The sequence below is a fragment of the Magnolia sinica genome, chromosome 1, assembly GCF_029962835.1.
Source record: "Magnolia sinica isolate HGM2019 chromosome 1, MsV1, whole genome shotgun sequence".
Lineage (NCBI taxonomy): Eukaryota > Viridiplantae > Streptophyta > Magnoliopsida > Magnoliales > Magnoliaceae > Magnolia > Magnolia sinica.
The window spans coordinates 38,384,810-38,456,898 of record NC_080573.1 but is presented as its reverse complement, the minus strand read 5'-3'; positions in this window follow the sequence as shown (position 1 = coordinate 38,456,898).

The following is a 72,089-nucleotide window of genomic DNA, read 5'->3' as shown; positions in this document are numbered from 1 at the left end:
TGGAGCAAGCTCTTGGTACCATAAGGGTTTAGGGACTTTCACCCAGGATATCTATAAGCACCCCATGTAGAACAAGATTTCGGTATCCAATCCTGCCAACCACGATACGTCTGTGGAGGCTACGGCCCTGATGTCGCTGGGGCGTACAGTAACCATATCACACAATGCGAATGCATGAGTCACACTATCCAATCATTCAGCAATCCTGCACGTATCGTGCGCTCATGTAGGGTAACACCCCCTGTACGGGAGCCCCTAAACAATCTGCCCAAAGGCATATGCTATGATCAGTCATTTCTCATATCAAGCATACGTATGATGTATATGATCATGAATCATGAAACTAAATATGTTATATAGGATGGATGATATTCATAACGAAGATAGGCCTAGACGGCCTACACATTACACACATGGGCCCTAGGGGAAGTCATAATGCGGACATTTAACCAACACTATACTTGCAATGGGGACGTCAAACAGCCATTGCTCCCAAGGTACAGCCCGTTGTAAACATCATTACATAAATCATGTTAGGATTACATATTGCAATGGACCTTAGGTATATCCCATCGGGCCTTCAATACATCAAATGGGCCGTATCATATGGGCCTCATAGTCATCAAGTGAGCCACATTAATGGGCCACACCAATGGGCCTTATGTGCATTGCAATGGGCCGTAACCCGTGAGCCTTAGAATGCATCGAATGGGCCTAATCTTTTGGGCCTTATGTGTATCAAATGGGCCTCGCCAATCGGGCCCCATATGTACATCAAATGGGCCTCAACCCATAGGTCCTAATACATCTTAATGAGCCTTAACCCATGGGCCCCTAATACCTCAAATGGGCCTTACATGTATATCAAAGTGGGCCTCAACCATGGGCCACAAGTAAACTGAGATGGGCCTTAAATACATATCAAAGTGGGTCTCGACCACGGGCCACAAGTAAGCTGAGATGGGCCTCCTACCACCAGTAAAATATATATAATATAGTATATAATATATATATATATACAATACATACAATATTATATATAATATAATATTATATATATGTATATATATATAAATATATATACACACACGAACACATCCACACACGCACGCACATAACACGCCCACCGTCCCTGGACGGTGGGGAATAACACAAACATCACAGTATGCTCCACCGTCGCCTGGACGGTGGCAATAAACACATATCACTGTGGGCTCCACATGGGGCCCACCATAACATTTATTTTCCATCCGCATTGATAGGGTCGCATGGACCAAGTGAAGGGTAAAAACAAATTTCATGTTGATCCTAAACTTCGTGGGCCCAAAAGGGGTTTCAATGGTAGAGGTTCAATCCCACTGCTTCCTAAGGTGTGGGCCACCCGAGCCTTGGATAGACTGAAATTTGGAGGGGGCCCACTATCGAGAGTGGCCCACCTCATGAACGGTTGGATGATAAATAAACATTAAGGTTGAGGCCCATGGGAGCCGTGACTGTCGCCGCCCGTCCGCCCGGACGCAGGCGCAAGCGCGTCGCCGCTGTCTGATAAGCAAGACAATCGCCGCGCTGTTGTTATTTATTTATTTTTTTATTTTTATTTTTCTCGTGGATTTTACAGGTGGGGTCCACCTCTTGAGGATCCACTCCGTCCAATGGCCCTTCATGCCTCCGACAAGCAAAACAAGCCCAATATTGGGCATATTTCTGCGTAAAAATATCGGGGAAGGTTTCAATGGTGAAAACTACCATTCGCTATGGTATGGCCCGCCCGAAGGTCCGATTGATCCCATCTTTCGCTCAACGCCTAAAAAGGGCTTGGAAAAGGAATGGATGGTATGGATTCAAAACGTATATCAAGATGGGGCCTACACAAGTAGACCACCCCCATTGGTTGGAACCAAGCTAATATTTTGTGTTTTCTAACAAAACGTCCAGCGTCCCTGAATGATTAGAGGTGGGCCCTGCTTGGGTGGGCCACCTCATGGAGGATGGTGTGGATACTACACACAAAGTGGGCCCCACTTGTAGATGGCTTGGATAGAATACATGTTTCAAGGTGGGATCCATCCAAGTGGGCCATACAACCATGTTATGATCACACATAAAAAAAAGGAAATAGAGAGGAGAGAGAGAGAGATAGAGAGTGAGACCCGCATGATGGAGGGACCCCGCACTATAGGCCCTCCCTCGCACTAAATCATACATCAAGTGGGTCCCATTACATGTGGGCCTATTAAATTGAAATCCAACGGTGAAGATCCCTTCTCCACTAAAATAGGCAGTCTAGATGACCCTAAGTATGCAAGGAAACTAAACATCATGATGGGGTCCATAGAGAATGGCCCCATCATGGAATGATTATGATGATCCAAGTGGGCCATCGGCCACATCTTAGGGTCCAAAGTGAGATCCAAACCATTGATCGGTTGGCCTCACTTGGCCCATCTTAAAAACATTAAAAACTACCCTATCAAAGCACCCACCGCTTGATCTTCTTGCTCCCTTGGCTTCCTTAGCTCCTTGTGCTTCTCTTTGATGGAGGAAGATGAGAAATGGAAGGCTAGGATGAGAGATCTAGGGATGGAAAGGTGGGCCACACTTGTAGCTTGGGAGATATGGGGAGAGGCTCATACGTATGGATTTTTTTCTTGCTTTTTTTGGGAGAGTTTGAAAATGAGAGAGAGACTTGTAAAGGGAGAGAGAGAGAGAGGGAGTGATGGGTGATGGAGTGATGGATGTAGTGGTGATGGGTGTAAGAGGCTTTTTGACTTTTGTGAAAAAAGTTATAAGAGAAGGTATGGGCTTGTAAGATCTTTTTGACTTTGGGGCTTGCTTGGAAAAGGGTGAAAGGTGATGTGTACTTGACATGATGGGATTGATGGGTTGATTGATTGATGTGACACCTTGTAGAGATTTCCTTGAAAATCGCATGCGCGACGTTTTCCTCGCGCCGAACGCTGGCCCACATCTCCCAACCAGGGTATCGCCTCATCGAGTCGAGTTGGACCTAATTCGGTCCGACTGGTCTCGGTGCCCACCTCTATCTGCATCCCATGTTATGATGAGAGCCCAAAACTAGATAGGTCTACCTAAGCGCACAACATAATAGGAAAACGTCGAAAACAGTGGGGGTGGAAACATACATTATTGAAACCTTCTTGAAGCCCAATGTTATGTCTATATGCAGTCTAACCTATTCATAAGATGATTCCTGTGAGATGAAGGGAAAACACTAATATCATTAGAGCTGGGCATCGAGTCGAGTCGGACTGAGTTAGGGTTGACTCAACTCGATCCGATTTCGAAATAGGCTTGACCCGAACTCGATTCGACTCAATACCGAGTACAACATGCCTGACTTGACCCGAGTCTGCTCTGGCCTGGACTGATTCGGATCGAGTCCGATATGGTCAAAAGTACCGAGTTGGGTCAAGTTGGCACTGAGTCGGATTGAGAGATGAGGGAGGGAGAGATCGAGAGAGTGGAGAGGAGAGAGACAGAGGAGGAGGGTGATCGTGGTGGGTGGTTGCCGGGCTTAAAAGATGAAGAGGATGAGGGAGGGAGAGAGAGATTTAGGGATCGAGTTAGGGTAAGGTATGGTGGGTAGGATTAGAGAGTTGGGTTTCAGATCGAGTTTTGGGTCAAGTTACTAGGTAACTCGAAATCAACTCGGTTTGGGTGAAGCCTACTCAGTTCGGATTGACTCACCCATTTGGTTTGGGTCGAGTTGGATTTGAACGAGTTGGACGAGTCGAGTTAGCCTGATTGAGTCGTCCCGTGAACACTTCTAGATATCATCCTGATACAAAACTTTTATTAGTCCTAATAACGTTTCAATGGTATCCTTTTGTCCCAATTTTTTCTTATGGTGTGGGTCACTTGAGTCGTACATGGATTTCATGCTTTGTCTCTCATTATAGCATGAGTTGTAAAAATTGATGGACGAAGTGGATTTCACACGAAAATCAACTATTAGGCTTTGTGTTCTAAGAAACCCACCCAGGATTTGAGGACACCTCTCACATACACCCTGATCCATAGCTCAAGTGGTAGACTGAGTGAAAGATACCTGGTTTCAAAACTGAAGAATGTGTGCTCGCTCAATATAGTTGTCTGTTATTAGAGCTGGGCATCGGTTCGAGTCGGACCAAATTGGGCCTAACCTGGTCAAATCTGAAATTCTAATATGCTGACCCGAAATCGATCTGATCTGAGACTGAGTCCAGGTCACCTGACCCGAACAGATCCGTTGCTTGATTAACTTGACCTAATCCGACTTCGACTCGATTAGGGAAACCGAGTCGGATCGGGTTGGGCACTATTCGGATCATTTGACATGGTGTGGTCCACTTCAGTCTTCAATATATCGTAATTTTTTGTTCAATGCCTAAAATGATATATCAAAATGGATGAAAGACTTAGATAACATATATACATGAAAGTGGGCCCCCACATGATTATAAAAAATATGTATCATGCTTTTTCTGATGTATTTAATGTATTATGTTGACGTGCATGTAGAGACTTTCTTTTCACTCTAGTACGTTACTTGCTATATTGAGTTTAGCAAGTTATATGGGTCTGATGGTGGGGTATGTGTTTTATCCAAAACGTCCATTCATTTGGCGAGCTCGTCTTAAGGCTTGACACTAAAATTAAGACAGATCTAACTATCATGTGGACCACACAAATTGTTTAACGATGAAAATCATTCTTTGCTGCTATTTGTGATGTGGTCCACATGATCGTTGGATATTATTCATTTTTGGAACAATGCTCTATAATGGTCTCTAAAAATATGTGAACAGTGTAGATATAATAAATACATCACTGTGGGGCCCATGCAACTTTGATGTCCTTTGAACCGTTCGTACAACTCGGAGCTCGAGGAGCGTTAGTGCTCATCTTGGCACGACACGTAACTATAGCTAGCGCCTACACACAGCTAGTGCCTACAAGCTACAGCTAGCTACATAACTGTGTGTGGTACACCAACAAATTTACTTGCTATTGGACACATAAAACTTTGTTGGGGCTCACCTTGAATGCGTGTGATTTATCCACACCGTCCATTCATTTTTGCAGATTATTTTAGTGGTTGAACTCAAAATTGATGCATATCCAAAGCTCAAGTGGACCATACCATAGGAAAAAGTAGAAGGATTAATAAAAACTACTCCGGATCGGATCTGTCCAGATCCAATCGGATCGGGTTTTCGGTCCGGATCTGTCCGGATAGACCTCTATTTCGAACTCGACCCGAAAAGTTTCAGATCTGGATTGGGTTACCCGACCGCATCGATCCGCACCGTCGGTTCGGTTCGATAAGGTCGGATCCATCGGATCGGTCTCGTTTCTGCCCAGTGAAGTGTGAACTGACAGTGGGGTGTACTAACAAGCTACTATGGCGGGCACGGAAATGCCTATAGTTGGAAGCTGTGTGTGGCTACAGAGATGCCCTTGACAGATCCACTCTGTACATCAGTTTTGCAAGATCATGATAGGACATGATCTCTAAAAATAAGTTAGATTCGAAACTCAAGTGGGCCACACCAAATGAAATAGTGAAACAGAGGTATCATTGTCCAAACCTTAATGGAGCTGACTATGATGTTTATAAGCCATCCAAACCGTTCATAGGTTTATTACCATTCAGATCAACTGTAGGCACAAATATCATTTTGATACAAAAGTTCTGTGGCCCCCATAGTTTTCAATGGTGAGCATTCAATCCCAGTTGTTTCTTATGATATGTTTCAAATGAGTTTTGGATCTGTCTGAATTCTAGATTACTATCATATCTCGTTCTTGTAAAACTGATGGACGGAGTGGATTTGCCATGGCAATCTCTGCCCCTACATTGCTTCCGAGTAGTAGAACTCGCTGTGTGGATTGCCTACGAGTAGTAACTCAATACGCTTTATGATACGTGGTAAACTCTGTAGGGCCCATTGTGAATGCTTATCTACACCGTCTATCCAATTTTTCATCTCATTTTAGGGTTGATATCAAAATTCAAGCATATCCAAAGCCCAAGCCATCGGATAATGTCTGCCATCGAAACATGGTGGGCCGGTGGCCCTATTGGGTTTACTCCGCTTCCTTCTTGTGAATAGGGCTCTCAAAGGGCCGGGCCCGGGAATCTCTCAGCTCAAATTTTGAAATGTTTTGGGCCGGGCTATCAGACTGGCCCTATTCAAATTCTGATTTTGCAACCTGAATCCAAATTCACATGATATATGATTGACGGGAGCGGCTTAGGCCGGGGTGTTAGCCCAGAGGGGACAGATTAGGCGTTACGAGGGTAACAATTTAGTGGGTGTTAACCTTATTGTAGGGCCTACCTTGATCATATGTCGTATATGCACTCTATCCATCCGTTTTTACAGCCAACTATACGACTAGGTCCCAAAAATTAAGTATATCCAAATTTTTGGTGGACCACACCGTAAGAAACAGTGATGATTAATTGCTCACCATTCAAAACTTCCAAAGGCACACTATAAATGTTTATTTGCCATCTGACCCATTGATAAGGTTAAACAAAACTGAATGATGGGAAAATACAAAGATTAGCTTGATCCAAAACTTTAGTCGCCTACAAAAAGCTTTTAATAATCATTCACCACTTTTTCCAGTGGTGTGGTCCACCAGAGGTTTGGATCTTCTTAATTTTTGGAATAATACCCTTAAATGAGCTGATAAAGCGGATGGACAGCATGGATATGAAAAAATTCATCAAGGTAGGCGATTCACAGTAAGGATAACACCCACTAAGTTGTTACCCGGGCAATAGGTAATCCGCTCCCTAGAAAAGATAGGTTGTCAACTGATGGAATTGATTCTTCTAGTCACTCGGTATCTAATTAATTTCAAAAATTGATCGGGTTATTATAACCACTTGATCGTCAGGATAGGTGGTAAGATGGAGTGCAAGTTGGGCCATAGCTCTCATTCTGCCAAGGTTCAAAGGTCTGGATCCAGAGTCAGGTAATAATGTTTTGCTAATGTAATGCATGTGCTAAGGATAATAATTTCTTATTCTCATTGGTGTGTGTTGGCCTCTTAGATATATAATTCGGTCACATGTGATGTATCAAGGCGTGTCAGAACCAACTATGCAGCTCGATTTCAACCAAGTAAATTTGACCCCAAGTACCAAGATAGGCCGATACATCAGAATTGATCGAATATAATCGAGATCCGAAAAGAACAGTCACCTGTTCAACCACTCACAAGATGTTGTTTAAAATGATCAGGCGATTATTAGAGAGAGGGTTCGTCCTTTAAGAATGGGTTGCATCTTACCTTATGTACAAAAAGACTTTCGTATACAAAAGCAAACATAAAAAGAAAACACTTACAGCCGAACACATGGAGTAACTATAAATTACATGAGAGAACTTGTATTTAAGTAGAAATTGTCTTATTTATAAGCGTAGACTTAGATTACAACTAAGGATTACCAATATTTGATTATCGCTACTGAAAATGCGAGCTATCGATTTGGGGGGGGGGGGGGGGGGGTGGGAATAGGACAATGCCAAATAATCCAAATAAAAGTGGAATATAAAGAATACAAAATCTCAATCATCCAAGTATTGAAATCTTGATTCCAAATAATTCGTAACACAACCTTCACCTAAAATATTAGGTAGGGCAATCTTATTTCACGAATGTCTTTAAAATCAACATTTCAAAGTAGCAAGAGAAGATAAACTAATTATAATATTCATCATAAAAATGAGATAAATAACATTCACCATAAAATAATAATAATAGTAAAGAATTCACCATAAGAGATAATGAGTTATAGTAGTTTGGTGCTTTAAAAACCACATCTATTCCACTCCCAAAATTATTACCCTCATAATTTTAGCTTTCACTACAATAAGGTTTTCACAATTTCTTGTGATTTTCACAGGCTCACCACAATAAAAATTCCTTTTATGATTTTCACGAGCTATCATAAACAAAAATCCACTTTGTGATTTTCATGAGCTATCACAAATCAACCCATTGAGATTTTCACAGGCTATATCAGAAAAACCTAAATAAAATAAAATAATGTAACGCCCCGTATTTTCAAGACTCGAGTATACGACTCATTTTCCAAAAACTTGAGTGTTAACCTTAAAGGATGGTCAAATTCAAGTGTGTTTTGTGTGTATATATATATATTATATATATATATATATATATATATATATATATATATATATATATATATATATATATATTTCAACTATTAGAGTAAGCAGATGAGCATAGAATGAACACATAAGCGTAAAGGAAAATTTGCAATTACATTTAGAATATACAAGAGGTTGCCCATAATGACTTATATAAACCAATGTCTCCATAATAACAAATACAAGATTACACACATGAGAAATTTAAAAGCATATGAAACACAAACGAAAGCCGCAAGATCAGGCAGCTTCCTTGATAGGTACAACCATGTGTCCTTGACTACCATAACAGCTCCTCACCAATCTGAACTTGCAAATCACTTAAGCCACCTGTGCTACCTGTACGTTTATATTTTTGATGGATGAGTGGCCAACTCAGTGTGAATTCTCCTCAAGATTACACACCGCCATATTAGCTAAGCATAGTTATAAAATAATAAGGCAATCAAAACAATACATGATGCAGTCTTTTTAAATGCATGGATACGTGAATGCACCTCGCCTCGGGGATGTCATCCAGCCGGACTTGGGATGACCAATCGGACAGAGGCTAGTCGTCAGCGAAACCATACTAAGTGCAGCGTAAGGACTACCCATCGTATGAGGCTCGTCGTCAGCGAAAGCATACTAAATGCAGCGTAACGACAACCAAGCGATAGACGCTGGTCTGTGCCATGTATGCATGATTAGCCAAACCATTATTTATTCGATTACAATCAGCCGATTTTAAATAAGCTCAAGTCACTATGGGAGCTCGTCACCGGCGTAGGCTAACAGCTCGGGCATAGGTCCCATACCACCATCCCCGGCTCATAAGACTACCATCTTAGGATGTTTAATAGAACCTGTCAACTAGTGGCCAATCATATTATAGTATATAAGGCTTACCATTGTAGGGTTGCACGATAAAAATATCGAACCCATCTAGGGCAAGTACCAAAACAAAATCACGTAAGGCGAGTATCAAAATATGCCACATAGGGCCGATATAAAAACCATACGATAAAGACCATCCTTAAAAACCATTGGGTACAACAACCCTAGGACACAACAACCCTGGATGGTAGGCCCACATCAATGATCCATCTAGACCACCGCTCAATAACCACTAGATCGAAGGTCCATTTCAGTCACAACCAGTCAGGTTACAACCCAAGTATGGGTGTACATTTATAAGTGAGGGTTTTCCACTAATATACCAGTTTAAGTTCCATAAGCAATCCACAAATAATCCACAAGCATAAACAAATATATAGGATGAATATTAAGCATGTAATATAACAATTCAATTTCCACCAACTAACACATGATTATTAAAGGGAGATATCAATTATAAATTAAAATATACACTATAACTTAAGCTAATGGGAATATGGAAAGCTCAAGAGGAAGAATCATCACCTTACAAGTTGAATTGTCAACTGACATTACTATGAAGCGCATGCGCCTTTAGAATCAAATCCGACCATGAGTTGTGAAATTGTATGGTTAGATTTAAGATGCATACACTTCCTACTGTTGGGATGATAACCTATGGTTTAGATTACTTAGATCTTTAGCTTTGCCCTATAATCCAAATTTAGACTTTGATTTTAGATTTTGATTTCTCACTTGTATCATTAATTCTTAATGATAACTAATGAAATAATCAATAATTGTAAGTAAATTATAGTAAGAAGCTTAACTAGTAGAATTGTAATTAACAATTTAATAACATCTAATAATAATAGCAATAATAAAAATCACGTAATGCTAATAGTAATAACATCGGAATTGATATCAATGATAAATAGAGCTAGGCATCAGTCAATGTCATTGGCTGACATCACCATCAGTACTTACATTAATAATATGATGAAATTAATAATAACGATAACTAAAGTTTAAGAATCTATTGTGCAAGAGTTGGAAGTTGGTATACACAAGCTAACTCGCATCATCACAATCTATTTGCAAAATAATCTGATAAAATTTACGTTTATGAAGATTTCCCCAAGTGGAACTGGCCTGCACCTATCTAGATCAGGCCTATCAGTCGTGGCCCAATGGTAGGACCCCAGACTGGGCCCGGTCTCAACCCGGTTTGGCCCAGCATTTGCTAGCCAACCATGGCTCCAAACTGGGCCAGGGCTGGACTATTTCAGACCCAGCTGCAACCACCCATTGCTGCCCAAAGATTGGGCTGGGCTCGGCCCAGGCCTGTAGTCCCAAAGGTGGCCCACTGAGACTGGAACTGCACAAGCTCATTTCTGGGCTGGTTTCAGCCCAACTCGTGTAGCTGATCTCAGCCCAAATCAAGGCTGATTTCGGCCCAGTTCTGGGCTGATTTCTGCCCAGTTCAGTGTGTCTGATATGGCCCAGATCTCGGCCCGGTTTTGGGCCTGCACTTGGCCCTGATCTGATGCCGTTCATGGCCCATTGAAGGTCCGTTTTCTCAGCCTGTCTGAAGGCCGCTTTCGACCCGACTGATGGATGCGTTCGGCTCAGGTTTGGAGGCCAAGTTGAGGCCTGATTTGGGCTTGATTTAAGGCTCGGCTGAGGCTCGTTGCAGTCCCCCCCACCGAAGACCGTTTCGGTCTAGATTGAGGATTGGTTTTCAACTGTTTACAAGTTGTAAATCCTAGCCATTTCCAAGCCAACTTTCAGTTGTTTTTATGTGGCAGCTGAATGCTGTTTTTCCCCAGCCTACTGAAGCTTGGTTTTGGCTTCAGGCGGGGCCTAAAAATGGCATGATTTTAGGCATGATCCTAGTCCGGTTTGGAGGCCTAAGTCATGGCTAAGCCTCCCATAGGAATGTATTTTTTGGAGAAAGAAAAAAGGAGGAAGGGAAGTTGTTGCCTGTCTGCTCTGCAAGAGGCCCACGCCTCCACTCTCATTGACTTCTCCTCCTTCTCTCTCATTTTCTTCTCTCTTCTTCATCTTCCTCACTCCTTCTTTCTTTCTTGAGACCCATCTTGATGTATGCATTATATAAGGAGGGCCCATAGTGGTGGGGTCCCTCCCCTTCTAACGATCTCTTTCTCTCTCTCTCTCTCTCTCTCTCTCTCTCTCTCTCTCTCTCTCTCTCTCTCATTCCCTCGTTCGGTGCCAGTACTCCTTGCTGCTCGTCCCTACCCTACTTGGTGCCCCTATCCGGTGCCGTAGCTATCTGCCTGAAATTGTCACTCAAAACCACGAGTAGAAACCGAAACCAGCCCCCGATTTTGCTTTGTCAGGGAACCCTAAACCTCAAGGGGAATGGATGGCTATGATGGGTTCATTCTAAAGGCTGAGATGGAAAGAAGCCAGTAGTGAGAGTTGCCAGTTCGGCAACGAAATCATCAGCGACAGTTTCCATTTTCAGAAACTCTGAGCTGCACGCACTCTCCTTGCACCTGGTTCTGTGTGCACACGCATGTGCTTAAATTTGCAAAAACAAGGTGGTTCCAGTCAGTCTTGGCATCCCATGCGCACGATGGACGACTTGGATTGTCCCAACAAGGTCGGATGGTGGGCCACTGCATGTCGCAAACGGACGGCGCCCGTCTGCAAGTGGAAAGGAAGAGAGACAGAGTTGTATCTCTTTTTTTAAAATTCGCTGACCGGGCCTTCTTAGAATGGTGCACTGTGAGTGCACATCCCTACCGTGCACTCACACTCTGAGGCAGGGTCCACCATGATGATTGTGGTAAATCCACTCCATCCATCCTTCTAAGGAGCTCCTCCAGGGAATCTTGGACCGTTGATCAGGCCGATATAAGATCTAGGTGGGGCCCATAACTCGATTTAGGTCATATTGGTGGATTCCCATCGATCTACTGGTCGGATCATTCCAAAATTAAATTTTAATGGTTAAAAGGGCCCTAAGAATTTATTTAGATGACTGGGACCCCTGTTTTATGGATTTAGAACATTAAATATTATTATTAGAATAATTTCAACATTTATCTTTATTATTATTATTGTTACTATTATCATTATTTTTGGATTTAAATTTGTAAGGCCTCATTTTAAGGTGGTCATGTAGACATGTGGGTTGCAAAAGGATTTAATTGAAGTCCCTAATAGTTGATTACACATCTTTAAAGTCCTATGGTTTGTTGGCCCATATAAATCAAATGGTTGGATTGACCCTGATTCGACTGTCAATGGTCCTAGGAGTTTCTAAACATGTGACCACTTGGTGGATTCCATCTAATGATATGTTATGAGCCTAATGGGCGGATCGGATCTTCTTCTTGATCAGTGAAAGTGTAACATGGGTGTGATGGACACGATGAACAGTGGATCTCGTGTCTTTGATCTCTAACTTACTTCATATGATTTATTTATATTTAAATAGGCGTATGCTGAAATATCCTCACGATCAGGGTTTTAAAAATAGGATTTTTATTTATTTACTTATTTATTTAAGGATAGGGTCAATGAAATCTTGCTGTGATAGCCAAATGGACAAATCGATGTCAAGTCTTATTATTGTGTCATGAATTTTCATAATTCAAAATCGGATGTTTGAAGGGTCATTAGGGATCCAGGATAGATTGAACCTAGATCTTAGAGTTCTGGTTGTCATAGTCAAAGTCAACGGTTAAGATATATTGAATGCGACTGTTCAAGTAAGCTAGGTTGGCACTCATATTTAGTTAGGTTATACGGTAACACCTGAGTACAAAAAGTACGGGGTGTTACAAATAACAGCGTACTTATCTTCAAACGTAAATTCGAAGATGCAGTCAAAGCTTGTATAAGAAGAACTTCTTTCTTGAATGTAAATGTGACGATATTCACTCAAGAGAAAGACTATAGGGTTCTAAAGATTTTTACAAATGAAAAACCCAAATACTACTTATTTAATTTTCTTAAATCTCAAGAGGACTATAGACTACTCTTTAAAATAAGATTGAAATAATCTTGAGAAAGGGAATTGAATAAGCTTAAAAACAATTTATATATACCACATAATTAAATTGTCGAGAACCTGAGCTTCTCTCTCACTTTACAAAAAGTTTAGAGTGATTTTTTATTGTATTTTAAAATGAGAGAATGTCTCTGTTTATAGCCAAAGAGATTAGAAATTCAACTATCGAATTGCGCGGGATAAGATTTATCCAAAATTCGGTTGGCTTGAGGAAAAATTCGGTTGGCCGAATGTCCAATTTGGATGGTCGAATTCTCATGAATTCCAAAACTTTGCATTGATGGATTTTGTCGTGAACTTCACTCGGGTTGACATAATTAACTTTAGGTTAGGCTGGCCGTTAGGCTGGTTGAATTTTCAACGAATTTTGATTTTTAGCCTAAACTTAAAAGTAGGTTGGATGAGGAAGTTAGGTTGACCAAACTCCAGAGTAAAAATACTATTAATAACCCAAAAATGAATGAATTTTTGAAAGTACATAACCTAAGATCTCTCTAGGATTATATCACATGTTGTTTAGCAAATACAAGGTTCAACTTGTCTTGAAATTGGGTGATGTCTTCTTGAGATGATAAGCCGATCTCGAGCTGATTTTCAGACATGTAGAGTAGTTGCGATTCCATACTTGCGATCTGACTTGTAACACTTTTGTCTCATGAAATTTGACAATCATATGTGTACTAAACATATAAGCACTTACAATCTCCCCCTTTGTCAATTTCGTGACAAAACACACTACGTGCAAAACACATCCACCAACATTCATACATATATACTCAGGATCATAATTATCCACAAGAGTCACATAGATTGAAGCTGCCCTGTAGATTTAACAATCATCCATGTAAGCAATTATGTTCATCTGATGATGCAACAATCAACAATATGTAGCTCACGTAACTCCCCCTGAGAAATAGAACATATACTATGCCATACAAATATGTACTAGGCATAAAATTCCATAAAAATTCATATTTTCCACCCACACCATATAGAGATTTCTCCCCCTTTTTGTCATAAGTTGACAAAGGAAGATCAAGCATAATTATTAAGGCAGAGTAAAATCATAAATCAGGAATATAAGGAGAATCACATATCAGGGTAAAATATAACATTAAGACAAGTATAGAACACTATATCAGGCAGTGTATAAAATATCCATATAACCCATAAAAATATCTAAGCAAACTATCAGAATATACTTTAATACATATCCATGCAAAGAAAAATAAACCTATCTCACTCTGAATTTGACGAGAATGGTGTAAGCATCGAATGATCATTAATCTTCAAACTCCGATTGAATCGATGAAAGTAATTTTTCATGTACTTCATAGTTGATTTTTGAGTTTGGGCTAATGATGCCTGAGATACTTGCAAAGCATCAAATTTCTCTTTCAAAGTAGATAACCTGTCATCAAATTGAGAGGGGTGACAGTCAGAGTCAGTAGGGTCTTCTGATCCTTCTAGGTCGTTGAAGATGTCATCCATGTAGATATCAGCCTCTTAAGGTTCTTCCTGATCTTCTCTTTATTCAGGTAGGGGAGTAAGGTTCATCATATTCAAATTTGCATTGTTAAAGGGGAGTTTGGATTCCGACGCTTCAAACGAAGGATGTGAGACCCGACCCTAGTTTACATCTGTATGTGTGAGTATGTATTTGGTTCATCTTGGTCCCGCAGTCATCCTTAAGTCTGGTCACGTAGACCCGACTCGAATTGAGCCGAAACCTATGTTATCTTATTCGCATCGTCGTTGCGGTTCCGATGCCGCGTCTTGTGCATTTATCCGACGTGTAAATCATAATATGTAGGCAATTCATTTCTAGCCCTTGATCATGATCACATGGCCCACCTAGTGAGGAGAACACATTTTTCAAGGTGGCCCACTCCCTTTTGGGTGTAATTTCCAACAAACACCACACACACTACCTAGAGTTCCATTTCACACACTACCTACCCTTAAACACCACTCATAAGCCTACTAACCTACTAAACCTACAACTTTGGTTGTAACTCCCTACTTGCAATCATCTCTCCTCTCTAACCAAGGTAAGAAAACAATCATTACCTAGTTTAAAAGAGATTTCTCTCTTTCTCTCCCATTCTCTCTACTCCTCTCTCTTCTCTCCCTCTCATTTTCTTCTTCCAAGCAATAGAGGGGTGGGACGTACACCCCATTCCAGCCCCAATCCCCCTCTTTTCCTCCAAATCTAACCTTTCAAATCCCATCTCATCCCTTGATCCATCACCCTTGGTGCATAGGAGCAAGGAGGTCCAAGATTGGAGCAATCTAAGATGGGTGTGTTCTTAAGATTTAGAACTTTCATCTTTACATTCTTAGATTTTTTTTCTTTCATATGAGAAGTGTAAGACCCACCAATCAATGGTGGAGATCCTACACCATCCTGTAGTTGTGGCTAAATGGCCTCTTTGGTGCGTGCATGCCCATGCATGGGGTTTTCCCCTCTATGGGCCCCATCATGGAGGATTATTTGTATTTCATCACATGATAGGTCATTTAGACCTTAGAATCATGGTTGGGATGACATCCCAACCATTGATCTTGAATCTAGGACATGCATTTGGTGGATCTTTGTTGTAACATATGTACAAATGGAATGTATGGTGTGATTGATGAAGGGGAGGGCCTCAATCTGGCGGAGCCCCTCTTCTTGTGGTCGATTCTTCATTTTTCCTTTACGATAGAATTCTGATCTTGCATGTGTGGCCCACCTTGTGGGTAAACAAAAATTCAGACCATCCATGAAGCTTAAACGCCCATAGCGGTCCATCTTTGAACATGTGGCCCTAAAATTCATCTTAATGGGGCACATGCAAAGGGTATTTGATGATGGGGAAGGTCTGGACATTTGTGGGGCCCACTAGGGTGGTCCACAACATAAATTCTTGGGGTTAAATCCCATGGCAAATGATGTTTATATTTTATTTCCTTCAATTATTTGTTGCTGTCCCAATCTGTCTGGACAGATTTTTGGGCCAACTTGAGGCCAGGATATGGGGCTTTTGGTTAGGAATTTTATACCAAGTAGAATATAATTTTTAAAGGTACATATCCCACCTATAAGCATGCCAAATTCCAGCCTCAACTGACCTCATTTGGGTCCCCAAAAGGGTGGGCCAATATGGGTACCTTGCTGGATTTTCTGCTGTAATTCCAGCAAGGTTGCAATTTGGAAACTCAAAATTTTAAAATAGTTTCTGATCAGGTGGGCCACTTTGGTGGACCCTACCTTGTACTACATATATGTGGAAGGTTTAAATTTAATTTTCCCAATTTTTGAACATCCAGGGCCCACCCCATTCGGTGTTTAATAATGATCTATCCAGAATTCTGCACTTATAAGAATTTCTGAATAGATTGTATTCCTTAATTTAATTAAAATACTTCTAATCATCCAAAAATCATGAAATTTTGTAAAGATGTGTCCCACCTATGGAAGGATCATCTTCCAATTTTTTAGGGCCATCGGGCCCCTGTACCATCTGTGGTACAACCTGGAGTGGCCCACCAGGCTGGGATGCCCAGGCTGGGGTGTCCAGCATTGGCTGGCCGTCCAGGCCACCGTATGGGCCCACGTTGATGTATTTTGTGTCCCACTGTTCATCCAAGTGGGGTTCATAGGGGGCATGATTATTTCCCCCTTCAATAGCATCCATTTGGGACCCATTTGTATGAGTTTTGGGCCAATTACTCGACCCATAGGACTGCCTACCCTTGGGACGTCCAGGCCCATTGGACCACTGCTGGACTTTCAATCCATCGGGATAGTCCACCTATTTTATGTGTTTAAATCAGTACCTTCATCTGGTGGGATCCATAGAGACATATGTGGGCCACTAGGGGACTTATACTTACCCCTTTATGGTTTTTGTTGGGCCCCCAACAGGCCCCGAATATGGTGGGCTAAAATTTCAGCAAAAGACCCAAACTGGCCACCCCTAATGGTTTGTTTTGGGGCAATATGGCCCACCAGATTAAGGGTGGATTATGCACTTGAGATTGCCTTCTTCTAATATGTCCTTGGGCCTCATTTATGTATGCTTGGAGGCCCACCTCCATTGAACTTTATTTGGACCTATATGCAATGTGTTGATTGGCCTTGGTAGGCCCACTCATCTTAGACCTTCTAAGTTAGGCCCCATTGGACTTCTGGGCCTATACTTACCATGGTATTGTGATGGGCTTATGGGCCAAAATACACAAGTGATTGGGCCCTTGGTTACCCACTAAATTAGCCACATGTTTGGGCCAAGATGTAAGGCCCAATTCACTTGCTTTAAACATAAGAAATTGCCCATAAGGTTGGGTTTCCGGGCTGCCTATTAGGCCCACCACAATATGTGAGATTGTGACTTTAATGGTTGGGCCCAAACCTCACTTGAGGGCCATATTGCCTATGTATTGGGCCATGTGTATTGCCCATTACACCATTGGATTTTTTAAAGCCTTAGGCCTTGATTCGCTCGAGTAATAGCAGGATACCTTTTGGGAACCAGTTGAGGTTGGATGTCCTCCTTGGTGGCCCTAAGGTAGGTCCATAGGGTGGATATAGGTGGTTGAAGGCCCACTTGGACCCTTGCTAGGACCGTTTCTTCCCTTTGGATTTTATATGACCCTTCCTAGCTTGTGGGCTACCCCAAAGTATTGGGCCCCCACTAGAGGATGATCCCATAGTAAATTGTCTAAGTACCTAGGCTTGTTTCCCTCCTTAGGAAGGAGGAGTATGTTCCAAGTCTTCATCGCCATACGACACACCCTCTTGACTCATATGCATCATTTGCGTGATTGGATTGTATTTGTGTGTGGTCATTAGGTTGATATGATAGAGGGATGAAGTTTATCCCTTTGTGCGCATCGAGTGCTTGGAGCTAGTGCATGATTTGTATACGTGACTCATGCATTGGCATCGCATTTCATGATAATATCACCCTTACTTCAATAGGGCCTTGCCTTCACAGGGACATTCATGGATGACCGTATGTATGGATACCGAAAATGTATTACTTGAGCATATAGGGTGCATAGGATGCCCATGGGTGAAATTCTCAAAACTTTCATGGTACCAAGGATCTGCTCCAACGCCATGATCGGGTGAAAAATATGAGCGCACGAGGGCCTTACACCTTTAGACCGCGACTCCCACTGTTGTGTAGTCGGTTGGAATGGGGTGTGGCCTTACCCGCCTGTAAGAGAAGGCATTGCTAGGCTGAGTCCGACCAGCTCGTAAATGGGTCCGCTACCGTTAGGCCTTCCTAGTGATTAGCTGTCCATAGGTAGGTAGTGAGGTCTCCTACGCTCGTTTGATTATGCGAGTCTATAGAGCGACAGTCATTCTATAGTGTACTAGACCCCGATAGGTTCCTTATGATGGAACTGCACTGACATGTGGACCAGATATGAGGACTGACATTACTTCGCATTGCATTTGCATTGGCTATATAAGCCCTTTATGCATCACCTTTGTATGGCGCCCAGTACTCATTGCATTGTATTCATGACAGCCTTACTTAGGCTTATGGCATTGGCATTGATCATATTTCCCTTTTGTATCTCCTATTACTCTTCTGCACACTATTGTCATATACTTTCATCACCCTCTAAGCTCTTTATGAGTTTATGCACGATTGATGCATGCAGGAGATCATAGGTCGGTAGCGCAGTAGTAGAGCTTGGATAGGAGTTGAGCTGAGAACCCAAAGTTGCAAATCTTCTTTTCTTCTTCTCTTATTAGCAGATGTATTTCCTTCTTGTCATATATCTTAAAGCTCAAATTTATAGTGGATTTTTGTGATGTGTGCCTTGGTTATTTCTGAGATGTACTTGCTGTGATCTTGGGTATACTCATGTTAGATTGATTATATGATTATAAAAATCCTCCTTGTAGGATTCCAGGATCGGAACCTGCCTCAGGAGCCAAGAATGGTACTACGGAGACTGTTGCGACCAGAATTAGCTATTGGGTTTCTTGTGAGTCCAGTCACCGAGTCCGGGGCATGACAAAGGAATTTGTACATGATAGTGAAATACAGGAGAGGACATAAGGTGTTATAACAGAATCGAACCATGCTTTGGATGCAAACAAAATTGAATAATGACATAACAAATCAAGGAAGGTAAACAAATGTGCATATCGGTGACAACAAGATGGACAACACAAAGTATAAATGGAGTATTATCAGTCTTATTTCCTGTCATAAGATGCATATTCAAAGTAAAAAATGCAATGCAGGATGAGATATTTGGGAAATAGTTTGTTTAAGGGCAAGGCGTTACTGGACCACCATTCAACATTGAATCCACATAATGCTCTCATAATCAACTGTTTTTCAGAATTAGACATTTTTTTTCTGAGAGCGTCGTGATCGGTATTCCTTCTTTTGCCATATCAATTTTCATTAAAGCAAATATAGTGGAAAGCATTATGGTGACAATCTTTTCTAAAAATTTAATTTTGAAATATCATATTTCCAATTTAAACAGGAAGTTCCAGCGAACTGTCGATTGATCGAGGTCAATCGACATTGCTATCGATTGATCAAGGTTCATTCGAAATCCACTTTGATCGATCGAAATTAATTCGAATTTCCAACACAACTCTCTGCACACTTTTTGTCCCTTTTAATCAATCGAAACTGTTTTTTCGATCGATCGAATTATACCTTTGATCGATTGAACTACCCTATCGATTAGTTGAACTTGATTTGAATTTTGAATTTTTGGTTGTTGGACATTTTTGGGTCACCTTCGATCGATCAAACTAATTGGTTGATCGATCGATCTGGTGCTGCTCCACCAAGTCTTGATGATTCAATTTTGTTTTTCCTCATAACTTTTGGTTTTCCCTAATTTCTTATTTGAGTGATTTCCTGATCATGTGGGACAAATTTGAACCATCCATTGACTCTTAAAATCCCTCATTAGGGATGGGTCAGTAAGTCATTTAGATCCAGACCATCCATAGTCTTAACTTTTAGATCCGTGCATGTTATGTATGATTCCTTCCCTGGATCTTTATGGTCCATCAAATGGTTAAGTCCATCCACACTTTTTGGCTATTAACTTAGATCTATCTTAGATAATGTATGAATGGTAGAGACTAGATTCTATTCGTCTAATCATCATCTTAAAATCTAAGGTGCACAGTGATATCTATAGTTAGATTTGACTGATGGAATCCAACCTTTGGTCAAATTGATATGGTAATTAGGGTTCCAGTATCGTTTGGCCCTTAGGATCAAATAATCCATATAGATCGAATTTCTACAAGAAAGGACTGCAACTCAGATCTGGATTCCAAATCATCTCTAACTCTGAGATTTTTCTACGGACAAATGCAATGATCATGTGGTTGATCCACAACATCCATTGCATAGATCAAGAAAAAATAAATTAATATCATAAAAAATATAGAAAAGGGGAGCAAGGAGTTACCAGATCTAAACTCTCAGAACTCTCTCTCTCTCTCTCTCTCTAGGGTTTTCTCTCTTTCGGGTTTTCTGTGAGAGAGAATTCTCTCTCGAATCCTTTTAAGGGGAGAGCCCTTTCTTGATAAGGTAGGATCTTCACCCACACCCTTATTTTCCTTAAGCCCTTACCCTACCCTAAGTAGCCTAGCTCTAGTCTAACACATCTAGCCCAAGCCACTAACCCATCCAACCTAGCCAATCCTAACTAGTAATATAAAACTACCCATTCAAAATTACCACTCAAACCAAAATCACTAACTAAAACAATTTACTAAAACTACCCATCCAAAAGTAGCCAAACTAGTAAAACCACTCATCCAAATCATCCAAACCCTTTAACCTAGCTAACCTCGCCCCGTCCAACATAATCTAGCAGATCCAAGAAATTCAACCAAACCTTATATCATATCTAAGCCAAATCAATTGGTTATAAGACAATCCAACTAGTTCAAAGCCAACATTCAACTAACACAGGTTATCTTAGTGGTTAAGATCTTACGGAGTAAGTTCAGGGTTGAAGATATTTGACCACATGTTCTACGAAGAGTGTCGAGTCTCTTCTTGCTACTCTCAAATCTTCATTCATTAGTCATCTCACGTGGGACGTTTATTACTTTCTTTTAATCCACTTATAATACTTATTTATGCAAAGCAAACAGATGGACATGTTAATAAAAAAGAATTTTCAATGTAAATTAAAAAAAAATGAATGAATGCAATCAACACATGCTGTAATCTATATTAATAAGTGCAATTTCTTCTTTTTAACACCAGTGCCCGTTTACACTGGTTGGCCAATACCTGTGCCAATACAACATGACAATGGAAAACTTTTGCGTAACATGCTTACTCATCCAAATGACACTTGGTCAAGGACCCATTTGTACATTAATTGGTCAAATTACTAACCTATTGAACTTAACAACAGGATTCTTTTGCAATTCTGACATTCACACCCACCCAAAGGGTACGGTAAAGGTTTGAAGAGATACTAGTTGGGATTCTGAGACTTTCAACTCAAGGGTTTAAGTTGCCCTACATATTTACGCTTTAGGGATTTTCAACTTAGAGGACTTGTTCGCCCTACCCATTTTTTAGCGTTTCATAACTATTTCAATGATGTGTGAATCAAATATTTCTAAAAATCTTTAATAGTCTGCTATTCTTCGATCATTCCATAATAGTGATGTACATAATTTACCAAACTAAAAGCAAAATTTCAAGTCGGCATAAACTGTACATGATCAAAGTTCCATGTAGGAAATAAACATGCAATACAATCTATTAAATATGATATTTTGGATTATTATATATATTAAATTAGAGATTCTTGCAATAATTTTAACAAAAAAATTCTAAATAAAAAGGAATTATTAGTGCAGGATTAACAATCAACTAATTTTAAAGTCAGATTAAGGCATTTTAATAAAGACAAATTAAAAATATAAATGATATATTTAAAAGCACGGTAAGTAATTAAAACAAATAAAAAACAAACAATAATAATAATAATTACAACCAAGATGAGCAAATACATATATTAGATTATTCGTGCATAATAATAATAGTAAAATTTTATTTTAAACAAATCAAATAGAAATAAAATTTGAGAATGAATAAATAATTCAGTAAAATATAACATTTAAGAAAAAATAAGTGAGAGAACACTCACTTTAAGAAGAGGATTATTTTCTTTTACTTTTTTTCCCTTTTCTCTCTCTTCCTTTTTCTCTTTCTTCCTCTCTCTTTTTCTTTTTCTTTTTCTTTTCTTCCATTCTCTTTCTTTTGTTTTTTGTTTTTTGTTTTTTGTTTTTTCTTTTGTTTCTATTTTTTGTTTTTGTTTTTGTTTTTTGTTTTTTTTTTTTTTGTTTTTTATTTTGTTTTTATTTTGTTTTTGTTTTTTTTTGGTCTTTTTTTCATATCTCTCTCTCCTTGCCCTCACATCACAACAAATACATATGTATTACTCTCCTGACATCACACTCGTACACTCCTACCATGCCTTTCAGCACAACTTCCTCTCTTATTTATAGTATTTCCTTTCATTAGTTATTACACTGGTGAAGTAAAGGAAGAAGCAACGGATGTTGCTTCCATTTTCATTTTCTTTTGTCAAGATTTTTTTTTTTAATTAATTAATTTATTTATTTACAAGTTGTGCTCGTCAATGAAAACTTGTACACGCATGGGCCATGAATTGCATGTGTGCCATGTGTGTGCTGCTTCTATGTGACACAAGTGTGCATAGCGGGGTGCATAGGTACATGGGTGCATGAGGTGCATGATCAAGCAATGGGTGTGCATAGTGTGTGATTTGTGATGCATGCATGGGCAAATGGTCGGATGGTTTAGATGCATAGACAGATAAACGTATATATGGTCAGATGGGCTAGTGTGTGATCAATAGTTGGACTGCCAAATGTATGTATGGATTGAAGGTGAGATGGATGAGTAGGATGTGAAGATGGTTTAGATGAAATCTAGAAGTGGCAACATGCACACCTCTTGTGTGGACCCACATTGGATATATGGTCAGATAGATGGGTAGGATTGTAGGTGGTCACATGACTAGTAAGATGGACTGTCAGTTTAGATGGATGGATACATACATTTTAACGAGTTTAGTAAATGGATGGTTAGATGGTTGTATCGTTGGATGGATGGTTAAATGCATGGTTGGATTTATTAGTTATTGGATGGTTAAATAACATATTAAAAAAAAAAAAACTAGATGGTTAGGACTCTGATCACATATATAGGTCAATGTATGATCAATTTGATGAACACATAAGTATAAGGTGTGTTTTAGAGTGATCCTTGTATAAGGCCTATACACCATTAGATTTACAAGTAACTTGTACACGTGTGTAATCCCCTTAGATCATAATTTTAACGGTAGGTTAAGCATGTACATGGGCGATGATTAAGATGAACGGATCAAAATCTCAATTTAATGCATATACGAATAAATATGATGTTATCGAAGTTAGCTTACTATGATCGGATTATCCAAAATTGAAGTGGACGATCGAATATTTTAACTTAGCGATGTTGAATTGTTTCAACAGTTAGTTCATTAAGCGGGTGAGTATACTATGATCTATGCAGACCTAAAAGTTATTAAGGGGCACAAGAGTGTACAAATGTGTGTACATGTGTGTACAACAAGACATAAGAATTAAACCTACACATATGAATTTGCACTCGTGTACAAAATTTTTGGGATATTACAACTTTGACCATTTTAATCTAAGCTATAAATATAACAACCTTTCCCGCACGACTCCAAGGACCAGGGCTACCTTATAATTCAACATTTCTATGTTTTGGGTTTACAAACATCATAAAAGGGGATTTTTTCTCCTAGGGTTTAGCTTCACTATGTTTCTAACCCTAACTACGTTAGTGTGTAGCTTATGATGAGTCCCCAATCCATTGTCTCAGTATATTCCTCAACTCATGCTTTGATACCAACTTATCACACCCCAAAATTTAGGGTCGGGTACATCCACGATCCCTGAGTTCCTAGGTGTCACTTATAAATGTAGAAGTGTAATTTAATAATATAGTTTAAGTCATCAATAAAGAGCTAAATCAAAGCTATGTATAAACATATATGAAAGTAAAGTGTATGACACATACAAACCATTAATCACAACACCAAGGAGTCCGCACGGAAGGGGATTCAAATATGTACATGTCAAAAAATTAGGGTAACCGACTATCTAACTCTCAAAATGAAATGCTAAACCACATGATTGATGGCCTACGCCTGCTCATTGGAAAATTGGAAGTACAACCCACTGAAGAGAGTCCACGTATACATCATCTCTATCAGTCATTTCTACGGTACTTGTGACACAAGCATCTAGTTGGTGTTTTGAAACATTGTCCCAGGAGGGAGTGAGTGATTAACTTAGTGTTACCAATCCCTAAGTTTGACATGTTATTAACATAATCAAGTATTGGTAATGAAGCATAACATCGGAAGCATTTTCCTAATTAATGCATGCTATGAGGAATGTAAAATGGTGGGGTTACCAAATGCTCCACTCTACGTAAATATGGTGCGGTTACCAACATACCACCCTAGTGGAATGCAAGCATGATTAAGCAGCCTTTATTAGTTCATATACAACCAACAATACTAGCAAAGCCAACACGCCACAAGTTTATCACTAGTCAATACGAAGGAATCACATGGCTCGCCACCTGATGTTTATAGAACTACAATTTCATAGGTACGGTGTTTGCTAAAGACATTAGATTAATACGGTAAAGGTCATCACCCAAAATCAATGATGGTAGGCTCATCAGCTTTATTAGTACTCAAGACTCTCTATAATATTACAAAAATAGTACAAGTCAAAGACATGACACATATAATATCCCATACCACCGTGCATGGCCTATGAGCTACAATGAGTAAGCTCATATAGGTCACAGATGATTTATGAATGGTGACTTCATTCAATGGTAATTATGGCATTCTAAATTCCATAGGATGTTAACAACAAATGGTACAATACTGATTATCTCTATAGTACCCTAACTCGATGGATTGAGTGAACAATGACGAGATCGGGCTTGGGCATATAACACAATCCTAGTGGCCCTAGTAAGTTCTAGTCAATCGAGTTATATCCTAAATCGACCGAACGAGTCCATGATGACCAAACTCTAAATGATGGACACCAAAATTCCATTTGTAGAGACAGCCTCAAAACAATTAAAGTCATAATGTCCTATATAGGAATATAAGCATAAAAGAATCAGGATTTCACAAAAACTTGGTCAATGCAATTAACCAAACACTTAGTGTACGTAACATGCATCTTTATATTTTCATAGAAACATGCTTAGATAATAAACGTATACAAGTCATCATTCATGTAATTAAATCGACACACATAGCATATGAATCGTAGCCATTGTAAGGTCCTAACATTTTGCAAGGGGAAAATCTCCATATAACACAAAATTCAATAATCAAAACTATCATGGGATGATAAATACTAACTTAGAAAAATGGGCCTCACCTGGAAGGGTGAAATCTCATGCTAATGGCATCTATGATAGTAAGATTCAGGAAAATTCCAACTTTCTTGCCTAATTTCAACAGAAACCCAAATAAATCCTAAGAAAACCAAAACTAGATCCTAGTTTTCACAATAGAATGTTACTTTACCTTCGACTATTGTTAGGCTTCGATTAATCGGAAGAAATGCCAGTAGAAATGATGAAATCCGACAAAACCCTAAAACCCTAAAATTTATTGTTTTAACCTTTTAGAAATGAATTTCCTATTTATAGTTTCTCATAAAACTAATCGAGGTGAGTCACACAATGCACATCCTAGGTTTCAATCTAAGTTATGCGATTCAGGATATGGTCTTAGATATTTGATTCAGGGAAAATTTCAAATCCAATAAGACAAACATATTCATATAATTTCATGATTGATTGCCCACTAATGAACTGTCTAGAGTTCTTTTGGGTATTTTGGGTGCTTCTAGAGTTATTTCAGGAATAGAATTTCACAGATCTCTGTAATGAGTTTGTAATGGGCATTGTTAGGTATAGGATATAGTTTAAAGGGCACATTTATCTATGATATAAAGGTATTTAATCATATTGTAAGATGACACTTACATATAAACTCTAATCGCTTATGGTCAATTTTTCAGGTGGTTATAAGTACATACCATGGGGGTGCATAAGATTGACAACCATGCTCGAGTAGGTAGACAAGACTGTCTGCATTAGAGATGGTCATTAGCTATCTTATAGTAGTCATCTAAGATGGTCAAAGACCATGTGGACCACACCACTAGAAAGAATGATAATGTAGTACCTTGCCATTAAAAATTATAAAGAGCCCATATCGTAAGGTTTCAGTAATGTTTATTTGTAATCCAACTTATTCATAATGTAAAGAAGATCTAGATAAAGGTAAACTACAAAGATCAAATTGATCAAAAACTTTTGTGGCCTTCAAAAGGTTTTTAATAGTTATTCATCATTGTTTTGATTGGTATGACCCACCTAAGATTATTGAGTTCTTATGATTAGAAATCACATCCTAAAATATGATGGAAAAATATATGGATGGTGTCAATATACATAAAATATATCAAGGTGGGCCCTACACAGTTAGAGTAACACCCATGAAGGAGTTACCTAAATAGTGAAATGGTACTATAAGGTCATCTCATGAGAACTTCTCATGAGGTTAATCTGTGTGCGCCCCACCATGATGTATGTAGAACATCAACAATGATGTATGTTGATTGTATTAGCACATAAACATGGGATAGATTAAGCCAAAACGCAGATATGATTCAGGATGAGTGAATAAAGCAAGCGGAAGACTTATAGTAAAATATGTGTACAAGTGTAAGTCCTGAATTACATATACAACCAGATCGTGTAAAAGTGTTATTTATCAAAATTATAAGTACAAGTTACATCATTTCAGTTCCCAAAATAGATCCCGCGCAGATCGAGGCTCGCTAGAACCCGTCTCAAAACTAGAAGGCAGCCTTGTCGTCATCCAGCTCCCTCTCTGCCTCAGACGTCCATCCACATCTGCAACATCGGGGCCTAAGACAGAGTCTGGTGGGTGTGCAACACCGCCCGAAACGTGGGAGTGAGTGATCAACTCGGTGGAACAATAAGGCCGGTTAACATGTTATCAGTTCAATCAAACAATAATGATAAAGCAGGACAAGGAATTAAATCCTAAGTACTCTTGTTAATGCGGTATGAATGCAATATGATGCGTGCCCTCACGCGTACACCCTCAGCGTCTTCATCTTACGTTACGCATGACATCGCCTCAAAGTGCGCCACATCTACAAAGCACATGCAAATGCGGTGCATGGATATGATTACCAAGTTGTTATTAGTCTAATTCATACAGCAGGATTGGGAAGCTAAGATACCTTCCTCATATCACCATCCAAACAGTGATCCATACTAGGGTCGTCAATCCTAGATATCTCATACGATCATATAGTTGAGGTCGTAGCAAAGGGCTCGTCACCAATCAATGCACGCCTTTCATGCCCTTACTACCACAGATCGGCTCGTCACCTCCTTGCGGTATCCAGGTATGCTCGAGGTCACTACAAAGGGCTCGTCACCAATCAATGTAGGCCGACAAAAACGAATATAGTGTCCCATACCACCATAATCGGCTCACGAGATTAAGTTGCTCACCGGTCACTACGGGGAGGCTCGTCACCCCAGCGTAGGCCGACAGCTCGACCACGGTGTCCCATACCACCATGTCCGGCTCATGAGTCTTAGCGGATCAGGTACCATAGTTATTAGGATTTCACTGGTAAGTTCGGTATCCTAGATTCAAGCAGTAGCGTCCATACATGGTTAACATACATCGGACAATCGGGTTAGTTGACGAACTCGACTAGCACGAGCGCACGTTGAATTGAACGACATGGAGTGCGCAAACACTCCGCGTGGCCAAACCACTGCCGCCAACTCTAATACAGCTCGGGTTCGTCTAATACGTCCTACGTGGCGAAAGCAATCTCAACCACGAATATAGGGTCAATTACCGATTTCCTAGACTAAGGCATAGTCCCAAACACATTACACTACTACAGGTATTCATATGGAATGTAAAACAGTAATGGAACAACCACTCAAATCATGGTGCATACACATCTGAAGAATATCAACTTAACATAAATGTAAGCATAGGAGATGCTTGAATTGGAATAACTTGGAATGTAACTGCAGAAAGAAATCATGCGCATCCATAGGAGTATTGAGAATCACTTCTCAACGCCCACATTTAGTGTAATCAGTTACACTTAGATCATTCATGCATTTCTACAAACACTTAGCATACATGGAACAACATACATGACGCATGTTGAAATACATGCACTTAGACAATTCCTTTTATCAAGGAGCTGTCATACATGCATCTAGCATACATACATGACAAATAATCATGGCAAACACAAGTGCGTATTTTATACGTATACGGTACTTTATAAATACACTTAGAATACACAAATCTCAATATAGCATATGCATAACAGGAAAGCGATGTAAACACAACATTTGGCATGTGAAATCTCATCCATAACAAGAATAAATCACTAACTGGGATTGAAAGCCTTGAAAACCATAACCTATACACTTAAAGTCCGCACCTTAAGCAAAGAAAGAACCGCCGAACTGATTTAGACGAGTTGTCTTCGTCAACGGCGCAAGAATACCCTAAAATAAGGATAGAAATGAGATACAACAACACCAAGTCTAATCTAAGCTCTAACACAGGTTAGGGTTAGGTTAACTTACCCCAAAAGAACTCAAAATCGCCAAAGGAACGATTCAAAGTGAAGGTTCAAAGGTGAAGAAGAACAAGGAAGAATCACTAACCAATCTCTCTCACTAACTCTCTCTTTTCCACTCTCTTTCCAAGCTAGGGTTAGAGAAATTCGTATGGAAATGAGAGCTAGGGTTTAAGGACTATATATAGACCTTAAAATGATGGAAATAACCCCAGGGTCAAGGTATACTTAGGTAATAACCAAAGTACGCCTTTCTCGATCCAACGAAGCTCTTGGTGGGCCTATAACCACGAAAGGTCGGACTTAAGCTCACCGACCATGGATCTAGGTCAGCTGAGTTTTCGACCGACCGGCTCTTCAGATCACCGTGGCGGACCACACTCAATTCAACGGTCACGGAATCTCGATCGTGTCCACAAGCACTAGGATATGCCTGGGCCAACCATCCCGATCGAGGGTGAAATTGGGTCGAATCCAACGGTCGATAGCTTAAAATCGTCGCGCAAGCGACACGACTCGATTTCATAAAAGCTTATTAAATTCCAACCGTTCTCACACTCTTCACTCCGAACTCAACCAAATCGACCTAGAACATCCGATCGACTTGATTTTCGAGGTGAAGATCAAGCCCAACTCGTGACCGCAATGACTAAGATCATCGCCATCGGACTTTCGACGCGCGGTCAGGTCCGATCCAGATCTCCAAAAATTCCCCAGAACAACCGGATTTAGCGATGGATCCCAGATTTCAAGTAACGTGGCGCTCACTAATCTGCACGTTTAGAGCCATGCAGATACAATTTAAAGTGATTGATGCGAATTTCACAAGCAATAGAGTAAAACACTAATTACCCCAAAACAACTACTTAAGGAAAGATAAGCACAAAAATTCCAAGGTCGTTACAATCTACCCCCTTAAAGAAAATTTCGTCCTCGAAATTCATACCTTCATATAAGCCTCGAGGATCGGAGGGTAGGTCTTCCCGACCTCAGCTTCAGATTCCCAAGTAGCCTCTCCACACCATGATGCGTCCATAGCACCTTCACGAGAGGGATAACCTTGCGCAGCACTGCTCCTTCCTATGCGAGAATACGCGTCGGTTGCAGTACATAAGTGGCATCCTCACTTAACCGCACTTGCTCCCAATCGATAATATGCGAAGGATCGTGAACGCATGCTTCTTGACATAGAGACATGAAATACGTTATGCACGCCCGCAAGAGGTGTGGGCAAAGCAAGGCGGTAAGCTACCGCTCCCACTCGATCCGAACTAGAAATGGACCAATAAATCTCGGCGTCGGCTTCCCCTTCTTAACCGCAGAACTCCCTTCATAGGAAAGACCTTCAGAAAAACATGATCTCCCACTACGAACTCAAGCGGTCGACGCCTCGTATCGGCATAACTCTTCTCTCTGCTGCGCTGTGAGAAGTCGACGTCGAATGATGTCAACCTTCTCTCAAGTCACCTGCACCAACTTCGGGCCAAGCAAACTACGCTCACCAATTTACGCCCAACAATGTGGTGCTCTGCACGGCGACCATACAACGCCTCGAAGGGAGCCATGCCGATACTCGCCGAAACTATTATTATACGCGAACTCGGCATATTCAAGACAATCATCCCAACTGTCTTTGAAATCCAAAACACAAGCTCGCAACATATCTTCCAGGACTTGATTCACGCGCTCCGTCCGCCCATCGGTTTGCGGATGAAACGCGGTCTTGAACTTCGATTTCACACCCATCGCTTCCTCTGGATACGAGTCCGGAAGATAGATGTAAAACGCGTGTCTCTATCGGACACAATCTCCAGGGGATCCATGTCGACGCACTATCTCCTTGATATACAACCTAGCCAACTCGTCTGCAGAGTAAGTAACTCGATCGGTAAGAAATGCGCCGACTTCGTTAATCGATCGACGATCACCCAAATAGAGTCAAATCCCTTTCTCGTTCTCGGCAACCCAGAAATAAAATCCATAGAGATGAAATCCCACTTCCATTCAGCTATGGGCATGGGCAGCAACAACCCAGGAGGTCTCTGCCTTGACCTGCTGGCACGTGAGACAACGAGAAACAAATTCAGCAATCTAGACCTTCATATTGTCCCACCAATAAGACCTCTTCATATCCTCGATACATCTTCGTGCTACTGGATGCATCGCAAGTTTAGAACTATGGGCTAACTCGAGAACCTCACGCCTCAAGTCAGGGAGTTAGGAACACATAACCGCCACGAAAACGTAGGCCCCCATCGAACTAACACTCCAGTCGGAGTTCCCATCTGTACCAACCCGCCGCCTCATCTTCACCAAAAGCTCATCATCTGCCCGAGCCGCAACGATCCTCTCGTCGATAACGGGCATACACGAATGTGTGCGATAACCTCATACGGCTCAACCATCGTAAGCTTCGCTCAAAATCGCGCACGAACTCCAACATCTCCCACTCTGCTATCATCACGGAGCCGCAAACTCCAAAGCCTTCTTGCGACTCAACGCATTCCGCCACAAGGTTCGCCTTACCAGGATGGTAAGAAACATCGAACTTAAAGTCCTTCAATGTTTCCATCCATGCGCTGCCTCATATTCAAATCACGCTGCGTGAAGATATACTTAAGGCTCTTGTGGTCGCAAAAGAGCTCGAACTCCTCACCATAGAGGTAATGTCTCCAAAGCTTTAATGCGAAGATGACTGCCACTATCAAGTCGTGCGTAGGGTAATTCTCTTCGTGTTTCCTTAATCGACGCGAAGCATAAGCAATCACCCTGTCCTTCCGCATAAGGACACAACCCGGACCAATGCGAGAGGCTTCAGTATAAATAATATACTTAACCCCTTGCTCGCAATACTAGCACAGGGGCGGACGTCAACTTGTCCTTCACCTCCTGCAAACTCCGCCCGCTCACTCCAAGCAAACTTCAAATCCTTCCGTGTCACCGCGACAACGGTCCGGCAATCTTCGAGAAGTCCTGAATAAAGCGTCGATAATATCCTGGCAAGGCCAAGAAAACTCCTCACCTCGAAAATCGAACCAGGTCCTGCACTGCAGCTACCTTGGCAAGGTCGACGGCTATCCCGTCCTTGGACACCACATGTCCCAGGAACTTGACTTCCTCTTTCTAGAAATCACACTTCTTGAACTGTACGAAGAGCTGATACTTCCTAAGAGTACCCAAAACCGCTCTTAAGTGCTCCTCGTGCTCTGCCCGGCTCACTGAATAAATCAAAATGTCATCAATAAAGACAATGACGAATCGAAATAGGAATGGCCGAAACACCCTGTTCATCAGATCCATGAACACGGCCGGTGCGTTCGTCAGACCGAACGACATCACAAGGAACTCATAATGACCGAAGCTGGTCCTAAAAGCGGTCTTCTGCCCATCCTTGACGCGCAATTGACGATACCCTGACTGCAGATCAACCTTCGAAAAGTACCGTGCCCCCTTCAATTGATCAAACAGATCATCAATCCTGGGCAAAGGGTACTTATTCTTCACAGTTACCAAATTCAACCTGCGATAATCAATACACAATCGCAAGGAACCATCCTTCTTCTTCACAAACAAAACAGGTGCTCCCCAAGGAGACACACTGGGCCGAATAAAACCCAATTCCAGCAAACCATCTATCTGCTTCCTCAACTCCTCCATTTCACTCGGAGGCATCCGATAGGTGGGTAAAGAAATGGGCGCCGCACCAGGCATAAGATCGATAGCAAAATCAATCTCACGCTGAGGAGGTAATCCAGGAATCGACTCAAACACATCTTCAAACTCCTGAACTACCGGCGTACTAACCAACGCCGACTCGGCCGAACTCTCCAACAGAGAAGAATAAAAATCAATACGAATAGGGTAACTGACCTGAACCGGGAAAGTAACAGTCTCGCCCTCAGGTCCATGGATCGTCACTGATCTCGCTTCACAATCAATCTCAGCTCGCATCCTCGTGAGCCAATCCATACCCATAATAACATCGTAGTGATAAAGCGGTGCGACTAGCAAATCAACACGGATCGATCCACTCCCCAGATCGACCAAACAATCCATACAACGCTTGCCCAAGGCAGAGGACATCCCCGTAGCGGTAGTAAGCGTCACTCCATGCATAGGAACAGATCTCAAACCCAAACGCCTAACTGCCGCATAAGAAATAAGAGAAGTAGTGGACCCTGTATCCACTAACACAGAAACGGGAATACCTTCTATATGCGCTGTCACCTCAAAGGACCTCGGCACCAAGTCAGACATAGGCGCTTCAGCTGAAAGCGCATGAACACGAGCTTGCTGCTGACGATTTGGTGGAGGAACCATGGGCTGCTGAGGTGGCCTGAAACCAGGAACTGCAGGTCTGAAGGATGGATGAGCTGGCGCTGATCGAAGAGGAGGAATAACCGGAGGCATCGGATGGCTAACCCTCTGCAGTGGAGTAAAACCACCTGCTTGCATACGGGAAAAACAGAAACGGTCCAAGTGCCCCACCTTCCCACAATAAGAACATCTCAGATCAGCTCTCATCTGCTGAGCGGGCGGCACTGAACGCCTAGGAGGAGACTCAACACGCGGCCTCTTGCCAAGGAAAGGTGCACCTTGGAAATCCGGTCTCGGCCTAGGAGGCATCGGTGCTCGCATGCGGGACGCTCTATCTCCATCCTGCTCTGCTCGCAAGGACATGCTCACTAGCTCCGCATATGAAGAAATGCTGGCACAGCAAATCTTCGATCGGATCTCAGGTCGCAGCCCCTCAGAAAAACGCCGCATCCTCATCGGCTGATCACCCAGGATCAAAGGAACATACCGCCCCAACTCAGTAAACCGGTTCTCATACTCCGTAACCGACAACCCTCCCTGGTGGAGGCGAAGGAACTCACTCTCCTTCTCATGTCGGTACGTCACCGGGAAATACTTCTCGTGGAAGCGCGCCTCAAACGCCTGCCAGGACCACACGAAGTCCTCCTCGACAGTGCGAAGCACACTGTCCCACCACAAACTGGCCTCCTTCTCAAACATGAAGGTGGCAAGCTCAACTTGCTCGACCTCAGGAGCAGTGCAACGGTCTCGGCATCTTAGAGATGCGGTCAATCCAATACTCGGCCTCCTCGGGTGTGAGAACCCGCAAAGTAGGAGGTCGCAAGCGCTGGAATCGCTCGAATGTGCCGCTAACACTGACACTGGCACTCCCGGATGGAGGCATAGGTGAAACAGTGGAGTCGCCCCTACCGACTGAGCAAAGATGCCGGCCATGGAGGAGAGGAACTCCTGCTGCTGCTGCTGCCGATCAGACGGCTGGCTACTGCCGCATCAACAACATCATCTGCTCAAACCTATCAACAGTGGAGTATAAGAAGGTGCATGGCTCGGCTCAGAACCGAGGGTGTGACTGGAGGAGCCATAGGTGTCGACCCAACACCAACACGAGATGGACCCGCCTGCGGATCTGACTGGCTATCGCTCAAGGGAGGAACCCCAGCAAGCGACTCAATCAGAGAGAGACGAGCCAAAGTCTTCGAACCCTTAGGAGGCATCCCTACATTCAATCAAAGGATGCAACCTGTCCGATTCTAAGTCACATAATCCATCCACACAACAACAACACAACAGCACAACTCCAAAACAAACAACATGCATTCCATTAACCAAAATCATCGCAATACAAGTAGTGCGGAATACATGAATCACGACTAGGAAAGCATGAAAACAACAACATCTAACACTACAAACAACCACAACTACTACAAACCACCACAAACAACTACCACACTACAACAACAACGGCTACACACAGAAAGAAACACCAAACAAAGCAAAGACGGCCACGACGATGCTACTCGTCGGAATCAGGAGACGGAGGCGGAGCACCCTTATCCTGCAAGCAACACAGGATAGACTTCAAAGTCCGGGACATCTTCTTGAACTTGTGCTTAACCAAGCCTCGAAGATCCACCATCTCCTGGCGTAAAGCAGCTTGCCCTTCTTCAAGCCGTGTAAGACGGGCATCTCTGGCAACCTGCTCTGCGCCCTGCTCTGGCACCACAGGAGGAGAGCGATCACTCGAATCCTGTGCCTCAATCTCTTCCTCGTCTTGCTCTGCTTCTTCCTCAGACTCCGCACCACCTTCAGCATAACTCTCATCATCACCACTCTCAGACCCGGCCTCACCCTCAGAGGCAAGCCGACCAGAACCAACCTCCATCAGCTTAAGGGTCCTCAAGTTGAGATGACGAACAGGGACCGGTTTCTCAGCTCCAAGCCTATAGCCAAACTCATGTGCAATCTTGCAAATGAGGCGGCCAAAGGGAAGAGACTCGGTCCGCCTACTCGAACGAGCGATGAGAATAATCTGGCGCAGGACGTACGTCGGCACACACAACTTCGCTTCCTGCCCCACCTGATATAGAAAATCCACCATCAGGCGCGTACACTCGCTGCGATTGCTCCACCTGGGATACACATTGAACGTAAAGATGTGGTGAAGCAAACGGAAGTCGTCCGTCATGTGAGAAGCCAAAAGACTCTTATTCGGCTGCCATTCAACCAGACGACCACACAAGAATCGGGTGCGACGATCCTTCTCGCGCACACTGTCCACATTCTTCTCGCTGGCATGCACTTCCCCAAGTGGCACCTTCAAGAGTCGGGATATCAAAGCAACATTGACAATTCCAACTCGACCGCTACCACAGGGAATCTTGAACTGCAGAGGATCCAGCGAAGGCTCCAGAATGTTGGCATAGAAGGCCCGAACAGTGCTAGCATTCGCGCGATACTCGCCTTCGAACAAGGGACCCCAACCGGCCCCTTCTAGGCGCTCCAACAAAAGGAACTCTCCAAAGAGCCGCGGATCAACATGAGCCTCAAAAAGGACTCTACGCCCCTCATAGACTCCATGCGACAATTCCGCCAACAAGGTCCTACTGACAGGAGCTCGAGGATCGAGGTCCCGCTTCGTCTGGAACTCGCGCGTGGCGGACGTGCTAGCGGCGGCACCTCTCGGCCTCCGTGCACGGGTTGGGCGGCTCGGCCCGGCTTCATCCACGGGCGCTCTCTTCTTCCCCATCAAGGAAAGAATGGAAGAAATGGAAAAGATGGCCGTCACAATCTCAAAGAGGGCCATGAGAAATGAGAGAAAGAGAGAAATAGGAAGATGGTGAAGCTTCCACACAACTATGAGCCAAAAAGGGAATGAAAGGGCTCAAATGAGAGGGAAAGATGGAGAAATCAGCAATGGAATGGAAGATTTGAGAATGGAGTGATGGGTTTGCACGAAAATGGGAGGAAGATGAAGATTTGGGAGAGATTTGAGAGAGTTTGGAGAGGTTTTGGGAGAAAAGGAAAGCTTGGAGGTGGGTGTTGTGAAGGAAATAAGTAAAAGGAAGGGTTTTAAAATGAAAACCGTGGAGGGTGGGCCACACAAGCCCCATGTACGATCGGCCGGCGTCGGCCCGGCCCGCTGACCCGCGATCCCTCGCCGAACCGGCGATGGCATCGCCGGTCTCTGGACATATCGGCGATGCCTCGCCGATTTGGCGAGGTCCTCCTGGTCCTCCTTGGTCCAAATGATGTGGTTCCCCCCCTGGGTCCCACAGAAAATGCCCCGATTGGCCCCTTGTGTAATTTGAAGCCTATCGGGTCATTCTGACAGAAATCTGATGCAAACAGCGATTTCTGGAAGGTTTAAGATGAATAATGGGAAGATAGACCATCTACACTCATTAATAGAGGGTCTAGGAAAGGTTTCGGGTCGCTGTGTGTGATCAGGTAAGGGTACAGACTCGATCTCGGCAAAGGTTTTCAGGAAACTTTCGCCGATAGAAACTACGGAGCACAAACACAAAGCGATAATAGACCCGCACCCAATTACACTATAGTGACGACAACGTGCGGTGTGTGACCATAACCCAGGTCCGGTTAATCCAGATCATGCTCTGATACCAACTTGTAACGCCCTGAAATTCGGGGGTCGAGCATAACTCAGCTCCCGAGTTCCAAAACATCACTTATGCAACATAATTAATGAATGATGTATGTTGACTGTATTAGCACATAAACATGGGATAGATTAAGCCAAAACGCAGATATGATTCAGGGATAAGTGAATAAAGCAAGCGGAAGACTTATAGTAAAATATGTGTACAAGTGTAAGTCCCTGAATTACATATACAACCAGATCGTGTAAAAGTGTTATTTATCAAAATTATAAGTACAAGTTACATCATTTCAGTTCCCAAAATAGATCCCGCGCAACAGACCGAGGCTCGCTAGAACCCGTCTGAAAACTGCATATAGGAGAAGGCAGCCTCGTCGTCATCCAGCTCCCGCTCTGCCTCAGACGTCACATCCACATCTGCAACATCAGGGCCTAAGACAGAGTCTGGTGGGTGTGCAACACCGCCCCAGAAACGTGGGAGTGAGTGATCAACTCAGTGGAACAATAAGGCACTGGTTAACATGTTATCAGTTCAATCAAACAGTAATGATAAAGCAGGACAAGGAAATAAATCCTAAGTACTCTTGTTAATGCAGGTATGAATGCAATATGATGCGTGCCCTCACGCGTACACCCTCAGCGTCTTCATCTTACGTTACGCATGACATCGCCTCAAAGTGCGCCACATCTACAAAGCACATGCAAATGCGGTGCATGGATATGATTACCAAGTTGTTATTAGTCCAATTCATATAGCAGGATTGGGAAGCTAAGATACCTTCCTCATATCATCATCCAAACAGTGATCCATACTAGGGTCGTCAATCCTAGACATCTCATACGATCATATAGTTGAGGTCGTAGCAAAGGGCTCGTCACCAATCAATGCACGCCTTTCATGCCCTTACTACCACAGATCGGCTCGTCACCTCCTTGCGGTATCCAGGTATGCTCGAGGTCACTACAAAGGGCTCGTCACCAATCAATGTAGGCCGACAGCACGAATATAGTGTCCCATACCACCATAATCGGCTCACGAGATTAAGTTGCTCACTGGTCACTACGGGGAGGCTCGTCACCCCAGCGTAGGCCGACAGCTCGACCACGGTGTCCCATACCACCATGTCCGGCTCATGAGTCTTAGCGGATCAGGTACCATGGTTATTAGGATTTCACTGGTAAGTTCGGTATCCTAGATTCAAGCAGTAGCGTCCATAGATGGTTAACATACACTGGACAATCGGGTTAGTTGACGAACTCGACTAGCACGAGCGCACGTTGAATTGAACGACATGGAGTGCTCAAACACTCCGCGTGTTCAAACCACTGCCGCCAACTCTAATACGGATCGGTTCGTCTAATACGTCCTACGTGGCGAAAGCAATCTCAACCACGATTCATAGGGTCAATTACCGATTTCCTGGACTAAGGCATAGTCCCAAACACATTACACTACTACAGGTATTCATATGGAATGTAAAACAATAATGGAACAACCACTCAAATCATGGTGCATACACATCTGAAGAATATCAACTTAACATAAATGTAAGCATAGGAGATTCTTGAATTGGAATAACTTGGAATGTAACTGAGAAAGAAATCATGCGCATCCATAGGAGTATTGAGAATCACTTCTCAACGCCCACATTTAGTGTAATCGTTACACTTAGATCATTCATGCATTTCTACAAACGCTTAGCATACATGGAACAACATACATGACGCATGTTGAAATACATGCACTTAGACAATTCCTTTTATCAAGGAGTTGTCATACATGCATCTAGCATACATACATGACAAATAATCATGGAAAACACAAGTTCTTTTTTTATACGTATTAGGTACTTTATAAATACAATTAGAATACACAAATCTCAATATAGCATATGCATAACAGAAAGCGATGTAAACACAACATTTGGCATGTGAAATCTCATCCATAACAAGAATAAATCACTAACGCGGGATTGAAAGCCTTGAAAACCATAACCTATACACTTAAAGTCCGCACCTTAAGCAAAGAAAGAACCGCCGAACTGATTTAGACGAGTTGTCTTCGTCAACGGCGCAAGAATACCCTAAAATAAGGATAGAAATGAGATACAACAACACCAAGTCTAATCTAAGCTCTAACACAGTTAGGGTTAGGTTAACTTACCCCAAAAGAACTCAAAATCGCCAAAGGAACGATTCAAAGTGAAGATTCAAAGGTGAAGAAGAACAAGGAAGAATCACCAACCAATCTCTCTCACTAACTCTCTCTTTTCCACTCTCTTTCCAAGCTAGGGTTAGAGAAATTCGTATGGAAATGAGAGCTAGGGTTTGAGGACTATATATAGACCTTAAAATGATGGAAATAACCCCAGGGTCAAGGTATACTTAGGTAATAACCAAAGTACGCCTTTCTCGATCCAACGAAGCACTTCTGGTGGGCCTATAACCACGAAAGGTCGGACTTAAGCTCACTGACCATGGATCTAGGTCAAGCTGAGTACCGACCGGCTCTTCAGATCAGCCGTGGCGGACCACACTCAATTCAACGGTCACGGAATCTCGATCAGGTCCACAAGCACTAGGATATGCCTGGGCCAACCATCCTGATCAGAGGGTGAAATTGGGTCAGAATCCAACGGTCAGATAGCTTAAAATCGTCGCCCAAGCGACACGACTCAGATTTCATAAAATGCTTATTAAATTCCAACCGTTCTCACACTCTTCACTCCGAACTCAACCAAATCGACCCAGAACATCAGATCGACTTGATTTTTGAGGTGAAGACCAAGCCCAACTCAGTGACCGCAACAGCCTAAGATCATCGCCATCGGACTTTCGACGCGGTCAGATCCAATCCAGATCTTCCAAAAATCCCCCAGTAGCTGGATTTAGCGATGGATCCCAGATTTCAGAGTAACGTAGCGCTCACTAATCTGCACGTTTAGAGCCATGCAGATACAATTTAAAGTGATTGATGCGAATTTCACAAGCAATCGAGTAAAGCACTAATTACCCCAAAACAACTACTTAAGGAAAGATAACATAAATAGTGAAATGGTACTATATGGTCACCTCATGGGAACTAATTTCCATGAGGTTAATCTGTGTGGGCTCCACCATGATTTGTGTAAAACATCAACACCATGCATTTGATGTATCCCCTTTAAATCCAAAAATCAGTCAGATACGAAACTCGGGTGGGCCATAGCATCCAAAACTATGTGAAGACATCCCTAAAACATATAAAAGTATTTGGTAGGGCCCACATGAGTTTTGAATGTGTATGAAACTTGGTCTGACTCCTCATCCAAGTGGGACACACATAATGAATGGGCTGGATCTATGAACCACATCTAGGTGGGCCCAATAAATGATTATGAATGTTTTAATGGGAGGGTAACCCTCTCAACTATAGTATGTGGTGTGGCCCACCCAAGTCATGGATTGACTTTATTTTTAAGGTCGTGGCCCACCATGGAATGGTGCATCTGACTGACGGGGCATATCCAAAGTTTAAGTGGACCCACCATAGAAAAGAGTGGGATAGTGACACCCACTATTGAAACCTTCTTAGGGCCCACCGCGATGTTTATTTCAGATCCAACCTGTTTATAAGTTAATACAGACATGAAATAAGGGAAAACATATATATTAGCTTGGTTGAAAACTTCTACGGCCCAAAGTAAGGTTTTAATGGTAGGCATTCAATCCCCACTGTTTTTTGTGATGGGGTCCACTCGAACTCTGAATCTGCCTCATACTTTGGCTCAATCACAAGAAGTTTTTAATGTTGGATATTCAATCAACACCATTTCATGTGGTGTGGTCCAAATACTTAGATGAATAGGAAAAACAAATTTCATATTGATCCGAAACTGGATGAACGTAATGGATGAAATACATACATCATGGTGGAGCCCATAGAGCACCGACCACCAGCCACGGGGCTGGTGTCGAGGAGAGTAGCGAGACTAGCTACTGAAGTGACGTCAGCAAGTTCCGTGGGCCCCAACATGATGTATGTTTTGTATCCACACCTTCCATCCATTTGGAGAGTTCATTTTAGGGCAATACCCAAAGAACAAGTTAAATCCAAAGCTCCAGTGGACCCTAGCACAGAAAACAGTGGGACAGTGACACCCACCATTAAAAACTTCTAAAGGCCACAGAAGTTTTAGATCAAGCTGATATTTGTGTTTTCCCTTATTTCATGTCTTTTTTGACTTTTGAACAGGTTGGATTTCAAATAAACATTATGATGGGCCTTAGGATAGTTTCAACGGTGGGAATCACTCTCCTCACTGTTTTTTTTGGTGGGGTCCACTACAGATCTTTTTTTCCTCATTCTTTGGTTCTTACTCTAAAATGATATTTAAAAATGAATGGACGGTGTAGATATAACACATACATCATAGTGGCCCCACATAACTTGGTAACATCAACATCCAAACCACGCGCGTCACGCGCGTCCAGAGACCGACGCGGATTTCCTGCTAAAGGCTTTAGCAGGAACTTCCAGCGCAAGAATGCGGGGTGGGCCCATGGATATTATTTTTTGAAATCCACCCCTTCCATACGTTTTTAGAGTTCATTTTAGTACGTGCGACCAAAAATTAGGTGTATATAATACTTAAGTGGGCCACACGAGAGAAAATAGTGGGCATTCATTGAGCACCGTTGAAGCATTCTCATGGCCATAAAAGTACGGTATCATTCTATACTTTTTGGTTTTTTCACTTAATCCCATTTGGAATGACCTTATAAAGTGTTTGGATAGCATATAAACATCAAGGTTGAGCCCAGGAAGGTTTCAATGGTGAAAATTTATTTCCCCAATTTTTCCTCTTATGTGTGACCCCATTGAGTTTTGTATCAACCTCAATTTTTGTCTTACTTCATAAAATTAGCTTGAAAAATGGATGGAGGGAATGAATTTCTCACATACATTTTAGTGGGTCACACCCGGCAACTCGCAGGAATATTTTATTTACAGATAAAATAGATTTCTCAATTTCCCTTAAGCGGATTGGTTAGGGCGTCGACCCAAACCAGTCTCGGTTTCATCTCTCCCTCATACGCTCGCCTCTCTCTTCTCTCTCCTCTCTCTCTCTCTCTTCCTAGCCGATTTAGGGTTTTTTGAATTTTAGGGTGGATTCGATTTTTTCTGGGACTTTGATTTCCTGCCTAGGAGTACCGTGACGTAAGCTCTATGGGCCACATTTAGACGTCACCAAAAAATAAGGTAGATCTAAAGCTTGATTTGATGTGGACCCTCATTTAAAGATTTAGGAATTTTAAGGCTTACAGATTTGAATGTGGAACTCGAATTGGGGTTTTTTTTTTTGATTTTACAAATTAGGGATTTGGGGATTTTAGGAATTTGGGGATCTGAGGAATTTTGGAATTGGGGATTTCACCTTCGGGTTTTATTTATTTATTTTTCTTTCTTTATTGACATTTTGAAGTCCCTAATCCATTGATTTAGATTGTTCATTAGGTCCAAGGCACATTTCATGGGGTTACCATGTAAACATCATACCAATCTGAGCCAGATCTTAGGGTCTGCCGAGCAAATTTGAATGTGGACCCCAAATTGGGTTTTTCTGATTTGAATGTGGATCCTTATTTCAGGATTTGGAGATTTTAGGGCTTATAGATTTGAATGTGGACCCCAAATTGGGTTTTTTCTGATTTTACAAATTTGGGATTTAGGGATTTTAGGATTTTGGGGATTTGAGGACTTTTAAAATTGGGGATTTTCTGATTTTACAAATTGGGGTTTTTAGGAATCGGTGATGTGAAGATTTTAGGAATTTTGGATTTTAGGATTAAAGAAAATAATTTTTTAATCTTGGGTTTGAAGGTTAAGCATTGGCTAATTGATGTGGGTGTTTGACATTTTATATGACTCATACTAGAAGCCAACATTTTGGGTACCGATATCAGTAACAACAATCAGGTACTAGATCGAAATCCTTATTTAAGCATTAATTCGATCTAGTCTTACTGTCAAGCATGATTCATATAGAATCTGGTCTAGTTTGGATCTGTATTCAAATAAGCATGATTTTTAAAGGCTTAATTTTTGCATTCCTTGTGTTGTGGCCTAAGTTTTGGATTGGAATGATTTTTAAGAACTCATGGCGAAAATCTGGTGACTCGCCTGATGGAAAGGGTGGATTTGATGTATGTTTGTCACATCAAGCGCTTAGCTTGTGGCAAGCAAGCCCATCCAATGCCCACGGGAGTCAGGCTAGCGTAGTGCAATGGCAACTTGTTGAAGATTCCCTTATCGGTTCCATTGGAATTGAATTTTGACTAGTCAAAAGGCTGGTGAAATCTAGCTGTATCTTAGACATGTCCTGAGATCACAGTTTCTGTAAAAATTGACCTAGTTGATTGCAAAACAGGCCTTTGTAATTTCCACAGACACCTGCAAAGTGTACTTCTTGAGCATGGAAATTAGTAGCAAATGGGAAGGTTCCCATACATTTAAATCAATAACATCAAAAAGGGTTCTGAGCATGGCACTGTACTGAAATTAGAAAATACTGGTCAAAGTACTTTAGCTGATAGTACATTGATTGGAGACATACTATTTTATCCACACCAGGAATGACACTCATGCAGTTCACATCACATCTGTGAGGAAGTTCACGAGTACATGGCAAGCTAAAGAATTTGAGATGCAAACATAGGTGAAATTTGGGTTTATCATTAGTGATTTTTCAAATTCTAAAATGTTTAAGACATGAATCTGATCCTAGTTTACCAATCAAACTATATATTTACCAACAAAGGAAGAGAATATTTAACGTACTCTGTTCCCTTGCCCTTGCCAATTGCTACTCTTGTTTTTGGTTCTAGCACTAAATAGATTTTTTATTAGTTTATGAATGTGAAAGCAATGCAAAGAGATGCCCTCTACATTTCTAATGCCCAAATGTGATTACAAAAGCCATTTGATCAGAGGTAGAAGAGCCAATTACCTATGCAAGGAAAGCAAAGAGTAAGTATAAAGATCGGGAACTGTGGCTTTTGTCTGTCGAAATTATATAGCTATATAATTTTTACTCACGGTATCTGAGGAAATCTCCTTATGTTTTAATTCTACATGCAAATAAATTTGAATTCCATACATTTGCAGACTGAATTATTCATAAATTGTGGTGGTGAGGATTAGGGAGTTAGGATCTATAACCTAAAACCTAAAGAGCATGGCAATCAACAGTAGGATGCAACAGGCAAATGGTTTGGATTACCAAGCCATGGGCCTAAACAGAGTTGAACCCGTCTTGTGCAAAGACACTCCTTGTGAATCATATAATTCCTTTTTTTATAAATGCAATAATTGGATAATTGCATGTTTGGATGTGTCAGATCCGTAGGACCATATCTCATTCCGAGTGATGCAATTGATAGGCAGTCAGATCTTGGTAGGACGGGGTTGGACCACCATACCAGGGGCCTAATTTGTAGAATCCTCCATCAGGAGTAGGGAACATAAGATCAACCGTCTATTTGTTGGTCACTGATTAAGGGGCTAGGATCGTTCCGTTTTGGAGATTGCCAGGGCATGGCCTCGTCATCGGCGTAGGGTTGAGGGCGTTGTTCTGGTGGGCCCCACTGCCAGAAATCATTCTCAAATCCTTAAACATATAACCTAAACCTATTCTCAAGTCCCTAAACCTATAACCTAAACCTAAACCTAAACCTTAACCTAAACCTAAAATCTAAACCTATAACCTATAACTTAAAGCTATAACCTATAACCTAAACCTAAACCTATAACCTATAACCTATAACCTATAACCTAAACCTATAACCTATAACCTTAACCTAAACCTAAACCTAAACCTAAACTTAAACCTATAACCTATAACCTAAACCTAAACCTAAACCTAAACCTAAAACCTAAATATATTCTCAAATCCCTAAACCTATAACCTAAACCTAAACCTAAACCTATAACCTTAACCTAAACCTATAACCTAAACCTATAACCTAAAACCTAAACCTAAACCTAAAACCTAAACGTATTCTCAAATCCCTAAACCTAAACCTACACCTAATCCTAATCTCAAATCCCTAAACCTAAACCTACACCTAATCCTAATCTCAACTCCCTAACCTAAACCTAAACCTAAACTTGAAAACCCAAACCTAAACCCGATCCCGAACCCGAATCTGAATCCCTAAACCCTTAGCCTAAACCTAAACCTATAACCTAAACTTAATTCACTTAACTTAAACCTACACCTTAACCCAAACATATAACCCAAACCCAAACCTAAACCCGAATTCCCAAACATAAACCTAAACCTAAACCTAAACCTATAACCTAACCTAAACCTAAACCTATAACCTTAACCATAACCTTAACCTATAACCTTAAACTAAATCTATAACCTATAACCTATAACCTAACCTAAACCTAAACCTAAACCTATTCTCAAATCCCTAAACCTATAACCTAAATCTAAACCTATAACCTAAACCTATTCTCAAATCCCTAAACCTAAATCTAAACCTAAACCTATAACCTAAACCTATTCTTAAATCCCTAAACCTATAACCTAAACCTAAACCTTTAACCTATAACCTAAACCTATAACCTATAACCTAAACCCAAACCTAAACCTATAACCTTAACCTAAACCTAAACCTAAACCTAAACCTTAACCTATAACCTAAACCTCTAACCTATAACTTAAAACCTAAACCCGATCCCGAACCCGATTTCCTAAACCTAAACCTTAACCTATTCTCAATTCCCTAAAGCTACAACCTATAACCTAAACCTAAACTTAAACCTAAACCTAAAACCTAAATGTATTCTTAAATCCCTAAAGCTTTTAATGGACATCATTTTGAATAGAGGAAATATACAATGTTCAGTCAAGTAATTTTACTAGGACCAGCAAATTATGCATGTGTTGGCTTGCCATTTGGTGATCCATAACTGTCCAAGTGAGCGCTTTGAAGGAATATAGATACACTAGTAATGCAACCCTTATCACACATAATGTAATATCAACATCTTAGTCATAATCAACTCAAAATCAACCTAGTACATAGAAGGAATATAGATACACCAGTAATTCCCCTCAATATCTTCATATGGATGTTTCTTGCTTTACTTGCATTTTATGTTGTTTTTAAATTTATTAGCTTGAAATTGATGGAGCAGATTCGGATGTGCGTCGGAGCTATCTGGATGTTGAGCGCGGGTCCCTGGAGGTGGGAACCGCTGTTATGACCATGATGAAGCTATCCATTTTCCATAAACAACATTGGAGTGGCTCGCCATTTGGATAGGCCGTGTTTATGTATTTACTCGAAATTGATGGAGTAGACCCGAATGTGTGTCGGAACTATCTTGATGTTGAGCGGGGTCCCCGGAAGGTGGGAACTATTGTTATGACCATGATGAAGCTGTCCATTTCTTATGGACAGACATTGGAGTGGTCTGGCCATTTGACAAGTCGTGTTTATGTATTTGCTCGAAATTGATGGAGCAGACCGGATGTGCGTCGGAGCTATCGATATTGAGCGATGGTCCTTGGAAGGTGGGAACCCCTATTATGACCATGATGAAGATGTCAATTTCTTATGGACAACATTGGAGTGGCCTCGCCATTTGGATAGGTCGTGTTTATATATTTGCTTGAAATTAATAGCAGAACCGGATGTGCGTTGGAGCTATCCGGATGTGGAGCGAGGGTCCATGGAAGGTGGGAACCGTTGTTATGACCATGATGAAGTCGTCCATTTCCTATAGACAGTATTGGAGTGGCCTGACCATTTGGACAGGTCGTGTTTATGTATTAGCTCGAAATTGTTGGAGCAGACCCTAGTATAACCCTAAACCCAAACCTATACCCAAAACTAATACCTAAAAATAAACATGATGGTGGGGACAGTGCCCTTGACCATTGGTTCCTTCCTGAGACCCACCATGGTGGTTATTTGAGATCCAACCTATTAGTAAGTTCACACAGACCTAGACCTGAAGAAGGAATAACACAAATATTAGCTTGATCAAAAAATTTTGTGGCCCCAATTCGTTTCGAGGCCCACTTGAGCTTTGGATCTACCCCAAAACCTTAACCTAAACCTAAACCTAAACCTAAACCAAAACCTATAACCTTAACCTAAACCAAAACCTATAACCTAAACCTTAACCTATAACCTATAACTTATAACCTAAACTTATAACCTATAACCTAACCTTAACCTAAACCTAAAACCTAAACCTAAACCTATAACCTAAACCTATAACCTAAAACCTAAACCTAAACCTAAAACCTAAATGTATTCTCAAATCCCTAAACCTAAACCTACACCTAATCCTAATCTCAACTCCCTAACCTAAACCTAAACCTAAACTTGAAAACCCAAACCTAAACCCGATCCCGAACCCGAACCCGATTTCCTAAACCTAAACCTTAACCTATTCTCAATTCCCTAAAGCTATAACCTATAACCTATAACCTATAACCTATAACCTAAACCTAAACCTAAACCTAAACCTAAACCTAAACCTAAACCTATAACCTTAACCTAAACCTAAAAAATGTATTCTCAAATCCTTAAACTTAAACCTACACCTAATCCTAATCTCAAATCCTTAAACCTAAACCTACACCTAATCCTAATCTCAACTCCTTAACCTAAACCTAAACTTGAAAACCCAAACCTAAACCCGATCCCGAACCCGAACCCGATTTCCTAAACCTAAACCTTAACCTATTCTCAATTCCCTAAAGCTATAACCTAAACCTAAACCTAAAACCTAAATCTAAACCTAAAAGTATTTTCAAATCCCTAAACCTAAACCTATACCTAATCCTAATCTCAACTCCTTAACCTAAACCTAAACTTGAAAACCCAAACCTAAACCCGATCTCGAACCCAAACCCGATTTCCTAAACCTAAACCTAAAACCTAAATGTATTCTCAAATCCCTAAACCAAAACCTACACCTAATCCTAATCTTAACTCCTTAACCTAAACCTAAACTTGAAAACCCAAACCTAAACCCGAACTCGAACTCGAACCCAATTTCCTAAACCTAAACCTTAACCTAACTCAATTCCCTAAACCTTAACCTATAACCTATAACCTAAACCTATAACATATAACCTAAACACAATTCCCTAAACCTTAACCTATAACCTAACCTAAACCTAAACCTATAACTTACACTTATAACCTAAACCTAAACCTAAACCTATAACCTTAACCTAAACGTAAAACCTAAACCTAAACCTAAAACGTAAATGTATTCTCAAATCCCTAAACCTAAACCTATAACCTACAACATTAACATAAACTTATAACCTACAACATTAACCTAAACCTATACTTATAACCTAAACCTATTCTCAAATCCCAAAACCTATAACCTAAACCTAAACCTATAACCTATAACCTATAACCTAAACCTATAACCTATAACCTAAACTCAATTCCCTAAACCTTAACCTATAACCTAACCTAAACCTAAACCTATAACCTACACTTATAACCTAAACCTAAACCTATAATCTAAACCTAAACCTAAAACCTAAAACCTAAATGTATTCTCAAATTCCTAAACCTAAACCTACACTTAACCTAATCTCAACTCCCTAACCTAAACCTAAACCTAAACTTGAAAACCCAAACCTAAACCCGAACCCGAACTCGATCCGGATTTCCTAAACCTAAACTTATAACCTTAACCTAAACCTATTTTCAAATCCCAAAACCTATAACCTAATCTTAAACCTTAACCTTAACCTAAACCTATAACCTAAACCTTAACCTATAACCTATAACCTATAACCTAAACCTAAACTCAATTCCTAAACCTAGCCTATAACCTAACCTAAACTTAAACCTATAACCTACACTTATAACGTAAACCTAAACCTATAACCTAAACCTGTAACCTTAACCTAAACCTTAACTTAAACCTAAACCTATAACCTAAACCTATTCTTATAAGCTAAACCTATTCTCAAATCCCAAAACCTAAACCTATAACCTTAACCTATAACCTAAACTTATAACCTAAACTCAATTCCATAAACCTTAACCTATAACCTAACCTAAACCTAAACTTATAACCTAAACCTATTCTTAAATCCCTAAACCTATAACCTAAACTTAAACCTATAACCTATAACCTAAACCTATAACCTATAACCTAAACCCAAACCTAAACCTATAACCTTAACCTAAACCTATAACCTAAACCTAAACCTAAACCTAAACCTTAACCTATAACCTAAACCTATAACCTATAACCTAAAACCTAAACCCAAACCTAAACCCGATTTCCTAAACCTAAACCTTAACCTATTCTCAATTCCCTAAAGCTATAACCTATAACTTAAACCTAAACCTAAACCTAAACCTTAACCTATAACCTAAACCTAAACCGAATTTCTTTTAAGGGACACCATTTTGAATAAAGGAAATACACAATGTTCAATCAACTAATTTTACTAGGACCAACAAATTGTACATGTTTTGGCCTGCCATTTGGTGATCCATAACTGTCCAAGTGATCGCTCTGAAGGAATATAGATACACTAGTAATGCAACCCTTATCACATATAATGTAATATCAACATCTTAGTCATAATCAACTCAAAATCAACCTAGTACATAGAAGGAATATAGATACACTAGTAATTTCCCTCAATATCTTCATATGGATGTTTCTTGCTTTACTTACCTTTTATATTATTTTTAAATGTATTAGTTAGAAATTGATGGAGCAAACCCGGATGTGAGTTGGAGCTATCCGGATGTTGAGTGGGGGTCTCTGTAAGGTGGGAACTGATGTTATGACCATGATGAAGTTATCCATTTTCTATAGACAGCATTGGAGTGGCCTGGCCATTTGGAGAGGCTATGTTTATGTATTTACTCGAAATTGATGGAGTAGACCCGAATGTGCGTTGGAGCTATCCAAATGTTGAGAGGGGGTCCCTAGAAGGTGGGAATTGCTGTTATGACCATGATGAAGCTGTCCATTTCCTACAAACAACATTGGAGTGGCCCGACCATTTAGACAGGCTGTGTTTATGTATTTGCTCAAAATTGATGGAGCGGACTCGGATGTGCGTCGGAGCTATCTTGATGTTGAGCTGGGGTCCCTAAAAGGTGGGAACCACTATTATGACTATGATGAAGTTATCAATTTTCTATGGACAACATTGGAGTGGCTTGGCCATTTGGACAGGCCATCTTTATGTATTTGCTTGAAATTTATGGAGAGTAGACCCGAATGTGCGTTGGAGCTATCTGGATGTTGAGCGGGGTCTCTGGAAGGAGGGAACCCTGTTATGACCATGATAAAACTATCCATTTCCTATGGACAACATTGGACTGGTCTGGCCATTTGGATAGGCCGTGTTTATGTATTAGCTCAAAATTTTTGGAGCAGACCCTAATATAACCCTAAACCTAAACCTATACCTAAAACTAAACATCATGGTGGGAACAGTGCCCCCGACCATTGATTCCTTCCTGGGACCCACCATGATGGTTATTTGAGATCTAACCTGTTAATAAGTTTACATAGACCTAGACCTAAAGAAGGAATAACACAAATATCAGCTTGATCGAAAACTTTTGTGGCCCCAATTCGTTTCGAGCTCCACTTGAGCTTTGGATCTACCCCAAAACCTAAACCTAAACCTAAACCTAAACCTAAAGCTATTCTCAAATCTCAAAACCTATAACCTAAACCTTAACCTATAACCTATAACCTATAACCTAAACTTATAACCTATAACCTAACCTTAACATAAACCTAAAACCTAAACCTAAACCTATAACCTAAACTTATAACCTAAAACCTAAACCTAAACCTAAAACCTAAATGTATTCTGAAATCCCTAAACCTAAACCTACACCTAATCCTAATCTCAACTCCCTAACCTAAACCTAAACCTAAACTTGAAAACCCAAACCTAAACCCGATCCCGAACCCGAACCCGATTTCCTAAACCTAAACCTTAACCTATTCTCAATTCCCTAAAGCTATAACCTATAACCTATAACCTAAACTTAAACCTAACCTAAATCTATAACCTAAACTTATAACCTTAACCTAAACCTAAAACCTAAAACCTAAACCTAAACCTAAAATCTAAATGTATTCTCAAATACTTAAACTTAAACCTAAAACCTAAATGTATTCTCAAATCCTTAAACCTAAGCATACACCTAATCCTAATCTCAACTCCTTAACCTAAATGTAAACTTGAAAAGCCAAACCTAAACCCAATCCCGAACATGAACCCAATTTCCTAAACCTAAACCTAAAACCTAAATGTATTCTCAAATCCCTAAACCTAAACCTACACCTAATCTTAATCTCAACTCCCTAACCTAAACCTAACCTTGAAAACCCAATCCTAAACTCGATCCTGAACCCGAACCCGATTTCCTAAACCAAAACCTTAACCTAAACCTAAAACCTAAATGTATTCTCAAATCCCTAAACCTAAACCAACACCTAATCCTAAACTTTAACTCCTTAACCTAAAGCTTAACTTGAAAACACAAACCTAAACCCGACCCCGTTCCCGAATCCTTTTTCCTAATAATGAACATTATCCTTTTATTAATTCCCTAAACTTTATCCTATAACCTAACCTAAACCTAAACCTATAACCTATAACCTATAACCTAAACTCAATTCCCTAAACCTTAACCTATAACCTAACCTAAACCTAAACCTATAACTTACACTTATAACCTAAACCTAAACCTAAACCTGTAACCTTAACCTAAACGTAAAACCTAAACCTAAACCTAAAACGTAAATGTATTCTCAAATCCCTAAACCTAAACCTATAACCTACAACATTAACATAAACTTATAACCTACAACATTAACCTAAACCTATACTTATAACCTAAACCTATTCTCAAATCCCAAAACCTATAACCTAAACCTTAACCTATAACGCATAACCTATAACCTTAACCTATAACTAATAACCTAAACTCAATTCCCTAAACCTTAACCTATAACCTAACCTAAACCTAAACTTAAACCTAAACCTAAAACTATAACCTAAACTTAAACCTAAAACCTAAACCTAAACCTAAAACCTAAATGTATTCCCAAATCCCTAAACCTAAACCTACATCTAATCCTAATCTCAACTCTCTAACCTAAACCTAAACCTAAACCTAAACTTGAAAACCCAAACTTAAACCCGATCCCGAACTCGAACCTGATTTCCTAAACCTAAACTTATAACCTTAATCTAAACCTATTCTCAAATCCCAAAACCTATAACCTAAACCTAAACTTTAACCTAAACCTAAACCTTAAACTATAACCTATAACCTATAACCTAAACCTATAACATATAACCTAAACTCAATTCTTTAAACCTTAACCTATAACCTAACCTAAACTTAAACCTATAACCTACACTTATAACTTAGACCTAAACCTAAACCTATAACCTAAACCTATAACCTTAACCTAAACATAAAACCTAAACCTAAACCTATACTTGTAACCTAAACCTATTCTTATAACCTAAACCTATTCTCAAATCGCAAAACCTATAACCTAAACATAAACCTTAACCTAAACCTAAACCTAAAACCTAACACTTATAACCTAAATCCTAAACCGAAACCTACACTTATAACCTATAACCTAAACCTAAACCTAAAACCCAAACATTAACCCGATCTCAAACCTGAACTCGATTTCCTAAACCTAAACCTTAACGTATTCTCAAATCCCTAAACCTAAACCTACACCTAATCCTAATCTCAACTCCCTAACCTAAACCTAAACTTGAGAATCCAAACCTAAACCCGATCTCGAACCCGAACGCAATTTCCTAAACCTAAACCTATTCTCAAATCCTAAAACCTATAACCTAAACCTAAACCTATAACCTTAACCTATAACCTAAACGTTAACCTATAACTTAAACTCAATTCCCTAGACCTTAACCTATAACCTAACCTAAACTTAAACCTATAACCTACACTTATAACCTAAACCTAAACCTATAACCTTAACCTAAACATAAAACCTAAACCTAAACCTAAACCTATACTTATAACCTAAACCTAAACCTATAACCTAAACCTAAAACCTAAACCTAAACCTAAAACCTAAACCTAAAACCTAAACCTAAACCTAAAACCTAAACCTAAACCTACACTTATAACATATAACCTAAACTTATAACCTAAAACCTAAACGTAAACCCGATCTCGAATCCGAACCCGATTTCCTAAACCTAAACATTAACGTATTCTCAAATCCCTAAACCTAAACCTACACCTAATCCTAATCTCAACTCCTTAACCTAAACCTAAACCTAAACTTGAAAACCCAAACCCAAACCTAAACCCAATCCCGAACCTGAACCCGATTGATGTAATAATGTGTAGCTCAATTACATGGCAACAAACAAGAAAATCTTGCTTTGTTGTCAAGCATACTCGAACTCAAGCATCACAATGCATCTAATTCCATCTCCACTATCTCTTATAGCATAGATTATTTGAGATTTGGATTTATCTCATTTTTAGACTCATGTCCTAACACAATATGATAATATTAATAGACAAGGTGGATTTGTCACCAACATTATTCCAAGACCCATATAACTTCTCCTTATAGGAAGTTGGGTAGGGCACATGCAGCTTGAATCCATCAAAGGAGATAAGGATCACCTCTCATATGCTCTCTCTCTTTTCATTTGTTTTTTTCCATAGGATTGTTTATTTTTTGGTGTCTGCTCATGTACAACATTTTATTATGTTAATATAATTATAAGTGGCCTAATCTCACAGTTCTAAAAACAACTAATAATAATTTCTACCGAATAGCCTTTTGTTTTATGCTACTAGATTTTATAATGTCATTATACTAGAAGTTTGTATGTTGTTTCTATATTTTTTAAAACTCTCTTTTAATTCATTACTTAGTTTCAATAAGATTGTACATAATCTATTGCAAAGGAAAAGAGAAGGGCTTAGTTTTTTAGTTCTTTAAAGCTTCCTTATCATCCATGCATGGCACTGCAAACCTTTACTAAACTGTAACTCTAATCAAAACTTTATGTGCAATTTGATCAAGTGCATTAACATCTAATACTATCCTATTCCTTTGCAGGATAACATTGCCGTATTTATGGGCCCTTGTGCTGTGATTCTTGTTCTCATCATCATTGGACTATCATGCATGGGAATCAAGGATGTATCCCTTTAACACATGCCCCTTTTTACAAAGCTTTAATTTGTGTTGCTGTTTCTATTAACTTGAATTGAAACACTTTTTTGCATTATTTGCTTGCATTAGTTTTATTTTAATGATCAGTTTTATTTTAAAAACAGCGTGCCCACTTTTTTGGAAAAAAAAGCAAATGAAGTTTCTGTAATTCTTCATAATTCTGAATTATAATGTTTTGTTGGTTGAATATTTTTTTTATTGGATGAAAGACACAAAAAGAAAATTGTTGCTAATTAAATTCTAAAGCCGTCCATATTTTTCTAAAATATTCAAATCTGAGACGGTCCATAACCGTCCTTTTAAGGTTTAATATTTAATGATGGTCCATGATTGTCCTTCTTTAGAGACGTTCCATAATTGTCCTTTTTTAAAGTGCAACCGTGTAACATTAGAGACTGCTCATAACAGTCCTTTTAGTGTCCATCTTTAAGGACGATCTATGATCGTCCTTCGTAATATGCGATTCAGGATATGGTCTTAGATATTTGATTCAGGGAAAATTTCAAATCCAATAAGACAAACATATTCATATAATTTCATGATTGATTGCCCACTAATGAACTGTCTAGAGTTCTTTTGGGTATTTTGGGTGCTTCTAGAGTTATTTCAGGAATAGAATTTCACAGATCTCTGTAATGAGTTTGTAATGGGCATTGTTAGGTATAGGATATAGTTTAAAGGGCACATTTATCTATGATCTAAAGGTATTTAATCATATTGTAAGATGACACTTACATATAAACTCTAATCGCTTATGGTCAATTTTTCAGGTGGTTATAAGTACATACCATGGGGGTGCATAAGATTGACAACCATGCTCGAGTAGGTAGACAAGACATATACCACTTTTCTTCATCTAACATATAACATTGCTCCGAAGAAAGTCAAAAGTGAGCAGTATGGGGTGCTAACCGATTTCTTCTTTTCAAGTCCAAACTTGATCAAGACCTACTTAAGGTACTCTTTTCCAAACAACCATAGCCTTCTCCTTTCCCTGTCTCTGTGTATATCGATGTCGAGAATCCTTTTCGCAACCTCTAAATCTTTCATCTTGAATGTCCTAGATAACTACGTCTTCAATATATTGATTTTATACATGTTATTGATGCATAAATTTGGGTTCCACTCTTCCGAACTTTAAGCACTTGCACAAGAAAGAAACAAAGAAGACCCCGTCTATAGTAGGGGACCCCTCTGATGCGTACCATCCTTATAGTGATTCATGTATTTATAGTGTTCGTAGGGCCATGTGGCTGGTGATTTCAGGCACTATCTCAACCATTAGGCAAGATGTGCGTTGGTGCTGAATGTTGGCGGTTACCTTGGAATCGTCGTCGGGCGGTTACTTTCATCGTGCATTACTGGGAGGGGGTCTTACACCAAGCTAATCTGGTCGAGCTCACTTGGTTGACCAAAGACGATTCGAGCCAGCTCAACTAAGCCGAGCTCTGTCAAGAGACCGAGTACAACTCTGACCGAGCTTATCAGAGTAGGGCTCTATTATCCGGTCCAAGATGACCCGAGATGATCCAATCACGACTAAATCAGTCCGAACTATGGCTCAGTCCTGATCTCTCATCGGATCTAGTTGTTCTCAATGGCCCCTTAGCCTTGTTAAGTTATCCAGTTTCTAGTGAGTGCAAGTGAACAAGAACTTGGGACCACATCCTGCTAAGGGGTATGTTCGTGGGAGCGGGTGTTGGTTTCATGCCATTTTTCCTAAGCAAAGTTTTTTGGGAACAAGCATTCGTCGGGCCGACCTATCCTTCAAAATGGTTGGACTGTATTTTCCCATAACAGAAGCCCCCTACTCCTCAAGTTTTCAGTGTAAGTTCGGGGAGTAAGTTTATGTAATGATGATTAATGGGTGGGCTGCTACGCTTCCCCTGATAGGTAGCAAGGACAGTCGAATCGAGGAGAACCTGTAATGATGGCCTGAACAATCGAGGCATTGTATTCTGTGGCAGCAGCTTTTCGATTGCAAACCTATGGGGGATGGACGCATGGCAAAGGTTGAGAACATGTAAGGACACAATGAATAGGGAGCTGCCACGTGTAAAGCAGTGGATGAGGAGATAGCTCTTTGCTCGCCACATTTAATGTTGTTCACTAAAGCTCGAGCGCAGCTTGGGGATTCGTATCAGCCGGACTAATTAGATGTTGTCATGTATGAGGTAGTCCTCGAGAGGGTGGCTCTTTGCCTCCAATAATGAATGCTTGTCATGATTGCTCCCGACCAAGCATGGTTATAAAAGCAAGCGCCTCATACAGTGACTTGGTTATTTGCTTCTGCTTAGAGAATTTCTACTGGTGATAGACTCCCGGAGCAGGCGATTTTTTATGAGTCCTTCTCATCCTTCGACCTCATTTCTAGTCCTTTATTTCTTATCTTGTTCTATTTTTCCGTCAAGGGCCTGATGTCGAATGGCTCGGATGACGTGCGTGAAGTCTATGCCTTTGAGGACGACTCTGACCCGGGGAGTGCGAACTCAAGAGTAAGGGCCTCGATGGAGTCTCCTTCTCAGATTCTCTTATAGTTTGTTAGGATGACTTCAGAGGTTAGGATGACTACTTGATCACAAGCCGAATGACCCTCTGAACTTGTCCTTGTGGGGCCAATTTTGACTTAAGCTAATATGGTAGAAATCCGCTCTGAGTATCAGATTCTGGACTTTATCCATATCCGTCCACCATCCCCCTTTGATGTTCCCGGGGACCCAGTTGAGGGGAAGGTCGCCATATTTATCTGTTCTCTGTAATGTGGACTCTGGCTTTCGATCCACCCATTCGTGAGGACGTTGACTGCGCATCTAAGGCTGCCTCCGGGGCAGGTCATTCTGAATGGTTGGAGGGCATTGCTTAGGTCTTATATCATCTGGTACCAGCTCAGGAACAAAGAGCTGATACCAGATGAATTCATGTACCTGTACCAGGCTAAGCACAACCCCATGGAGCCAAGTTGGTACTATTTCTTGTCGAGGACACATCGGGGTCGAGGCCTTATTACAAATCTTCCCCCTTACAATAAGGATTAGAAGAACAAATGGTTTTGGGCATCGGGGGAGTGGGAAGCTCCCGCTGCTTAGCTTGACAGTCTCTGGGTCAGAGTGCCCACCAAGTTTACCATTCTAGGTCGGGCTCTAGCGAGGCACACCAGTCTTTCTTTTTATTTTTATTTGCCGTCGAATTTTGTGTTGATCTATTTCCCTGTGGTGTTCTACAGTCTTTCCAAAGGGGTCGCCCGAGCTTTCTCCTTTCCACCTAGGCCAAGTTGACAAGGAGAGGGTGCTGAAGGAGGAGTTTTGTGTTTGGACCAAACTCATTATTCCTGACCTGCTACATCGGTCTGGGCTCTGCAGATTGATTCCTTCTCTCTCCTCCCTTAATAAGTACCCACTCTTCAGTTAGAATTTTAATGTTGGTACTTAACTGATTTGGATTGTGCTTTGCAGGTATGCCCGAACCTCAGAAACCTGGGAAGAGCAAACGTCCTTCAGTTGAGGTGATGCTTTGAACGAAGACAACCACCCAGAAGAGGGCAACTCCTTCAGTTTCCCAACTGATCTCCTCCACTGTGGATTCAAGGTCGGGCACTACAGTTGAGAAGCCCTCAGCCAACCGTCTGTCCCCTGTCGGGGCAAAAAGGGGGTAGGTCCCCAAGTCTGTCGCTCCTTGGCTAAGAATCGAGGTGGTAGCGGGAGTGGATACAGAGGAGATGCCTTCCGTTCCTAAAATGCCAATGTGTGAAGGGGGCTCACCCGGCCTAATGACCGTAGAGGTCACGTATCTCATTTCAATGAGGCCGACCCACATACACTGGCTGAAAGGGCCGAGCCATCGCTGGTTGAGCACCACCCTTCTGCCGCCGGTGGAGTTGGCAAAGTTGCTGGCTCGGTTCCCTGGGATTCTGATGAGGAGAAGGCATATCTGCTTGGCCATCATATGTCTCGCCTAGTCAATTGGGCGGCGATACATGTCCCGGAGGTGGACATAGCCGACCTCATGGCTTCCCACCTAGAGTGCTTCCTAACTGACATCGCCGCACTCTACTATAACGTATATTTTTTTTCCACCGCTATTCGACACTTTTGCTTTACTTTTGAGCTAATTTAATCATGCTTTCCTACTCAGATCATCCCTACACTGGTGTCTACGCAAAAGAAAGTAGTTCAGATAGTTAGGGAATGGGACACAGTCGAGGTAGAACTTGGAGAGAGGGCGACTGAGATCAAGGCCTTAAATAAGGCTCTTGAGGAGAAATCCGACGTCGCGGCTTTGGGGGAAACGCTGAAGTCCACTGGCAAGGAGCGAGACGCTCTGGAAACCCAGTTGGCAGAGGCCCATGAGAAGGAGGGCCTGGTGATGGTTGAGCTTTGCGGGACAAAGTCCCACCTCGACTTTACGAAGGCTGAGCTCGAAAGGGCAAGAATATTTCTAGTGGAACATCTTTCACAATCTCTGAGAAGGCTCACCTTTCGTCCGTCGTCGACGACGCTACCATGTTGATGGCTGAGCTGAAGAGAACAAAGGTCGATTCTACTACCGAGGTCGAGAAGGCCTTGGCTGATCTACAGGTCGAGTTTGAGGCCTCTCTTCAGTCGATCAGGGATGCTGCCATTGAAGAATATAAGGCTTTAGCGAAATGATCTGCTGAGGTTGACGTCATCTACAACTACAACTACGATGCCTGTATCGAGGACGTTAAGCGCTTACATCATGACCTGAACTTAGACGCTCTCGTTGGTGATGAAGCCGCGGAAGGACCCTCCGAGCCAACCCCTCCATCGGACCAGTCCCCTCCTCAGGCGGACTAAATATCTTTTCCCTTTTTCTCTCTTTTTATTAAGGTGAAGAAATCTTAAAACAATTTTTTGTTAATGGTTGGAGAACATTTTTACCTTATTCTACTGCCTTTATATTCTAATTTGGTAGATATATCGAGCCATGTGTTCATATGTAGCGGTGGCATTGCTTATTCCATCTGTCGACATAGTTAACGAACTGACCGCTTCTCTAAGGGTCGGGTTGTTAGAAGAGCACTTCCCCTGCATTCGAGGGGAGGTCCTCAGGAGAAAGTTAAATTATAATTAATGATCCGACCACTTGTTCAAGGATCATCTCATTAGATTGATTTTTCTCCTAACATTGGAGATCCTTTATAGCATGAGTAGGCAGATGATGTGTTGAGTCAGAAACTTCTATGTCAAGGAATTATTTTATTAAGAAAACTGGAAGGGGTTTACAAGCAATTCCTAATCTTGGCCGCTTTGCCTTACAATCCTTTCTACGACTAGTAGATTATTAGATGCTTAGTGTTCCACGTATGAGGTAAAGGTTAGCACTCTAGATCTTCAAGTCAGTAGGAGCCACACTTAGCTTCACTGACTATTCGGTAAGGTCCTTCCCAGTTTGGTCCTAGGGTTCCCATCCCAGGTTTTGTAGTGTTCTGGAATGTCCTGTGGAGGATGAGGTCCCTTGGTCGAAATTACCTGACCTTGACTCTAGAGTTGTAGAATCGATTGACTTATTATTACCGAGCTGCAATTATGAGCTTGGCCAATCCTTTGTCTCTTCAAGGAGGTCGAGACACATGACCATCTGCTCGGTATTATGATCCTTTGCATAAGATCGTACACGTGCTGTAGGGTGGCCCACTTTAATTGCGACGACTTCTTCGGATCCATAGGAAAGAGAGTGTATGGCCCGTATCCTAAACCGTACCATTCCATAGACTCTTGCGATCCTCTCTATCGAATTTTGGCAACCTGCGACCTGTGATCGGTATTTGTGCATGACCCTAAGTCACACCCTGTATATCTATATTGACTTGACTTGAAACTTATACCCTACCGACCACGCCGTCTCTGCGGTTCCAATGCCACGTCTTGCGCATCAATGTGATACCCAGGCCGAGAGTTGTGGGCCCGTGTATATTCTGAAGAAACGCCGTGCGTTGCGGATTACAAGAGAATCTCTACCTTAAACATCACATCAATCAATCACCTTAAGCAAGTACCTAGCCCATCCCTCTCCCATTCCCAAAGTCAACTCTCTTTCTCTCCACCCATACCTCTCCATCCCATCTCTTACACAAACCACTCCACCCATCACTCACTCTTAGATCACCTCTCTCTCTCTCTCTCTCTCTCTCTCTCTCTCTCTCTTTCTCAAACCATTTTCCTAAGCAACCAAGGGAGCAATCGTCTAAGCCTACCAAGGAGAAGCTAGGTGTGGCCCACTTCCTTACCCCAAAAACTCTCATCTCCACCATCCAAACTTCATCATCCACCATCAAAGGTTGAGCATAGGAGCTAAGGAAGCCAAGGGACCAAGAGGAAGGCCAATCAGTGGGTGATCTAGGATTCCTACCATTGATCTTAATGAAATGGAGGGCCCATAGTAGCGGGGTCCCTCCCCTCCATCACAATCTCTCTTTGTCTCTGTCTCTCTCTCTCTCTCTCTCTCTCTCTCTCTCTCTCTCTTATAGTGGTGTGTGGCCCACTTGATGTGTCCAGACATCCAACCATCCGTCCATTTGGCCGGACAAGTTGCCACCTTGAGGATGTATTCCATCCAGGCCGTCCATTTGCTGGACGTCCAGGACGCCTAGATGGGAGTATGGAAATCACAAATATCAGCTTGTTCAAGCTGCTAGTTGGTCCCACATGTGTGAACCCACCTTGTGTACGTGTTGCAGATGGGCCGTCCATCTGCTAGACGGCCAACAGCACTTGGCTGCTGTTGACATCAGCAATTTGGTGGGCTAGCATGATGTATGCGTTTTATTCAAACTGTCCACCCATTTGGAGGCATAGGCCCACCCCACACATGTGACACGTGTGGGCAGATGGGACCCACCCTGGTGTATGTATTTGTAATAATCCACATCGTCCATCTAGACGTGGGGTGTGGGATCCCATTGTGATGTATTGTTTCATCAAGCCGTCCATTGGCAAGGAGGGTGGAACCTATATTTGTTATATCCCACACCGTTCGTCTGTTTGGATGTGGGGCCCACCCCACACGTGTGGCATGTGTGGGGATGGGACCCACCTTTGTGTATATATTTTATATCCACCGTCCGTCCAGTTTGCTGGATGGTGGACGCCACCTTGATATGTGTTTATATTCACACTGTCTATTTGATGTGTGGGCCCACCCCACACGTGTGACACATGTGGGCAGGTGGGAGACACCTTGATGTACTTGTTCTATATCCACACTTGTCCATCTGGACGGGTGGTGTGGGGTGCATCGAGATGTATGTGTCTATATTCATCCCACCCATTTGGACAGTGCTGATTGGAGCTCATGTGATGTATGTGTTTTATCCACTGTCCATTGCTTGAACGGTGGTACCCACCCCCCATGTGGGACAGCTAGTGTACCTCCTACCATACATATAGCTGATGTATTGCATCAACAAGTTCTGTGGGGCCCTTACGTGATGTAAGCATTGTATCCTCACTGTCCATGTGGACAGTGGGGCTTACCCATGATGTATGTGTTGATCCACACCATCTATCAGGTGGACCACATCGTAAAACCAGTGAGGGATTGAACGTCTACCATTGAAACCTGTTTAGGGTCCCGGAAGTTTTGGATCAGTATGAAACTTGTTTTTCTGCTTAATTTAGGTCCTTATCACCATATAAACAGATTGGATAGAAATAACCTGATAGTGGGCCCCAGCCTGGTGAATTGTTTAATTACAAGAATCATTATCTCCACTGTTATCTGTGAAATGGTCCAGATGATCTTTCAATCATCATCTCCGCCGCTATTTAGGGTGTGGTCCAGATGATCCATCGATGTGATTCTTTTTTTTGAAATGTTCTAAGATGATCTTTACAATAGATGAATGGTGTATATGGTGAAGCCCACTTGATATATATGAGGCCCATTGTTATGGCCCATGTGATGCGACCCACTTGATCTATAAGAAGCCCATTGTTCTGGCCCATTGCGATGTATATAAGGCCCATGAGATGTGGCCCATTGTGATGTATATGTGGTCTGTATTTGAGACTCATTATGATGTATATGTAGCCCGTACTTGAGGCTCATTGTGATATATATGCGGCTCGTATTTAAAGCCCATTATGATGTATATATGGCCCGTGTAATGAGGCCTAGCGTGATGTATTCGAGGCCCATAAGTGTGGCCCAATGCGATATATATGAGGTCCTTTTATGAGGCCCATTGTGATACGTATTAGGCTCATATGATGCAGCCCATTGTGATGTATTTGAGGCCCATGAGAGGCCCATTATAATGTCTATTAGGCCCTTATGTGAGGCCATGGACCCACTATACGTTAGGCTCCGTGTGGGCCACTCCTTGGGAGCAATGTTGGTTAAATGTCCATATTGATGGGCAATGATGGTTAAATGTCCACATTGTAACCTTTCCTTAGGCCTTTGTTAGGCTTATTCCCATCATTCTCTAAGTGGGTTGACTTAATCATTGGGCCCCATTGATGTTTGCATGACCCACCTATTCATATTGGGTTAACCCATAATGTTGGGTCCCCATTGGTTGCTCGTAGGATTATTTCCTTTTAATCTTGGAGTCCATCTAAGACTTATTTTCCCCCTAGGGCATCTAGCAGGCCATATGATAGTATGGTGAAAGAAGCCCGCTCCAGATCCTTAGGAATATAATAGGCCACCTAGGCCCAACCTTGATATCAGGAGAGTACAACATCACCATAGACGGAGGGATCCGTGTTATATGATTTGGTATATACATTGTTGAGGATCGATCCTCATATTATGGATTAGATCTGCTATCCTTCTATGGACCCTGCCATATATATAGGCTGATCATTGATTATGACTATGTTGGTATATGCATTGAGTATGTGTTAGCATAACACTATGATTATATGAGGCCCATCGTGACCATGTGAGGCCCATTATAACCGTGTGAGGCCCATTGTGATTATATGAAGCCCATCTTGACCATGTAAGGTCCATTGGGATGGTATGAGGCCTATTGTGTATGTATGCGGCCCATTGCGATGTGTGAAGACCATTGTGTTGTATATGAGGTCCTTGTATGAGACCCGTTGTGACTAGATGAGGCCCATTGCGATATGAGAGGTCTATTGTGATTGTGTGAGATCAATCATTATTATGTTTGATAATCATGCATAGCATCATGTTACATGCCCATAAACATCATCTACATGTTTGATATGAGATGTAGTTGACCATTGTATATGCCAGTGGGCAGGTTGTTTATGAGACTCCTTGATAGGTGGAGTTACGTCATATGAGCACGTAGTATGCACATGTTTGATGAATGGCTGGATGGTATGACTCATACATCTCGCATTTTGTGATATGACCACCATACGCCCTAGAAACAACAGGGTCGTAGCCTCCACAGGCATATCGTGGATGGCCACATGGGATACCGAAAATATTTTCTATATGGAGTGCCATAGATGTCCCTGAGTAAAAGTCCCTAAACCCTATTGGTACCAGAAAATGCCCCAACGTCTAGACCGAGTGGATATATATGAGAGCATGAGGGCCATTTACCAGTAGGTTGCATTTCCCACTATATCATGGTCGGTTGGGAGGGGGTATGGCCTTACCCACCTGAGGGAGTAGGAAATGTTAGGCTGAGTCTGACCAGCTCATAAATGGGTCTGCTATCGACGAGTCGGGCCCAATATTGGCAGGCAGATAGTGAGGTCTCTTCCACTTACCCAGTTGTGGGCTTGATGGGACGGCAGGTGGCATAGAGTGTACTAGAACTGGTGATGATCCTAGAGATATACGGTACTAATATGTGGACTTATTGAACAAGAGTTGCGTACTCAGCATTTTACTCATTCATTCACTATCCACTCGGGCTGGTGGTGTGCAACTAATTTGATATGTGTACCTTCGCAATGTCTAGGATTTCGATTAAGCGCGTGACTAACATGAGATCAGAAATTTACCACTTGAGTCTAGCTATCCAAATTAGGTATGAGACTGGTTTGGATAGAAGTCTCCTGTGATGGACCACATTGCTTGCGATACTACGTACTATCATCCCGACTTCATGTTCTATTTGGTCATTTCATTCGAAATGCATATTGCATTGCATTCTCTGCACATAGCATTTGGTTTACTTTGCTCATGTATTGCATATTCTGAATGAGGTTGATGGTTTTATGCACTCGCCAGGATCTACATATTACATTACATCCGCAATATATGGCATTTGGGTCGCTATGTTTCTGCATTTATATGGCCTAGAGGAGGGTGGTAGTATTCGTGGACCCGTCAAGATTTACATATTGCATTGCATCCTTGGTATATGATAATGACTTATTATGTTTTTGTAATGCATAGCCTCGATAAGGCTGATAGTACTTATGGACTTACTGGCATATTTTCACATTACTCTAATATTGAATGACTTAGAGCCTTACCAGTATTTCGCTTACGCTGATATTTATGTACTTGGCACTTATCTTGCGCACACACGTACACCATCCTCTAAGCTTTCTATAAGCTTATGCACGATAGATGCGTGCAGGTGACAATAGGATGCGATCGAGCTGAGGCAGGAGCGTGTGATAGAGCTTACAGAGCTTTTAACATTTACCTTGTATTTCCTTTTCAGCACTGTATTCTACTATTTATATTAGTGGATATGTGATGATGATGTTGCCTTTGTGATTTAGGTAAACTTGTGGTTATGCTTCTTACGAGATAAATGTATGTTGAAAAATCCTCCTTGTAGAATCCCAAGATCGGAATCTAGCGTATGGACACTGAGAACCGAGAATGGGGTACTACAGAGGCTGTCGGCACTGGATTCAACGATAAGGAATTTTGTGAGCCCAGTTTCGATTACGAAAGAGAGAAAGAGAACAAAGTTTATCTGGTTGAGGATCGAGCCGTAGTCCTATATGCCCAGAGTACGAAAGGGAGCTCTTCGGCCCAGGCACCTGTTGCTTTCTTGGGCTTAGTTTTGAGATGATTTTTTTATTATCATATTAATTGCTTTAACCTGCCCGTTCGATTAGGGGTGCCAAGGTGACGAATAGGCATTACGAACACTGAGCCTTTGACACATGCTGAAGAATCTATCATTGTTAAACTGTCTCCCATTGTCCGAGACGATGGTGTGCAGGACGCCAAATCGACAAACTATATTCTTCCACATGCAGTTAGTGACTTTTTTCTCGGTAATCCTGGCCATGGGCTCGACTTCTGCCCACTTCTTGAAGTAATCGAACTCCATAATCGCATATTTAGTTTGCCCTTTGCCTGAAGGCAATGACCCGATGATATCAGTGCCCCACTAAGTGAACGGCCAAGGCCTAGTCATAGGGGTTAGTTCTTCAACAAGCTGCCTGGGAACAACCGCAAATCTCTGGCACTTATAGCATCTTCGAGCAAAGCATTTGGCGTCTTCCTAGAGGGTCGACCAGAAGTAACCCTATTGGATGACCTTGTGAGCTAGGGCTCATTTGTTAGAATGATTGGCACAAATTCCTTCATGAATCTCTCGTAGGACATAGTCGAAGTCTTCTAGTCGGAGACATATGAGATAGGGCAGGGAGAATCCCTTTTTATACAGGATTCCTTTGATGATCACTTATCGAGTTGACCTGAGCTTAAGTCGTTGCGCTTCCAACTTATCCATGGAGATGACCTTGTCTCCTGTGAAGCTGTGCAGTGGGGTTTTAGCAGGTCGGAGAAGTGACCTGTTGACTCCTATCTTATCGAACACCTCGGAGAAGAGGATGTCAGCTGAGCTACTTGTGTCCACAAGAATGCGGTACACTTTTCGATTAGCTATGGTCATGGCCACGACCAGAGAGTCGTCGTGCGGGTGTTGGATGTCGTGGGCATCTGTTCACAACCCCAAGTGTAGGGTGTAACTGCTATGTTTTCTAGCTCCTATGATTGTCAAATTTTGTAGTGCTAAAACCTCTTGGAATCTATATCTTGTGTAGCTCATCTACATATTCAAGATCATACAATTCATGTACAAGAACAAAGGTCTTTACCTCAAGAACTTCAAGTACAACTTCAAGATGTTCCAATTTAAGATTCAAACATCACAAGTATAAGAGATATACAAGTTCAAGTACAATATCAAGTGATAGTTTAAGGTTTTAAAGCTTCAACTATATCAAGACAAAGTGCTTTGTTTTGGAACTTAAAGCTCAAGGTGAAATACTACTCAAGTATTCAAGTTCAAGATTCAAAGTAAGTCAAGATATCAAGCTTCGTATACTTCAAGATCAACTATCAACTGAAGCAAATGATGATTCAATGTTCAAATATCACTTATAAGGTATGTAAGACCCTATATTGACCATAGGTTAGGTCATATTGATTGCATACTTAAATTGGGTCACTATATACTTCTATAGGCTATTTCTTGACTAGTCTTAGCCTATGTTCGACTAGTCCTAGTACTGGCTCGACCAGTCCAAGGTTTGTTACTAATTTTCAAAATTTTTTGTTGGATCCTCGACCAGTCCTGAAGACTACCCGACCAGTTGAGTGAACAGTGCTCGACCAGTCGAGCAGGCTTAACTCAAAGTCCAGCAACTAAATTGGGTCCCACACGTCCAGTCGTGAGCATGGCTTGACCAGTCGTGGAGGCCACTCGACCGGTCGAGCAGGTCCTTCGACCAGTCGTGAACGGCCTTATCTTATCGCGCTCGAATTTTCAAAAGTTTGTTGGTCCTTCGACCAGTCGAGCTGACCTCTGGGCCAGTCGAGTGAACAGTTTCTGCACTTATAAATAGAGCACGATTTTCAGAGTTTTTCATTCAATTCAAGCAAAATCAAGACACCACTCTGAGAGATAAGTTTGTGATATTCTTAAGCTATTTAGTGCTCATTTAATATTCTCTTTAATTAGCTTTTTACATTTGATTTTGAGATTCTACATTCTAATCTTATTTGAAGAAGGGATTGAAGTTTTCCCCTTTCTTGGAATCAAAATCAAATCAAGCAAGCCTAAGGTGATTTAATCTAAAATTCAATTAGAACTTAGAACCTTTTCATAAGTGAGTGTGGACATTGAACATCTACGTTGAACATCTACTACGAATTGGTTTTACTGGGCTTCATCAAAGGAGAATATCCAGATAAGTATTTTACATTTTTGTTTTTAGTTTCTTTGAGATTGTGCCAGGAAAAATCTCTTTCTTTTTAGTTTGTCTGAGGTGATCCAGAAAACTCAGAGTGCGGGGTTTTTAAATTATGTTAGCCCACTTGAAAGATACAATTGTGAAGGTTTTAGGTGAACCTTGAAAAACCTATTGTATAGTGAATGCTAATATCCACTATGTGAGATATTGGGAGTGGAGTAGTTGTGCGGCTGTTTTTCTAAATAGTTGGTGTACACACAAGCGAACCACTATAATTTCTGGTCTTGTGGTGATTGATTGATTGTGGCTTTCTGTGAATGTTGTAATTTCCTTTTAAAGCATTTGTGGAGAATGTTGTAATCTTTTATGCAAGTATGAGAATGTTGTAATAGCTTAGTTTATTTTCTTTGCTATTTATTTATTTATTTATTCCTCTGTATTAGTTTGAGATTTTGATACATAGATCATTCTAGGAATCAGGTTGTCCTATTATAAACCATTGGTTTTTGGTATGAAGTTGTCCTTAGAACAACATCTATATCTACCTCTCAATACTTGTACATTTGAGGTTGTTATTCATTTCTGCTTTGTGGAATTGTTTAATGCTATCTTTATTTATATTTGTTTAAATTTCACATTTAATTTTTTAATTTGGCATAGTCCTATTCACCCCCCCTCTAGGACTCTTAGCTCAGCCTTTTCATAGGGTCACGATGTAGTATTAATATGGGTAAGACCAAGGTCGAATCCACAGGGATTAAACTCGAACATTTATGAAAGTAACTAGAATTTAGAAGAGGAAGAAAATCTAAAACTAAATCTGAATGATTTTTAAAGAGTAATTGTGAAGGATGTAATTGAAACTTGTAAATTTAAAGGTGGGAACTAGGGTGCCAAGGATTCACTTGTAGCTATTGGGATGCTACCTTATTTGATTCAAGAGATCCAATTAGAATCAGAGTCCTATCCTATCCAATTGAAAGGAGTGATAATCAAATCTATGAACTTCTCATTGATCTAACCTCAATGGAAGAGGATTGTGGAGATTGGAAGGGATTCATCACCTAACCATGTCCATGAGACTATGACAAACAATAAGATTTACCAATCCAACAATCTCAAAGAAGAAAAGAAGATACTCAAAGCTATCGTAGGCTCTACTATAATTTGAGTCATAATAAACCCTTAAAAACTGAACATATTCCTTAAAATCAACTAAAAATCAATGAAGTTCAACATAAACATGAATCAAAGTAAAGTAAACATCTCAATCACCCTACAAGCTTCACTTCTTAGCCCTAGCTAAGAGGTTTAGCCAATCATAGATATAATTGAACTATGAACTCTTAAACAAAGCATAAAAATAACTAAGGAAGAAGAAGAAAGACTCTTGGCGGTGGCTCTCCACCCTTTTGGTCCACCCTTCAAACCCTATATGATGCCTAGGAACGTCCTAGGGACTCTTTTTTATACTTGTGAAGCACCTTACACACCGACTTGGAATTTTTGCAAACAGATCACGAAATTGCTTCAACTTACGCAGCCACGCTACGCATCAGTCGGACCGAAGTCAAATCTAAAGTTGAGTTCAAATTTGAAAAGGTTCTGTTTCAGCAGTTGTCCAATTTCGGTCAGACCGAGCTCGGTTCGGTCGAACCGACCTTAAGTTGTCGGTCGGACCGAATTAATCTTCGGTCGGGCAGAATTAACTCCTTTTAGCGTTGGAGCTTTTTGTGCACTTTCAGTCGCATCGAATCCTCCCTTTGGTTAGAGCGAATTAGGTTTTGGTAGGACCAAATTGTCAATCAATTGAACCGAATTAACTTCTGAATTTCATCATTAGTCGCTGGACTATTTGGTGCAAGTTCAGTCGGACCAAACCTCTCAGTTTTCTGCTACAGATTCTGCGATCTTTCAAGTCCTTTGTTCATCTTTTGTACTTAGTTTCCTTGGATCTTTGACATGTGATTTCTTCACTATTGGTCTCCTAAAATCCTTCCTTTGCCTAGGTAATTCTTGAGTATCAAATCCATGCTTTTAGTAGTCTTTTCAATCCAAGCTCTCAAATTCACCTTGCAACACAAACATGTATAAAATATACCATTAAGCAGTATCATGTTCTTAAAACCAAGATATAAATATAGAAGAATATGTAATATTTGACCTTAACACACTCCCTAACTAGCATTTTGCTAGTCTTGAGAAAAACATGCTTGAAGTGAACCTTAATTCTCAATGTTTAAACCTTTTTTAGAAAATAATCTTTTATGTAGTCAAGTATGAATGAGTAGAATTAAGATGAGGAAGTAGGATTTTGAAAACTTAGAGCCGAATCATATAAGAAAATAATCAAATAGGTTCTTTATCCATTAAATCAGAGCCTAAGTTTGTATATCAAGTTTTTCCATGTGCTTGGTGAAAATCAACTTACTTCTCATAAGAATATTATCAAGTCATAATATTAGCCATGCTCACCATATCAAGATTTATTGAAAACTCGAGTACTGATTCCGAACTTATCCCATTTTCCTTCTTTTTCCAGTTTTTGATTTTATATTGATGGTATCATTTCATTCATTCTATTCCAAACTGCACATTCTTTTCATTCTTTTTCCATTCTTTTCTAGTCATATATAACCTTTTTGTCGATCTTTTATTTTTTTAATGAGTTATTTTCATCTTTTTAAGGTGGATAAAATTCTCCAGACTCAATTCTCAACATCTATCAATGATTCTCATGCTAACAATCAGAAATTCTAGTACAACTCACAAAAAGCAACTTGAACGTGTCTTGTGACATAGATTAACATGATATTCCAAACTTCCTCTTAATCAATTGAGTGCAAGAACTATAAGCGATAGACTAGTTAGTTGATCAAACTTCAACAATTCAGAATTCAATCCCTATCTTATCATTATACTCAAAAAATTCTTAAGTGCACAAACTATCGCCTTCCAAATAGGTTTTTGGTTTGAGAAATTGAATTTTTTTCTCAAAGACTAAGAAAATACTGATTAGTTTACCTAATCCACACCCCCAACCTAAAATTTACATTGTTCTCAATGTAAAAGATGTAAGTATGCAATGCAAAAGAGGCAATGAAATGAAAGGAGAAGTGATGGAAAGGTAGTACCTAAAGAAGAAATTTTTTTGAGGCGTTTTCCAAGTATCTCAATGTGAAGATGGGTTAGTGCAAAGACTAAACAAACGGAAAATAAACTATCCTAGTCCTAAATCCTATAAAAGCAATAAATCTAACTACACCTTCATCAGACTAGGAGGTCAATCCTGGTAAACAGGATCAATTAGAGGTATGGACATATCCTCTAAATCAAGTTTCTCAACAAAAGGCTTTAAACAATGTCCATTTACTTTAAAAACATTATCATTCATTGGATTCTGAATCTCGATGGCCCCATGAGGATAAACATTTGTAATAGTGAAAGGACCGGTCCAACGAGATCGGAGTTTACCTAGAAAATGATGTAATTGAGAATTGTACAAAAGGACTTTTTGACCAGTCAAGAATGATTTTTGAAGGATGTTCCTGTCATGGAACACTTTCATCTTGTCCTTGCAAATTCTCAAGTTTTCGTATGCGTCATTTTGGATTTCCTCGAGTTCGTTCAATTGAAGTTTGCGCAGCGAGCGAGTGTTGTCCAAGTTAAAATTCAGATTTTTGATACCCCAATAGGCTCTATGTTCTAGTTCCATAGGCAAGTGGCAAACTTTCCCATAAACAAGTTTAAAGGGAGACATTCCAATGTGGGTCTTAAAAGCTGTACGATATGCCCATAAAGCATCAGTTAAATAGATTGACTAATCCTTATGATCAGGGTTATCCATTTTCTCCAAAATATATTTAATCTCCTTATTAGAAATCTCAGCTTGCTCACTTATCTGCATGTAGTATGGGGTGCTCACCTTATGAGAGATGTCATATTTCTTCATTAAATTTGCAAATGGCTTATTACAAAAATATGAACCTCCATCACTAATGATGGCTCCAAGCATTTCAAACCAAAAAATGATTTTTTTTATAAAGAATTTAATGACCGTTTGATGGTCATTGTTCCGGCACAGGACCGCTTCGACCCATTTAGTGACATAGTCTACTGCTAGCAAAATGTATAAATTCTCAAAGGATTAGGGAATGGCCCCATGAAATCAATGCCTCAACAATCAAATGCTTCAATCATTAGAATGTGATTCAAAGGGATTATATTTCAATGGGATAATGTTGTCAATTTCTGACAACCCTCACAAGCTTTGTAAAACTCATAAGTATCTTTGAATATAGTGGGCCAGTAAAAGCTGCACTGTAGGATTTTGGATGTGGTCTTTTTAGTAGAAAAGTGATCACCACAGGCTTGAGAGTGACAGAAGGAGATGAAACTTTGGTGTTCATTGTCTGGTACACATCTCCTTGGAATTTGATCTGGATAATATTTGAATAAATACAGGTCATCCCAGAAGAATTTATGAACCTCGGCGAAGAATCTTTTCTTATCTTATGCAGTTTAATGAGTCGGCGTGAAACCTATAACAAGATAATTTGTAATGTCAGCAAACCAAGGTAAATGGGAGAGTTTAAACAGTTGTTCATTAGGGAACATGTCATTTATAAGTGTTGTCTAAAGGGAATCAGGGAGATCAAGTCTGAAAAGATGATCAACCACTAAGTTCTCTACTCCCTTTTTGTATTAAGCTCAAATTTAAGATGGAGTCTGAGACTAATTTCAAGACAACAAAGAAGAAAAAATATTTGATACATCTCAGGTGGTATAAAACCCTAGAAAAACCTTAGGACTAGGTGCTTTCAAAATGTTTAAATTTTGGATTTTTATGTG